Below are 71,259 nucleotides of genomic sequence, written 5' to 3' on the forward strand. Positions count from 1 at the left end.
CATAGGCTGTGACTGTTCCCCAAGTCCCTTCTTTGCCTATATATTTTCTATCATCCTACAAGTATTCTAAAAATAAATCCATCTGTCAAAAAGATATTAAATACTAGGGAAGTAGTAAGAAATTCTGATGACTTATTTTAGAGGACTAGAATGATGCTTTTGAAGTTATAAAAGGGGAGGGTCAGCTAGCCACTTTTTCATAGCCCAGGGAAAAAGAGCTTTCACAGTGACAGCAAATATCTTCTTTCTCAAAGAAAGCTAAGAACTATACACCATAGATAATGATAAAAACAAATTCCTTAATACAAAATCAGTCTGTATAGAATAACAGGGATGGAATAAAGTAACAGGGATGGAAAGCATAGAAACAAATATAAAGCAAGTAACAAGATTGCAGATAAAGCCCAATCTATCGATAATTTTTAACTGTGAACGGATTTGACAGTACAATTAACAAGTTACCAGAGCCTAGTACAGTGGCACACACCTATAATCCCAGCACTCTGGAAGGCAGGGGCAGGCAGATCTACAAAGTCCAGGACAGCCAAGGTTACATAGAGAAACCCTGTCTCAAAAAAACAACAAAAAACTAGTTATCAGGTTGAATAAAAATTTAATACACAATTACATGCTGCCTAAAAAGGGAACAAAATGAGTAGAATGTGAAAGATGAAAAAAAGTATACAGTATAAACAACACTGATATGTATTTGTGTTTCTTAGACAAAGGAAATGGGTGATTTTTAGCAACAAGGGGGGATACTAAGACTCAGAGAAGACGATCAACACAAAGCAAGCTAAGCATGAGTGCCACAGAAAAGACACTGTGCAAGCACTAAGAGAAGAAGTACAGACTGAAGAGATGTCTCAGTGGTTAAGATTACTGGCTCTTCTGGCTGTTCTTGCAGAGGACCCCTTAGGCTTGATTCCCAGAACCCATATGGCACACAACTGCCTGTAACTCCAGTTCCAGGGTCCTCTTCTGGTCTCCTGCATGCATGTAGTACATAGACATATATGCAAATAAAACATCCATAAGCACAAAATAAACTTCAAAAATTTAAAGAGAAGGAATAGGCAAATCTATCATAATGGAGACTTTAATACCCATTATCAGGCAGGAGTACATAGAACATAAAATATATTATTCATTGTGTAATTATTTGTTACATACAATATATAATCCATATTTTACCTTTATGCTATGAGATTGTCTATACACATACACACATACATATATAATATAATCATAGATGGTAGATAATAGACAGATAGATGAGGTATGATTTTAAAGGATCTGGCTCATGCATCTGTGAGGACTGTTAAGTCTGAAATCCATAGAGCAAACCCATTGGCTAGAGTTTTGCTCTTGAGAATTTTCAACTGACTGAAAAAGGCTTACCCACATTAAGAGGTGAATCTTCTTTATTTATTATCTGGCAATTGTTTACCATTTCCATAAAACACTGTCACAGCCACAGCTAGATTCATATTTATGTGAAGGGCTGGCTTAAGCCAGTTGATAGCTCCTCTCAGTAACTGATAGAACATACCCATAGAAATTTAGATTTCTGGAGATTAGATCTTTTAGTGAGATTGGTTACTTGCAGTGGAGGAACCTGCAATAGGAGACCCAACAGCAACCTTTTCAAACAAGAGGAAATCAGTACATCTGAAGAGGGCAGGGGTCCTGGAGTTTAGAGGGGTGGCGTGTCTAGCAGATTAATGAACTGCTACTAGATGGAATTTAAGGTATGTTAGGACACTAATCCCATTGTCCCACTTTACCTTGGGGCTCTTACCTTCTAGGAGGTTAGCAGCTTGGAGAAGGTATAGATAAAACGTAATGCCTTTACAGTGGCAGGCCCTGTGCTCTAACAGGCCTGTTGCAGTATGGTGCTTAGAGGCGGTCAATGAGGAGGGTGCCTCCAAGGCTCCCTTTACCAAGTCTTAGAGATTCCATCTCCTCTGGTTGCCATAGCTACTCAAGCCAGCTTCCCCTGCCCTCCCTAGCTTTTCATCTTTCTATCTGAGACAAGGTTTCACTTAGTAGCCCTGGCTGGCCTACCAGGGCTATGAAGATCAGGCTGCCCTCAAGCTCACAGACACCTACCTGCTGCCTAAAACTTGGCTCAGAAAGAAATAGAAAAGGAAATAAGAAGACCAAGGCCTGGGCTCTGTGACCTTGGGTAAATTATTTGCTCTCTTCTAGCCTCTCCCCACTCCTACCCATGATTCACCTGCTCTGGTTTGAATCTGTATAAAATGTTTTGTTTGGCTTTATTCTTGTTTGCTTTGTTTTATTCTAGTCAGGGTCTCACTGTGCAGCTCAGCCTGGTCTTGAGCTCAGGATCCTGCCTCAGCCCTCTGTGTGCTGAATTACAGGAACACCACTAGGTCTGGCTCAGCCATCGACAATGCTACACTAACAGGCCTATAATGAAGGTTGAATGAGGCCATGCAAATAGTGTTTAACAATTGCCTGACCACTGAACATGACAGGAAATTGTGGGTTCTTGTTACTGTTGCTATTTTTTGTTATCAAAGCATCATGAACTAAGAGGTAACAGACCAATGCTAAAATTGTAAGAAAGCAGAGAGGAGGACAGAAGCTGTGAAAAGCACAGAAGTCTGAGGTAGGTGCACAAGCATGCCATTACTCATCCTGTACCATCAGGTCAGCGTGGCGCTGTGACATCAGGACAGAGCAGCCAATGACCAGGAGCTGAGCTGGAGTGGGCAGGAGCCCAGTTTGCCATTCTTCTGCCTCATGGGCTCCTGATGACAGTTGAACCATCTTAGAGTACAAAAGAGGGTCTAAAACTTGTCAAGTAGGTCAGAGGCTTTCAGAGGCTTTTTCAGCAAGGTAGCCACACTGAGTGAAATAGTCTAATTTTTAAATGAACTAATGTTTGTTTGTTTTGTTTGTTTTCAAGACAGGGTATATCTGTGTAGCCCTGGCTGTCCTGGAACTCACTCTGTAGAGGAGGCTAACTTTAAACTCAGAGATCTGCCTCCCTCTGCCTCCTGAGCCCTGGGATTAAACGGGTACACCAGTACAGCCAGTTCAACTGTTCATTATTATTATTATTATTATTATTATTATTGCTGTTGTTTTTAGCTATTATATTTTTGAGAATTTTGGGATTCGTAAGCAGGCATCTATGCGGCTAGCCCCGAGGGACCTGACAAATCAGGCATCTGTGAGGCCACCTATGGGCCACCTGAAACCACTTGTGCATGCTCTGGGTCATCTTATAAGAGAACTCACACACACTCCTTCTCTTTCTCTACCCAGAGATGGTCTCTTTGACCCCATCCCCCTTCCTTTAATAAACCTCCCATATAGAACCAGTCGCATGGCATGATTTGTGAACCCACCGTGTAACTTTGCTGCACAATCCTAACAGAGAGGCCTAATGGTGGGGATAGGGTCTGAGAAATGTACCTTGTTAGGCAGTTTTGTCATCGTCCGAGCATCATGGCATGGACGTATGCTAAGGTACTTAAGGATATGCAGTGAAGTAACCTCATGATTACTAACAGAGTCAACCTGACAGGATCTAGAATCATGTAGGGCCTGTCTGTGAGGAAGTTTCCAGATTATTTTAACTTTAAATGTGAGCAGCATCACAACATTGGCTGAGGGCCTGCGTGAACAAAAAGGACAAAGGGAGCTGAGCACCAGCATTTATCTCTCTTCCCTTCTTGACTTAAAATGCCATGTGACCAGCTGCCGCATGCTTTTGTTGCCATGACATCCCCGCCATGATGGACTGTACCCTGAACTTATCGACAAGATAATCCATTCTTTCATTAAGTTGCTTTCATCAGGAATTTTTGCCATCGCCATGAGAAAAATAACTGGTGTAAATCTTTGGAACAAACCCCGAGTCTATGATCCCTCATTGATCAAATAGTCTTATGTGGTGCATAAAAGACATAGAGCTTGGAAGGAAGGAACTTCCCCATTGTGAGCTAAAAGCTCTGAGTCCCTCAGAAGGAGATGGGGGAACCCCAGCTGCTGTGGGTGGCAGTGGCTGTCTTTGCCAGTCAGGAAGAGGCAGTTTGTAGTTATGCAGCCGGACACAGCTGAACTCCTCAAGGAGATAGCCTTAGGTCAGAGAAGCATCTCTGTAGCTGGACACTATAGCAAAGATGATCCAGGGTCAGGAATTTCCTTCCTGAAACATTTTTTTTTATACAGGGTCTCACTGTGTAGCCCTGGATGGCTTAGATCTTGCAATGTGGATCAGGCTGGCCTCGAACTCATAGAGAGCTGCCTGCCTCTTCTTCCTGGGGGCTGGGATTAAAATGGACCATCATGCCTATTATGTGCCCCCTTGGTTCCAGACCCTCTTGTAAGTGCTATATTGGGTATTCAGGGTTGAACATGATGGACAAGTAGTCTTGCCCTCATGGAAGTTTAATCTGCACAGAGTGAATCTGGATCAGTGAGCCAGCAACACAGGCCAGGTGATGCCACTTTGAGGGTCGGAACAGTTAGAATTTCCTTTTAAAATCACTCAGGGAGTTAGACTGGAATATGTCTCTTTGCCTCACAGTGCTGAGCATTTATTCTGGAGTCCTTTCAAGTCCACATGAGGGACCCTTGAGTGCATGCAGCCTGGGATCTCAACAATCAAAGGAGTCTCATAGCGAGCAGGATGCTCTCGTGAGCAGTACTAATAAAGTGGCCTCGTTCTGTGACTGATACCCCAATACCTAGTAGAGTGACTACTTCCACAGGCATTTTGATAGTGAGATTATTTCAAACACAGAAAGCACACAAAATAAACAAGTGGCAGAAGCCAGAAATTGGCATCTCTGGCACTAATGTGCAACCGGGCTCTCAAGCCCTTCTTTATGTCTCCTTTGCCTGTCTTGGAAAAAGAATGGGCTACAGCAGGCAATTTCAACATTCTCTTTCTCTTGTAGCATAATCATTTTGTTAGGTCCTGTGTAGAAGTTATCTGGAGAGGCAGGGATAGAGATTGGAAGGTGGCTAAGTGCATGGTAGATGTAGGGACAAAGCTACCAAATCATTCAATTTCTCTCTCAGAGTCTGGATCCTCAGACTCTGGGGTCATTCGCTTGAGAGGTCATTTGTCCACTTCTCTTGATCTAGTGACATAGTGGCCTCTCAGCAAGCTATGCGTGAAGAGCCACACATGGGCAGGGCCTCTTAAAATCATGCTGCTTCCCATGATGGGATTTTCCGAAGACTCAAGTTTCCATCCGTGTTTCAGCTTTTAACCTGTTTTTCACCAGTGCCTGCAGGAAGAACACCTCTTCCCATTCTTTCTGAGATGAACCACATGGACTTGTATCTTGTTCTGAAATGCAGATATGACCCCAGATAACTCAATGCTCCCATTTGTGGTTTGCTTGCTTGCTTGTGTACTCTTTCCTCTGTGACCCACTATCTTATTGCCCCTTCTTCTTATTTTGATGCTTTTTCCTCTGTATAATTGGACAATTACTCCTGAGGAGAACCTTGGAAGACACCTCCATGACTTGGATATCACCAAAGCTTTCTTTGGGGGAGTTTGGTCCCCCATCCTTGGGGTGAAGTTTTTTAAAGGTTTTGGTTTTTGCTATTTTTAATTTATTTTTTAATTTATTATAATTTATTCACTTTGTATCCCAGTTGTAGCCTTGTCCCTCCCAATATCTCCCTTCCTCTTCTCCCCCCATGCCCCTCCCCCAGGCCACCGATAGGGGAGGTTCTCCTCCAGTAGTAGGGCTGTAAGGGTGAGCTTCATGTAGTTGTCAGATATGAAAATCTGGCTTAGAAATCAAGAACTAAAAAAAAGAGGACTGAATAGCTGAAATTAACCTTCCCTTTCCAACAGGGAGGACATGGATAAGGAAGGTCAAAATCAGATGTTGACAAACTAGGAGAGGCCCTTGCTCTGTGGAATGTGAAAGATTACTTTTTCCCCCTGAACTTCCTGCTTTCTTATCTGCAGAACGAGGCTGGAAACATACACCCAAGCATTATTGTGAAGATCTAGGTAGATAATGTGTAGAAAGCATTTTACAGAAATTCAGTCAGAGCCTCTTGTCCTCTCCACTCTAAGCCAGCTCAAGGCAGGGAGTTCTGTACCTACCTGTGAAACAATATTTTACAACCAGCAGGACATCCACACATCAGCCTGCACTCTGACCTGATCAAAGCAAACACCACAAAGAGCCAAAATGGCCCCAGTAGCTCCATTCCTGACCACAGTACTCTTCCAAAAGAACTGGTAGACAGGCTCCCACATACAGATACTCAGAGAGTGAGTTTAAAACATTGTTTGGTGAGCTAGGGAGATGCCTCACTGGGAAAAGCAGCAATGAGAAGACCAGAGTTTGAATCCCAAGAATCCATGTAAGGCTGGACAAGACGTCTATTGTACAAACTCTCCCACAGAGAAGCGGAAGGTAGAGACATGTGAATCCCTGGACATTCCTGAGCAGGTTAGCCTGGCATGTTCTGATCAGTGACAAATAACAGAGACACTGTGGCACTGTGTCAAGGTGAAAGGCAAGGACTGACACATGAGGGTTTTTTTGTTTTGTTTTGTTTTGTTTTTTTCTGGTTGCACACACACACAGAATCTGTTTTGTGAAGCTTTACTTCATACACATTTTCAGAAGCAAAACAAGTCATATCTCCCCCCCCCCCAAGCTTTCTTTGGGCCATGTGATCTAGCCCTGCCCTACTTGACTCTGTAGTCAAATATCTTTTTATTTTTCCAAGCTTAGTTCCAGGTGCTAGTCCCCGAATACTCACAGCCTCTTTTTTTTTTTTTTTAAACCTGAGTTACAGATTCATTAACCCAGACTTCCTCAAAAATGTTATTATTAGAACTTTAATCACCCATGTCCTCCTTTCAAGTTCTTTCTAAAATTAATTTCTGACAATAATAATTATGTCAGTCAGGGGCCAGCCAAATATACCTGTGGCCCCTGGGCCAAGTCCAGACGGGAGTCTCCAACAATAATCTGTTTTTTGGCTCCTAATGCTTTGTGCCACTTTCCCCACCTGCTCCCCTCTGTCTTCCCCACAGGAGGTAGGTTTGCTTATCTGCTGTGGTCACACTCTGTAAGTTATATCTTAGGTGAACTCAGAGGCAGTCTAAGTCAAGGGCGGAAGTCAAAATGGCAGATGGTTGTGACAGAGCCCCCTGTGAGGATGGTAAGAGCAAAGCTGGGAGAGAGAGAGAGAGAGACCAGAGAAACTTCACAGGGGATGGGAAGAACTCTTGTCCTGAATGATGCTCTCAGCTACCATTGTTTCTAATGTGCTCCAGGAGAGCATCAATTGGGTTAAAGAATGCTGAGTCCATTTCAATAATGGCCTGTCTGTTATCCAGGCTTCACAGTCTCCCGCCTTTACTGCTGGAGCCTCCATCTATGCACACAGCCCAGACCTTAGGATGCAAGACCACCTTGACTACAGTCAGGCAGTTTTTTACTAGCCCTGCTTTCATCAGCCCTGGTCAACAGACTGATCCTTTCTGTGCTGACTTCATTTAGTCATACAACAAACATGCAATGGGTATCTGCTCTTTTCAAACCATCTCGCTGGGTGTTGGGGATATAACTATTCTAATTTTTTAAAAGATGGATTTAATTTTATCTTTTGTAGATAAATGAGTGTCTGCACATATGCAGGTGTACATGCATGCCTGTTGCTCTCAGAGGCTAGAAGAGGGGGTCAGATCCCCCGGAACTGCAGTTACCATGTGGCTCTACACTATCATGCAGATGCTGGGAACTGAACCTGGGTCCTCTGTAAGGAAAGGAAGTTCTTTTAACTGCTATATAGAAAATAATAGCTATATAGAAAAGAATAGCTGGGGCAAGGGCAGCCTATCCCATCAGGGTAGGGGGCAGAGCATGCCAGCCATACCCTGTAACAGGTAGGGACTGAGGAGAACCTGGTGGCCATGCTTGCTTTGCTTTATTATTATTATTATTATTATTATTATTATTATTATGCACCTCAGCCTTTAACAGCTTTTCCCAGGTTTGAGATTTAACATTAAGAGCCACTGAGGGTGCATTTAGGGGAATAGAGTATAGAGAAATTTTAATTCAGAACAGGGCTGCTCTGGCAAGAGATCACATCCAGGACCTTCTAGGACTGTGTCTTCTGGCTAGAATACAAAATTGCTTTTAATCCAGGAGACATGGGCAAACAGATCTAAGTTCAAGTCTAGCCTGGTGTAGAACAAGTATCAAGTAAAGAAACCTTTAGGTCCAGTCATGGTGGTACATGCCTTTAATCCCAAACCTTGAAAGTAAACTTAGTTTATAGAAGGAAGCAGCCATGTTTGAAAGTGATGTCCAATTGAGTGGCAGAAAAAGTGACAAATCAGAGAAAGATTTGACAGAATAGGACATACCAAACTCTCAGGAGAAGAGAAAGGAAAGAAAAGCTACTTAAGGGACAATGCAGAGAGCGAGATAGGGCAGTTTTACCAGGACAATTTTAAAGACAGGTTGAATCAGAGAACAAGCTAGACACAGATGAAGACAGAATGAGCCAGAGAATGAGAAGGGTCCAGATGACTAGAAACGATTGCTAGAGTTAGTTTGAGGTCAAGCACAGCAATTCAGAGGCCAAGAGAAAAGCCAGATTGAAGAAGTCAGCTGAGAGTTGAACTAGCCAGCCCAGTAGGAACAAGAAAGGGTGAGTTATTAAGCAGTTAGTCTCAGAGCCTGAAAATATTCTAGGTTTAGGTTAGATTAGGTTAATCTAACCTTAGGTTAAGCTTAGGTTAGAGGCTAGAAGCTTCCATACTAGGCCTGTGTTAGCAGACAGAGGCAGCTATCCTCAGAGACAACAACTGAAGCAGGAGAACAAAAATTCCTTTTACAATATAGTGCTCATATTGGGGTAGACAGGGCGTGGTTGTGGCAGACAGTAATAGCTAAAGAAAATCCTAAACTGGCTAGAATTGGGGCCAAGAAGGATGTAAAGAAGCAGGCAGCCTCAGGAGCTAAGTACAGGAGGTCATAAACTTGGTTGAGGTCAAGGGGAAGAGGAGGACAAACTCCCTCCTTTGTATTTCTCCCTTGGTGCCCTGGTGGAAAAGGACAGCAAAGCCATCCACCTGAGAGCAAAGAAGGGAAGTAATTCCGAGGCTGGACTCCGGTTGATGGCATGTCTCCTGGGTGTTGCGGTGCGTGGGACAGACGATTGTATGCATAGGTGTGCCCCCCAAAGGATCTGTTTTGCACACTGTGGCAGGGTACAGAGCCCTGCATGAGGGAGAGATAATGCTCTATGAGAGAAAGGAGACTGCCTCAGCTGAATTAAAGGCCTACTTAGTAATTGTATTTGTTCCTTCTGTCACCAAGATGACTGCATACCTGACAAAAAGGTTGTTAGGGGAAGATGGGCTTTGATCAGCTCACTCATGGCCTGCTGTGCCTGGGATGCTCTTGGAGGTCATGGGCATTTGGGTCGTGATGTGTTACCTCTCTGGGGATCAGGAAGCAGAGAGAGTGCTGGAAGCATGTCCATAATCTACATCTCACTGCCTGGGCCCCTCACTGTCCCAATGCACCCCTACAGTGACCAGTCATTTCCTCTAGGTAGACCCCTCCTTTTCAAGTTTCTATAACCTCCCCAAAGAATGACATCACTTAGAGACCAAATATCCAAACCCACGAGTCTCTTGGGGCATGTTTCACGTGTGAACCATTACATGAAAGCCACGTGTTCAGATACAAGCTCTTCCTCAGGTCTCACGTGGAGGAAGCCTAGGTCCAGGATAGGAGATGAGAGCCATCAGCATATGGCGTCCTCCTCTTGCTCTCCAGATGATCTTGGCGTCTTTCTTTTCTCAACTGCCATTTTGTCCCCTTAACATTTGACTACATTTCCCCCACCTTTTCTTCTCATCAAACAGGGCCCCCCCCTTTCAAAGGCCAACAACCCCCCAGGCCTGCTGACCTACCCACCCATTCTCTTGCTCTAGTTCTTGGTGCTGAGGGTCGACTCCTCCAGTCTCCTTCACGCGCCCCCCATCAGCATCTCCTCATCCTATCCTGCAGTGTGCTCAGGTCCTCCATTCTGAAAGAAGACAGAACAAGTGGACTCCTCCACCCCCCCCATGCAGCTCTCTAGTGAGCTCCTCTCCCTCACTAGAGTTTCCTGAATAAGAGCCCTTGTTGTTCTTCATGTCCTTACTTCCCTGCCACTCTATAGCTGTTCTCCTGGAGATTGGCTCCCCTTGTACCCATGCTTCTTACCAGTCCTTAACCAAGTACGTCAGTGCCTCCTTCTTTCTATATGTGTTTGTGTGTGTGAGAGCGTGTACACGTGTATGGAGACCACAGGTTGATGACGGGTATCTCCTTAAATTACTCCTCCACTTTTTAAGGATTATTAGCATATATTAATTATAAACAATATTAGGTTCCATGTTTTCATACACATATATTGAAGACTCTAGCAGGCCAAGCATGGCAAACACGGCACCAGCAGCCTTTCCCTTCTCCTTCCCTCTCCCTTGTAAACCATAGATTACAACCCGAGAACTAGCCACCAATGTCTATTCCATTATTTGGACACACTTTTATGCCAGACTGATTCCTAAGACTGATCACCAAGGTTCAGCTTTCAAGGTATTGAAGTTCAGCAACCAAAGCTCCCCTTTGGCTACTCTAGTTAACATGCCCCATTGAAACACAGTATCGTATCCTAGCCCGTTCTAACACAGACCTCCCCTTTTCCCTCTTACAAATCACACCTGCAAGGTCTTTTGCTGCTGTTTTCTGCCTAAGTCAGAAATCAACCACTTGACTTTACTTTCCCACTTAATAAGGGGCCTCTCATGAAAAAAAGATATTTGGATGTGGTTTGTGCCTAATCTGGAGGTACCTAATCTGGTTTGTGGCTAATTCAGAGGTGCAGGAGGGAGCACCCTGCTGTATGCTTTTTTTGTGGAAAGGATTCTCAGTGAACCTGGAGCTCATTGTTATGGTAGGGTGATTGCTGCGGGTTTGAACCCATGTCCTCATGCTTGCATGAAGCACTTTACTTACTGAGCCATCTCCCCATCTTCTCTCAGGTCTCTGTCCTGATTCTCCATACATTTCTTCCTACTGTCTTCTGCTTCCACAAGTACCTGGAAGGCATGACCAGTGTGCTCTTTCCTAGAACTGTTATTAAAGGTGTGTTTCTGGGTAAGTAATTTCAGTCTTATCAAAGAAACCCTTTCTGCATGTTTTGTACATGCTTAGAATAGGAATTAAAAAGGCACTCAAGAGATGAGAACTTTATCAGGAGTCAACTAGACAGTATCCTAATCAGCTACTGCCAACACTCTGTATGGTGGGGCAGTATATAATTAAGCAATAAATATGATGAGGTGCTTTTCACTCAGACATCCAGCAGACATATTTTATATTTTATTAGCTCTTAGTTAAGAATGGCTATACTTTGAATGGTTAGCCACAAATGGCCACTGGCTTCCTATCCAACAGTATGGATTTAGTATGTGGATCAGCAACAATCAAGCCCACTATCAAAAGGCTTGGGGAACATCGCAATGGTGAGGTGCTTGCCTTTCATGTGCAAGGCTCCATTACTGCCAAAAAATTAAATCAGCATAACATAGGATGGAAAATGTAGTCTCTCCAGTGTCATGCCTGACATGTATTGGGTCCCCAGTGGTCTAGGTGTTAGAAAGACACTAGCCCATATGAGCCAGTAGCTTCTGGTGTACCAGAGCCCAGGAAGAATGCAGACAAATATTGTACTCATAGTTAAACATACCACACATCCCCAAGAGAGAGCTAGGGAGAGCAGGAACATCAAGAGGCTTTGGAAACAGAGGGAATTCTGCTTTGCTGTTTTCTTTTGTGAACCCTGGTCCCAGCTAGAGTACTCCAGTCCATGGGCCCCTTTGCTGAGATTTCACAGACTCCAGTTCACTTGGGGAAGCAGCAGTAACAAAAACTAACAACAATAAGATGTCAACAATGCTACTGGGATTTAAAATGGCGTTCTTTAATGCATGTTATAAAGTTGGGAAAGCAATCTCTACTTACCTGTGGGAACTCCTCTAACATATTCAAAATTCAGGATGCTTAGGTAAAGATTAGATATGCACTTGGCTAAAGAGAAGTATTTTTTCTCTTCCTTCCCTCAGGCAGAATGGGCCCAAACCAGAAGCTCAGAAACTTATCTGTACTTATGTGGTGTCTTATCTTCAGATTGCCTCAGAATCCCACAGCCAGAAAGCTCACCCGGATTTTCTACTTTAACCTAACAAATGGTAGAGAGAAGTGTTTGTCTTTTGTTTCAGTCCCAAGTTTAGTAACTATGTCTTCATCTTCCTTTCAAGGTAGTTTTAACTGCCTGGAAAAAAAAATCAAAAACAAAAAACAGCAATGAACCTAAGTATGTTTTAGTAGGGCATGGCAAGAATTGAGGACACAGTACAATGCTCATCTCCTAGGTTTTACTGTGCCATCAAAGGGAAGAAGTTGGGATGAAACAGAGTCAAAAGATCTCTCTGTCTGTCTGTCTGTCTTTTCCTTTCAGAGAAAGAAGAGAAAAATTCCCATAGATTTGTTCATGACATATAAAACATGGCAAAGCTCAAAAGACTTAGTAGAGTAGGGAGGTCAGCCAGCAGGATGGAAGCTTAGGGAAGTCAGTGTTGGGCCGAAATCAAATCCCTTCTGATAGAACACTCCAAGAGACATTTTGTCTGCCTTTTGCTTGAGAGGGACATTGAATTCATTAGATATGGCTTAGCCACACCCTTGAGAGTGATGGCCTTTTTACTCAAAGTCTGTCAGTTTAGACATTTATCTCATTCCCAAACTTCCTCACAGAAACAAGCTGAGTCATACCTGCTCACACTTCTGGGCTCTGCAAGCCTGTCAAGTTAACACATGAGCTTAAACATCTAGGGGAGTGTGGTGCTGGCTTGAACTCAGGAAGGTAAGAAGTCTACATCTTTACAAACTGGATGCTGGGTTTGTCTTTGAACTTCTAGGTTTGTCTAGAGCGACTCTGAGCATGTCATTCAATATCTCTCAGCATTAATTTCATCAACTTACCTAGAGGCCCATTTCTGCCCTCTTGTGTCTTGGAATCCTTCTGCTCTGGGTATATAAGTTGTGACTGTCATCTGAATCAGGGCACTCTCCCTAAAAACCTGCATTTCTCTCCTGGAACAGATGCTAGTGTCTGCTGAGAACCGTCACACTGAGCTTCAGAAACAAGAGTGCTTAGCTGCCAAGTACTCAGCAAATATTTCTGACACCAGACCTCATTCTAGTCAGTTTGGCTTAAGAAACCAAACAGTTCTGAATTTGACATTTCTTCTACTTGCATATTCCTTGCCTTCTCCATTATTAAGCACACTCTTTCTGAACCTGGTGATAAAAAAATTAAAAACTCAAATACAGGTCCCATGCTACTCAGCTTTCTGTTGCCTTGACAAAATGCCTGAGAGAATCAGATTACAAGAGAAAAAGTTTGTTTGGCTCATGGTTTCAGAGGTTGCATTCCATAGTCAGTTGACAGCACTATAGATTGTTTAAGAGCCTGTGGTAAGTTATATCACGGTTGGGAGTGAAGCTGCTCACCTCATGGTGGCCAGGAAGCCAAAGAAAAGAGGTCGAAAGGAATAGGGACAAAATATACCCTTTAATAGCCCACCCCTAGAAACCTACACACTACAACTGGACTCTACCCCATAAAGTTTCTACGACCTTTGAAACTTTCTAGTCTCTATCTCTATCATTAAACTACAAAGCAATAAGAGGTTTAATCTGGATAAAATGTCAGAGCTCTCAGGAGCCAGTCACCTCTATAAAGCTTTTGGGACTCCAAGAAGATGAGTAGAAAACAAGAGAAAATTTTATGGTTTTTATAGAGTCAGTTCAAGATACTCTGGCAGTCTGAAGGCTGAGGACATGCAGGAAGACATCCACGAAATCACAAAGAGGACGGGCTAAGTAGCATAGGATGCTTGCGAGCACCTGCTCTGTATCTCCGTGCTCAAAGGCCGATTCTGCTGCTTTCTGGCTGGATGAGCTTGGTTAGATCACTCAGCCTTTGCTCATCCCACATCTTCAACTTCAAATGAACGCTACTTTAGCACCGATGCGAACGTGGGAATGCGGAGCTTTAAATGAGTGCATGTTTGTAAATAATCACAACACCGCTCTGCACAGAGTAACTCACCCCGTAAATGTGGTCCCTTCGTATCTCTTTCTCCAAACCTCCAAACCCTGATTCTAAAGATTCAGGTCAGTTGATACTTGTAAAGACGACAAAGCACATTAGGGCACACTGGGACATCTAAAGAAACTGCTACATCTGCAGGCAAGCAAGAGTTGCTAAGATTAAATTAGCAAACTCCAAGCAGGCTAGATATCCTGAACTCAAAGTGCTTGAGAGCACAGATTGCAGGTTTTCTTTCCTCTTTTTGGGTTGTGGAATGCTTACATACAAATAATGAGGTAGTTTGAGGATAGAGCTTGAGGTGATTTGAATGAAAATGCCCCTCATACATCTGAATGCTTGGGTCCTACTTGGTGGCTCTGTTTGGAAAGGTTATGGGGAGGCGCTGCCTTACCAGAGGAAGCATATCACTAGGGTAGGCTTTGAGAGATTTTAAAGCTTTGTTCCACTTCCTGTTTGCTCTTCTGTGTACTTATGGTTAAACATTCGAGCTCCAACTTCCTGTTCCTGCCAAGCCTGCTGCTTTCTGCCATGCTTCTGCTCATTAGGATGGACTTTTGTCCCTTTGGAACCATAAGCTCAAATAAACTCTCCTGGAAGCTGCCTTAGTTATCATGGCGTTCGATCACAGCAAACTGAAGAGTAACTAACAGAATCAAATTTCTTTATTATGTGTGCACACATGTTCATACATGCTCAGCCTTAAGGGCATTCGTGGAGGTCCAAAGTAAATATTTGGGTATCTTCAAAAAAACTTTTATGTGTATGGGTGGGGTTTTTGTGTGTGTATATATGTATATATACATATATTTATATATAATATGCTATATATATATATATGTATATATGTATACACACACATATATTGTGCATGCCTGGAGCCCATGGATCCCCGGAGAGGGCAGTAGATATTCTGGGACTGAGCTGCCTTATGGGTGCTGGTAATTGAATCCAGGCTCTCTAGAAGAGCAGTACGTGCTCTCATTGCTGAGCCAGCTCTTCAGCCCCTGGGATATCTTCACTTCTCTACCGCACTTTTTTGGGGTAGAGCCTCTCACTGACCCTCGAGCCCACTGCTTCCGTTAGACGAGCTGGCCGGCAAACCCCCAGGATCTGCCTGTCTCCATCCTTCAGCACTGGAGTTCCAGGCACACATACCTTGCCTGTCGTTCTTAGTGGCTGCCGGGGATCTGAACTCTTTACCCACCGGGCCATTTCCTCAGCCCTCACTTATCATTCTTACAGATTTTTTAAAAAAATATGTTTGTGTGTCTTTGTGGGAGTATGTGCACATGACTGAAGGAATCCTTAGAGGCCAGACGAGGGTAACTACGCATCTGGAACTAGAGTTAAAATTGGTTATGAGCTGCCAGACATAGGTGCTGGGGACTGAATTCAGGTCTTCTGCAAGAGCACCACGCATTAACTACTGAGCCATTGCTTCGGGTCCCTCATTTATGCTTTATACAAACCTTAAACGCACACCCTAAAAGTGAGTCTATAAACATTTTAACACACCTGAAATTTCCATTTGTGAGATCTTATCAGTGCTCAATGTGTACTGAATTTGGGAGCATTTTGGATTTTCAGATTAAGATTGCTCAAACTATGTTAAACCTGAAGTCCCAGGGTGGTTAGCAATGCTCAGAGCATTCATTTTCCTTCCAGCACTCTACATCCGTCCTCAGTAAGATTGTCTTCAGTTCTGAGACTGGCCCTAGCAGTGGTTTCTAATGATGAAACATGATTGCTCAACTGGGTGACAGGGAGAATGTAGACAGTCTTTGATATGACAACACAGAGAAATAGCTAGAAACAATCAGTTGTAGCCATGGCTAGTACGTTAGGTATAATCAAGACCCTTGGGCCTGCCAGAATGTTCTTCAGGCAAAGAGCAACAGACATTTGTGACATCACAAGGCAGGGGCAGCCCATGAAGCAGGAGCAAAGACAGCTTCAGCGAAAAGGGCCGTGAGGCCCAAGTGAAGACAGGCAGACTGTGATGCCCCTGCCCAGCGTGCAGCCAGTGGAGACCAGGCTTGAGTTTTGAAAAGATATCTGGGACCAAGTCCCAATATCAAACACGTTTTTGGCTATGTTATCTCTATTCTCTGGGCCTCTAATTGCCTTACAGGTAAACCAATTTCAAAGATTCAAAAACAACACAGACATTGCTGTCAGTCTCTGTCCTCAAAAGAAAGACTGCTTTGTGGTCTCTTGAGTACCCCCCCCCCCACCATCTGTAGATCTATACACCTGTTTCAAGTGTGGAAATGGGGGTATGGTCACAGAGCAGCAGCAGGTCTCACTTCCACTCACAATGTCCCACCTCTAGATCATCCTAAGAGATAGCCTAGAGAGGCTTGAAGTCCCGGTTATCTTTGGAATCCAAGTGGCTTCAGATAAAAGCAGCCTTGGCAGGTTCCAGAATGGTGTCATCCAACAAAAGCAGGCAGAATGAATAGGTCATTTAAAGAGTCCTACTAAGTCATATTTGAACTAAAAGAGTGAGATTAATTTTAACATGCTACTTAATCTTGCATACCCAACACATAAGCAATCCATGCACAGTATAACAACATCCTTTATATATTTCACAAGTTTTCAAAATCCACTGTGTGTGTGTGTTCTTTTTAACTTTTTTTTTTTAACTATGTGTTTTAAACTCAGTGTGTCTCGATTCCAACTAACCACATATCAAGTGTTCAAAGTCACGTGTGAGTGGCCACCATAATGAAACACAGAGTCCCTTTCTGCATTACAAATATTTGCTACTCAAGGTTAGTAGCAAAGACAAACAGGTAGGCCTCCAGGGCTAGAACTGGCTCCTGCTGACTCAGCTCAGGGCCCAGCGACTGATTCTTCCCCTTTAGCTAATAAATACCCAACTTGACTTCTTACAGTTCTCTGGTGAGGGCCTGGCCTCTCTTCCAAGAAGGTGCCTTGTTTCTGTGTGAACTGGGTGGAAATAAAAGCCATGATGCACAGTGCAGTGAGAAAGAACAGAGAATCCCCTTCTCACTTCGGTCCACAAAAGCTGTGCCCTCAGGACATTATCACCTCAGAGAGGTGTCTACCCCTTAGCACTACCACACTAAGGACTGGAGCTCTGGGTGTGAGCAGACCTTCACAGCTGCTTCCTTCACGGGCGCCCCCTAGCCTTGCCCGAAGCTGGATAGTGTTGCAGAGTGTTTCCGGACTGACTCTGGAGACCTTCCTTCCAACCTCCTTACTTTCTATTCCTCAGCACATGCCCTGCTTCTTGCTGAGTGAATATCACCTTTATCTTGGGATTTGATTTTGCAGAACTTCCTCTCCCTAACTTAATTCTTGACTCTCCAAGAATCTACCATGACCTTGAGTGTTGTTTTGAAGTCCTCAGCCTTCTGCCACCAGGCACACGACTTAACCTTTTGAACTTGTCCATCTAACAGTGTCTGGTTTCCGTCTCAGATCCTGGCCACACTTAGCTTCGTTCTTTCGCTCTAACACACAGCACAAGGCCGTGGTAGGACCCATGTGCTCCTTACAGTGTGTAGGAGCTACAAAGCAGCAGGAGCATGTTACAAGTCCCAAGGGCAATGAAGATGCTTCGCTCTTTCTCTGGGATTAAAATTGAACAGCAAGGCTTTGCAGAGCATTCAATACTGATTGTGTTCATGGCCCTTAGCAGACTGATTTCACACATTTAAACCTAAAGGCTGTTTTAGAAAGTATTTTCACAATACTATGACTCCAAATTGGAGCTATGTCTCCAAATCAGGAATAAAAATCACCTCTCGGTGAAAAAATGTCATAGAATAGTGATTGCAAAAACAAAACAACAACAACAACAACAACAAAAAAAAACCCAAAAGAACAAAACAAAAAACTATCTGAAATCTGACTTCTACCTTGAGTATTGAAAAACTGTACTGCCTAATTAAAAAAAAAAAAAAACCTCTAAATATTTGCATATGTTAATGATCTGGTAATTCCATACTTCAGGTTTGATTGATGATGAGTACTTTTTGTCAGTTTTCCCAATTTTTCAGCCTGGATAACTAAGAGTTTTAGTTTACTGAATTGTGATAATTTATTAGTTTGAAACCATAATAATCATCTCATTAAATGAGAATTTACATTTTACAGATACACAGACGAGCACAGACAAGAATCAGACCCAATACTTTAGAACTTAAACCATGGACGGGAACCCCCAACTCTAGTGAATACTAGGGGATAGGTTATAACCTTTCAGCTACAAAACTGTAGCTGGGAACTTCTTTTCTGGCCTCTATGGAAAGTACATACAGCCTAACTCCAACAGCCTAACCTTGCTAATCCTTAAAGATCTAAGGACCGAATGGTGTGTCCTTGGATACTGGCATGCTGACATTCAGGGCCGAGCATTGTGTATCTGGGTGTGCGGATAGAAACGAGCTACAGAACAATCTTTTTGCATCATCAATGTGCACTTTTGTGGAAGAACTCAACTCGAGGTGGCGGGGGTGGGGGGTGGGGGGTGGAGGTTGTCAGGCTTAGTTGACAGAGCTAGCCACCTTCTGGCTCTCCATCAACACATCAGTGGCGAAAGAATGTCAGGGGTCTAAAGCATGCCTTCAAAAACACCTCCCATCAGTAATGACACCTGAGCCTTCCACAGAGCTGATAATGTTTTATTCCACTTCAATTACTTCACATTTTGGCCTTCCTCTCTGAGCTAGGACGGGGTAGGGAGGTATAAAAAGCTCTACTGCTTTAGGATTCATCTTTGTCATACTTCATCTGGGCTTTTCCACTACTTTGAAATCCAGGGTCACTCTTCTGCAGCTTCCCTGATATTTTTCTGGAGAGGCCCAGGCAGGTCTGCTCAGCTTCCCATTTCTCTTCCCAGGACACATGCTGCGACCAGAGATCCCACCAATAGGCCAAGTTCTAGGAACCAGAGCCGCTAGCGTCGGCTCTTCCAGGCTCCTCAAGCGCCACTCGGTCTGGCTGCTCACCCTCAACTCCTGTTCCTTCCCGCCTGCACTTGCTGTTCCAGGCTGGCGCTCCTTGGCTCGCCTAGGGCCCTGCGCCACTGAGGGCCGGCGGCCCAGCACCGCGGGGCGGATGGAGTGTGAGCGCCAAGGCACCGCGATCTGGGGGCTGGCCGGGGGAGGATCCGGGGCCGCGATGTGCGGGGGCGGGGGAGGCGGGGGAGGCGGGGGCGGCCGGTGCCAGGGCTGCGGGGTTGGAGGGCAGCTCGGAGGGCCGCTCATCACGCGCCCCCAGCGGCTGCCCTCATAATGCCTGGCCTCCTCCTCCGGGTAGCTCTCGGGCGTGCAGCCTTCAAGTTCGGGGTCGGGTTCTTGCGAGTAGGCTGGGGAAGGCGGGGGAGTGACAGGGGCACGGAAGTAGGGGTACAGGAGCGCGGCGCGCAGCCGCCGCGCGGGAGAGCAATAGGGAAGCCGCAGGGGCAGCGACATCTGCGGGCCGGGGCGAGCGGGACGGCGGGGAGGCCGGCCCAGTGCGCTCTCAAGTCCAGCCCAGCGCAGCTACAGCCATGGCGGGACCGGCTTCGAGTAGCCTCCGGCCTCGGGAAAGTTGGACGGACACTTCTGAGTCTCCACCGGGAGTCACGGGGTGGAATGGAGACGCTGTCAGCCCTGCGTCCGCACCGGGAGGCGAAGGAGGGTCCGAAGAACCAGTTTCAGCCGGAGCGGCCAGCGCAATCCCTTGACACTTCAGTCCCGGGAAGGGTTAACCGCGTCCTGCCGCCTAGGTTTACATGTCAATAGAGAGCGGCTGCTCCGCGCGGGCCCGGGCTGGCACTTTTAAGTTTTTGATTGGTTGCCAATGACATCACCACCCGTGTTTTAACACACCAAACCCACAAGCGGGTCTGAGCGGGCCTTCTTCCCGCGGGGAGGCCGCGCCCCTTTCTCCGCCCTCCTCGGCCGACTATTGGCCAGAGGCCACTGTGAGGTAGCGGGCGGCGGTCTCTGGGTCCTCATTGGCGCAATGCGACGTCGCTCGGCGGTAGCCCCGCCCCCTCCGAAGCTTACATTTACGCTGTAGCTAAAGAGAAAGTAACTCTGTGTTGCTGCTGGGGATCAATGAAGCTGAGTGAATGGGGGCGCACAGCGCGAGCGCATAGCTGGAGCCGGCGCCAGATGGTGGAGGGCTACGCTTATTGATGAAGTAAGTGGAAGTCATTGAGCATTGAGGCCACTCAGAGCAGGAGGGTGGAGGGTCCCGTGCGTGCGTGTGTATGTGTGTGTGTGTGTGTTTGAGTAAGAGAGACAGAGACAGAGAGAAACAGACCACAGACCCAGGGAGAGAGAGGAAAGAGAGGGAGAGACAGAGAGGCAGAGACAGAGAAACAGACCCAGACACAGAGACACTGAGACAGAGACCGACATCAGGTAAGGAAGGTCCCAAGGTTTAGGGTCTGGCGTCTTGTTGCTCTGGAATGAAGAGAGAAAATGAGTTTTGGTTTCGTTAAGATGCTTTGTGGCAGTTTTCAAAGCCCGAGGCTTTGCTGTTGCTCAGTGGTGGTGTGGAAGAGGGATGCTACGTGCCCCAGGAGCGGGGAGGAAGCATTCTCCAACCACTTGGGTTTTTTCCTCCAGCTCCTGTTTAGCGGTGGAAGGGAGGTTAGTGAGGAAGGAAGTAGGGGGATAGCGTTATTTTTATGGGAGGTTTCCCCGGGCTAGCCTGGATGGCTTTGGAGCTATGTGCTGCAAAGATGCAGATCTCAGAGCACTCCGTGCTGTGTGCGAGGCGCCCGTGTGCGAGGCGCACACGCAGTGTGGAGGTACTGGTCCCAGCCTGTCTCTGAGAACACATTTGAGGGTCCCGCTCCTATACTGATCCTGGACGTCCCCTACCAGGTAACATAAAAGCAAAGACTGACTGCATTTGTGGTCCTGCTGGAGCACAGTTACAGCTTCTGGAATAGTACTCGCTCTGAAAAAAAAAAATACTACGCAAGGGAAGCAGGGAGGGAGGGAGGGAGGCAGAGAGGGAGGGAAGGAGGCAGGCAGGAGGTTGGATCCTTTGCTCCCATCCAAAGGTGGGTGAGAGAAACCCGAGTCAGTCAGTGGGGATATAACGGACACGGGTGGGAACGTGCTCTTGTGTGTGCGTGTGTGGATCTCACCGGTGACACTTTGGCTCGGTGTCAGAGAACAGTGACGGTGGGTCATGAGTAGACCGAGGATCCATGATGTTTGCCCAGACAGCTCTTAAAGTTCCTTTAGGTGAGTGGCTTTTGCTTGGGGTTTGATTTCTTTGCTGTGTACAGGTTTGGTAGAGGAGTCAGGATGGCTGTGTTGTAGAGTGGCCCCGTGCCTGGGGGGGAGGAGGTAAGTGACCCGTTGCCGGCACCCTTGGAGGAGGCAGAGGTAACCCCGTGGGCACTACTTTCCAATTAGCCTGTCTGTGGCAACTGGGCGAGTGAAGTTGCCTTCAGGGAATCCGCACTGTTTCCAAGAGGAGTATCAGTGCAGGACTGAAAAATCGTTTCCAGAGTTGCCGCTCCAATAAAGATGCAAAGTCTGTATTACAGGATGAAATCCTAGCCCTTCTTTGCCTAGAGGCACAGTACAGGGAGGGGAAAGGCTGAGTGGAGGTCAGCTTGGGTTGGGGTTCCCAGACCTGACTCCTTTTGGAAATGTGGTTTTAGGACAGTTCCTCATAGTGAAAGGGGCACATAGGGCTTGACTTGGAAGAGGCTAACAGAAGACATGTGAGCTTTGAATTAGGACTAGGCTGAGCTTTTCAAAAGACCCAACAGAATGGAAAGCAAGAGTAGCTTTTAGCCAGGAGACTGAGTTGGGAAGACACCTCCTTCTGATGTGCAGAGGGTTGATATCCGCCCCTCATGTAAATTTAGCTGCCATGAATTTCTGTGCATCTCTGTGAGCTCTGACAATGCTCTTGCTTATCTCTTTGCCTTGGCTCTGGGTAAAGAAATGAAAGCGAATGCCTGGGCGGACAAATGGCATCCATCAGAGATGAAATATACTTCTGCTCAAGAGAGGAGGCTCAGCATAAATGTAAGAGCCTCCCTGTGGCTCTTCATGGTTTTCAGTTCTCTGTGCCTTTACCTTCACTGAGGCTGAACTTTGATGCAGCTCCATGAAGGAATAGCCATTACCCTTTCTAACATCATGTCCAGTTTTAACCTTCAACTTAGCATCAGAATGGATGGGATCCCTTGGGGATGCATTCTCTCTGAATACATCAAAGTGAATTTTCAGCCTTTGATGGTATCGAGACCGAGGGCACCTGGGAGAACTTTGACTTTACTCAGAGATATGCAGAGGTCTTTCCCAGGGACTGGATGAAGAAGGCCGTTTGTGTCATGTGACTTTATTCTTTCTTTCCTTCTTCCCCTTCTTTACAGACTCTTGAGTTCTTCTTGAATTCCCAGTTTTCAGCCTCCTCATGCCTCCATCTCCTTTAGACGACAGGGTAGTAGTGGCACTGTCTAGGCCTGTCCGACCTCAGGATCTCAACCTTTGTTTAGACTCTAGCTACCTTGGCTCTGCCACCCCAGGCAGCAGTAGCCACCCTCCTGTCATTGCCACCGCCGTTGTGACCCTCAAGGCTGCGAATCTGACGTATATGCCCTCATCCAGCGGCTCTGCCCGCTCCCTGAATTGTGGATGCAGCAGTACTAGCTGCTGCACTGTGGCAACGTACGACAAGGATCATCAGGCCCAGACTCAAGCCATTGCCACAGGCACCGCCACCACCGCCATAGGAACCTCGACCACCTGCCCTGCTAACCAGATGGTCAACAATAATGAGAACACAGGCTCTTTAAGTCCGTCGGGTGGGGTGGGCAGCCCCGTGTCAGGGACTCCCAAGCAGCTAGCCAGCATCAAAATCATCTACCCCAATGACTTGGCGAAGAAGATGACCAAATGCAGCAAGAGTCACCTGTCCAGCCAGGGTCCTGTCATCATTGACTGCAGGCCTTTCATGGAGTACAACAGGAGTCACATCCAAGGAGCTGTACACATTAACTGTGCCGATAAGATCAGCCGGCGGAGGCTGCAGCAGGGCAAGATCACTGTTTTAGACTTGATTTCCTGTAGGGAAGGCAAAGACTCTTTCAAGAGGATCTTTTCCAAAGAAATTATAGTTTATGATGAGAATACCAATGAGCCGAGCCGAGTGATGCCTACCCAGCCACTCCACATAGTCCTCGAGTCCCTGAAGAGAGAAGGCAAAGATCCCCTGGTGTTGAAAGGTAATGACTCCACCCCTCCCCCTTTCTTAAATACCATCCTGGCCATGTAGGTTCCCCCCAGAGGTTCTCGTAGATGGGGCAGCCTTCTCTTTCCTCCAGACACACAAACCAAAATAGCCTTTCCTCTTGTCTTTTCTTCCACCCTTATTATTTTGGTATAGAAAGAAAATCCAAGTAGCAGTGAGTTGATACCCAGATCTGAGTCTCAGCATTGATCTGGCTTCTAATATGTGTAGCCTAAGACATTTCACTAGAGATGGTTTTCGAAGGGCTGCTTGTACAACCAAGATGGCATCTCAAGTCACGCCTTCTCTGGTAGCTCTATTTCAGTCTGTGAGTGGTTGGAAAGTTTTTGTCTCTCAAGACCTAACTAATGTTGATGGAGCGGAGGAGGCAGTATCTGTGGTGCATAGCAGATACATCTGAAGGTGCCAGTTCTTTGTGTGTGAGAAACTCTTCCTGTTTCTCACCTGCCTGATTGTCTTGATTTTCGCATCGCTTATATAGTCATCCTCAACAAAGGCACAACTCTTGATTTTAAAACCCTAAAGTGTGAATTCTCTTCTGAAGCTCCAAGGGGATAGAGTTATAAACTGCCCTACAACCTATTGTTCTTTCTGGCATCATCTGACAACAGTTGGCTTCTGGTTCTTCCCAGGAAGGAGTCATGCATCACTTTCCTCTAGTGTAAAATAACTATGATGATTGGAACCCCCAAAAGGAATGGGTGGGCCACTCTTCTGGGATTCTTCCACGCAGTGTTGCCCTGACCTTGTGTGCAGTCCACTTGCTCCTCTTTGTCCTCCTCCAGCACTGTCCTTTTGGGCTCTTTGCATCATTACTCCTCTGATAATGTTTCCCTGGTCATGACAGAGAGTGATCAATAACTTTGTTTTGTTTTTTGAGCATTGTGTTGGGGTGTGGGTGTGTGGGTGTCACAATTCTAGCCAATGTCCTAAAGTGGTGCTGATCAACAGTATTGCTGGGTCCCTTTGAACACTTTTTGTATTTGTTAGGACAGGCTGCTTGGGGGAGCAAACTAGGATTTGTCTGCGTGGGGCAGCTCTACCCATCCTCCTTATCTCCCAAGTGATGTCTGCAATGCTCTTAGAAACACAGTTTAGTCACCCTTTGCTGTGTAACACCCCTTCCCACTGTAGGCCTTTGCTGTCTCTGTGGACAGCTGTCACAAAGACACAGCTCTCCTTGGGGCATGTGGGCTCACAGCTATACACAGCTCTAGATGCTCTGGGCACTGTTGTGATGGTGGCAGTAAGTTTTCTTAGAGTCACAAATATGTCAGGCTTCTGCTGCCTAGCTGGTTCCTCACTTCTGAATTCTTGTTTGGTTGACTTTTAGAATCCCCATGTGGCGTTACCCTGCTGCCCTTCCCTCGGCATGATCCATCTTGTGCTTTTTTTGCAGATGAGAAAACACCATCTACAAATTCCCTACCTATAACAGATAGCTTTGCTGGCTTCTGTTTTTTTCTCCTGTAAAAAAAGAAGATAGGCTTGGTAAAAAAAAAAAAAAAAAAAAAAAAAAAAAAAAAATCAGCCCTTTTTGTCTAGGCAATCTAAGAAGAGGTAGCCAGCAGCTCACTTTATGACCTCTGAACTCACTCTGAACTCGAACACAGGGCTGCTTAGGGTACGTGGTGGATCTTTCCTGCCATGCAGGTTGGTGGATAAAGGGATGGCCCATCTGTTACTGAGCAATGTCTCTCCTTAGGACTGCTGAGGAAAAAGGGGTTCCGCTATCCCTTTCCCATAGATACATTTGAGGATCCCAGCAGCCTGGGCTTGCTCCTCGGTGTCAGAGTAAAGACTGCCTCAGTGGGGCGGGGCTGGACACGCTGCTGACCTCACCACCAGGCGCCCTTGGGCAGCTGCGCTGAGGGCTCTTCATTTCGGATTGGTGCGACACCGTGGCGGCCAGCTTGGAAGACGCTCTGGTGGTAGAGGTTGGGTTCTTTGTAGTTTTTGGGGGGAATTTTCCTTCAAATATCTTGGAATTTGGTTGAAAATCTATAGTTCAGGAGTAAAAGGTTTTGCCATCTACTTTATTATCATTGTTAATTTGGTACCTTTGGGAGGAATGGCCTAAAATCAGGACCAAGTTAGGGAGGAGGAAAAAGAAATGGGACATTGAGTTCCCTGTTATTCCCTTATCTGGTCAAACCAGAGGTTAATTTCAGAGTGTCCTTGAGGTGAAGGATGAGGAGTGCGTCTCTCAACGAGCATGGTGTGCAGCTTCTTCTGGGTTCTTGATTGGATCAAGCAGGCCATTCTGCTCTGGCTTCTCTTCTGAAGTTTATTTTAGGACTTCCCTTGTTGGTGATCTAAGATTGTATTTCAGCTAGTGCGGGAATGGTACCATTTTGGAATGAGTGAATTTTGTAGGGCGCATGTGGCTGATGGGGTGGGGGTAGATGGTTCAGACTATATGGTTGGGAGTCCCCAAGCCTTGTTTTATTTTCAGAGAATTTTTTTTTTAAAGATGCCTGATCCATTTAAGACTCTGGTTCGTGTTTGTAAACACTGGTTGCTACCCTCCCGGTCCAACTTTTATGTCCCACAGTTTCAATGCCATGTTCTCCATTTTTGGAGCTGCCTGTCGGGCCCAGTGGCGGCTGGGTTGCCATTTTAGTCAAGCAGTGTCAGGTTGGGGCGAAACTTATCAGAGGCACAGAAGCCCCTAGGATTGAGTTACTGTTCTAATTTACAGTCCCCGCCCTGCAGTGACCTAGGCCCGAGTCTGTGCAGTCTGTCTCATCCTTACCCACTGAAGGATATATGGCATCGGACCCTTGCCTCTGGTCAACCACATCAGAGCCATCCAACCGAATAAATTTTTAGAAATTTAATCTTTGAAAGAACTGCAACCATTTCCACCTAATGGTGATTGTTTTAATCAACTGAAACTTGGTGTCTAGTCTAAGACAGAAGGCTTGATAATCCTTGACCTTTGAAAATGAGAGACACTGTTTTTGCTGCCGTGTTCGTAAGGCTACCTTCCTTTTTAACAATGTTGCCTTCAGGGAAATTATTTGTCCTTCATGTATGTGGGAAGGGCATGGCTCCTCGCACCCTCTCCCTCAGAGTATCCGTGGCCTTAAAAACTTTATGATCAAAAAATTTTCAAACACTTAGAAAAGTATTAGAGTATATAGCGAACACCTTTATATACCTACCAACCACATTAAACATTTATTTTCCCTACTTTTCTTCCCTTCCTTGTGTTTGAGATATTCTATGTCATAGACTCTAGTCTAATGTTTAGAGTCAGTGTGATATATTTAACCGAGCTAGGAGTATTCTACAGTAATCTTTTTTCCAGCTAAATACTTAGTGTCATATGCCTTCCCATGACTGTTCTTTGAGTACCACTGTTGGTGACTGGCTTTTGGGTCTAAGGAGAAACCTCCCTCCTCCCTCTAGAAGACCCCCTCAGGGCCTCTGTCTCTGCTTGTGCAGTGGTATGTCAGAGTCCAGGCCTGTACATGCTGTGAGCTCTTAAAAGCAACGGTAGACTGTGTGCTATGGATCTTTACAGCTCTGCTCTATACCAGAGGCTTTTTGAAGGGGTTGTGGGGCAGGGTGGGGGTAGGGGATGGGGGAAGCAAGGACTAAAGAAGACTGACAGAGAAATAGCTTAAAAGCTTGATGCAGAGGGGAGGAGTCAAACACAGGGATTTAAATTTACACTACAAACTTCCTTCTACTCTCCACTATGCATTTTCATATTAGAAATAGTTTCTATTAAAATATACAAACACAGTTGAAATATCTTCAATGTAAAGTTGCCATATATGTAAAAATACGTAAGTTCCTGTTTTACATACCCCCTCCCCCAAAAGCTCCCAAACCTTCCTCTTAACTCCTGAACAAAGAGCAAAGTTGACTAACAGTTTTTCTTAGTCAAAACATACCCTGAACTACTCATCAGTAAGCAGTGGTGCAGAGTTGCATGACACTGTGGGTGGCTTTGCTAAGAAATTAGAGACTCTGTGAAAATATTCTTACTCTGCTTTCTTTTGGGGGAGTAATGTAGGCACCTTTCTTTGTATGCTCTTTTAAGATTTAACTGCATCACAGACCTATTTTATTCTTGTTATCCTGAATTCCTTCTCACTACTCAAGGCTAAAGGCCAAGTACTAGTTCTGAAAGAAAAAGTAGAGACGTGTAGGAAGAACAGCAAATCAGCAGGCCTTTGAGGCCTCTGGGTTCCTCCATGAAGTGTCCTTGGTCAAGTTGCTTAAGCCTTTTGTTCTCTGGTTTCCTCCTTTGTAAGTGGAGGTCGTGTTCACTTCGGAATTCAGTAAAGGGTGGCTTGCAAAGTGTTTAGCAGGGCTCAGGGTATGTGCTGAGCACTTTCTACAGGTAGCTCAGCATTTTTTCTCTGGATTGAAATGTACCAGTCAAAAGGTAGCTTGTATTCTTCCCTCCAGGAAGTACAACTTAGGTAGAGCTGTGTGCCCCTCTGTGTGTGTGTGTGTGTGTGTGTGTGTGTGGTGTTGCTAAGGCCTAAAAATAACTTGGTGACTGTTACCTAGTTTAAGTAGCATACAGTTGTGCCAAGTAATTGCAAAAACATGTTGGGTCAAGAGGCTGAGTAATTTGGGCATATCCTAGAATTATTTATTTGTAGGGAAGTTTAAGAAAACGGGACAATAAATCTGTCCAGCTAATGTCCTGGATAGAATAACGAAAGTATAAAACTTTTCAACTTGTTTTCTCTGGCTTCTCCTCGATTTATTTTTGGAAGAAGGATTGTAGTCTGACTATAAAAGGGTAGATGGAAGGAGGAGGGGGTATGGGCTGCTGTAACCCTGAGTGGCACAGAGGAGCTGGAGTCTGAGGGAAGAAGGGGAGCTGATGCTTTCTTTTTGCCTTGTTGCAATGCAAGTAAAAGACAAATGGACTTGAGCAGGCCTCCTTCCCATACCTATTCGTATCCCTCTGCTTCTTATAGTTAGGTTTCCCATGAGGCTACAGTGCATATACTTAAGGAGCTCAGGTGGCCCCTCAAGGGTCACCTCCCTGGGGCTTAGGTTCTCCTTATTGTGAGGTTGGGTAGTTCCTCGTGGTATGGGATAATGGAGAGGAGAGGTCTACAGTGAGTGGTCCATGCAGTTTTAGCTAAGCAAGGCACCATGGCCTTTGAAACACTCTTGGTACTTAAACAGAGGGACAGGGCAGGTTGGTCTGAATCCAGGACTGTGGGTCCTTACTGGATCAGATCTGTGAACTGAACTGGCTTCAGCCACCTGGGCTGTCAAAAGAAGAGTTCAGGAAAGGCTTGGCAGTGGTAGGTTGTAGTAACTGGTTAAAAACATCAGTTACGTTTGTTTCTAAAGCTTGTTTCTCTAGGAGGCACAAGTGGGGACAAGGGTGAGAAGGTGGGTTTCCTTGCTCCTTGCGTGGTGTGTTTGTCCCAACCCTTCAGGAGGTATGACGAAGTCCCAAGGGCAGAAGAGGTCCCTGGGCTGATGACACCCTCAGAGGCCAGGGAGGCCTTGTAGCAGGCCGTGTTTCCTTAGATTCTCTCTGCTGTGCTCCGCAGTCATCTCCATTCTCCAAGATCCCTGCAGAGCAGTTTAGGCATAAGTTATGCCATAAGACAGTACTCAGGCAACTTTATCCACTTTGGTACCAAAGGCTAACTACACACTAGAGATAGAATTTGTTTTTATTTTGAGACTGGGTCACCGTGGAGTTCAGGCTAGTCTTGAACTTGCAGCAGACATCTTGCCTCTAATCCCAAATGCTGGGATTATGGACAAGTGCCAGCACATCCAGTTTAAGGATACAAACTACGTTCTTCGGAATGGTCATCTGATCAACTCTGGAAGGTCACGGATTCTGTCTGTGCTGTCAGCTGCGGGTGATTAACAGGCTCTGGTGTGCAGGTGTCGTCCTCCCCCACCCCCGAAGCTTTTGATTCTTTTGGTCTAGGGTACAGCCTGCCACACATGCCAAGATTTTGAAGAGCTCCCCCAGAATGCTGCTGCACAGTGAAATTGGAAAACCATTGATCTAGTTCAAGCTCGTTATGCATTTATGGAAATGAGGCCTGGAGAGGTTTATGACTAATCCAAGGTCACATGCATGATTAATTCCAAAGCCTTGGTCGTTGGTGCTAAAATAGGTCTTGCCAGGTCCATAGACTGATATGTGTGTATGTTTTCACCACATAGTGGCAACGCCATATAGTATAGGACATGAAATAAAATAACTCACTTAGTCATTTTGAATACTAGTACCTTTTTTGTTTTCACGTTTTCAGTTTTCATCCAGAACAAAGATAAAAGACTTAAGCCAAAGGATTCTGAAACCTCATGGATGGGACTTTTCCAGGCCCTGGAATATGGGCCAACTACTAGCATTGATTTAATCCCATTTTCTAACGCACTTAATGTTTTAAGGGAGCACTAAAACATATGCCAAGATACATCCAAGTAAAGGGGTGGGGAGGGGCATGTAAGTGTAGAGCAGTTGATCAGCAGGGGGAAGGCCCTGGGTCTGATGCCCAGAGCTGCAAGAAAAAAAACAAAAAACAAACAAACTACAGATCAACATCTCAAATGCTAACAGCTCTTCAGCAGGTGGCACCATGGTGGTATGACCTCGTGGATAGAGAGATCCCATCATAGGTCTTACAAGAGACTAGAAGTTCTTTCTGTGTGTGAGGCGCTGTGTGAAGTTGGCGAATCTGTCCTGTGCATGTTTGGAAATGATAGGAAGAGAGCATTGAAGAGACTTAGACTGAGCATCTGTGTGTGTGTGTGTGCGCATTCACATGTTTTCTCCATTCCTCAGATTATTTAGAGAGTAGTTCATCTTCAGGAAATTTTGTTCTGCTAAGTATCTTTATGCTGTTTTCTCTGCCTTCTTTCCCAAGAATGATTCTAGCTTCCTCCAAGTACACCAAGAGCCTACAGAATTAATTTCCAAGGCTGAGGCCTGAAGAGAAATGACTTACTGATTTTAATGGAAAGGGAAATCTTACACGCTCCTTCTGCCTGCAAGGTTCAGGGCAGACAGGGTTCCTCTGTGTAGCCGAGTGGGACTTTGTCATTTGAGCCTCACTGTTTGGACGTGTTTCTGATAGAAGCAAGGCTTGTGTTTAATTTCACGGTATGCCCTTTGTGAGAAAAAGGATGCACAAAGTAAACAGACCAGCCAAACAGTGCTTCAGAGACAAGGTTTGACTTTTTTTTTTTTTAATCTCTTAATTTTATATTTATGTTTTCAAATGCTGTTCTGAGGCTAGGCTGAAAAGGTAGTTCTTGGTGGCTCCAAAGCCTTTGCTCTTTGTCATGTGGCGAAGTTCCCCGTATTAGCTTCTTATTTCCTGTTGTGAGAAGTTGTTCCAGCAAGAAGCCGGGAAGAGTTTACTTTGACTCATGATCTGAAGGGACATACAGTTTATCATGGCGGCTGCAGCTTGAAGCAGCTGGTTCCATCCCTCCGACAGCCAGGAAACAGAGATGGATGCCTGTGCTCTACTTCCTTTCTCCTTTTTCTCCAGTCCGAGACCCCGCCCCACAGGAATGTTGACATCCACAGTTAGGATGGACAGGCCCAACTTTTTAACCTAATCAAGTAGCCCTTTATAGGGCTTTTTTTTTCTTTCCTGATTCTAGATCCTGTCACAATCCATCCTTGGTAAATTTTCATTGGCTACATTTCCATTGGCTACATTTCCATATACCAAATGTGCTACTGATTTAGATTCTGATCTTGCTAATTTGGAAAAGCAGTTAAAGAGAAAAAAACAAACAACGATGTGTTCGTTTTCACATTTCATTGGAGATACTTGGAGGCCCTGTCTTAAAACGAACTTTCATTGTAAAATAAATAAAAGGCGCGTTTCACATTCAGCTTGCTAGTGATTTCTCAACATGATGTCTTTTCTATAGATGTTTTCATCCAGAACCTAGGAACAAAATCTTATCATGTTTGTTTTCAGAATATTGCTCTAGGAGATACCATTCCTTAAAAGTTAGCAAATCTATGTCCTCTCCCACTGGCAAGCCCATGTTTCCTGGAGCGTAAAGAAAAGGAAGGTTTTTACTTTGCGTAGGAAATAAGCTGTGCCCTCTTGGAACTTTTGCAGGTGAGAAAGGCAATTAACTCATAAATATTTGTTACCCTTCTTACTGCTGTGATGAACTACCCAACAGAAAGTGAGGGAGGAAGGTTTGATTTTGGCTGACAGTTTGATGGGGGAAAGTCCACCATGCTGAGGAAGTCCCTGGGGCAGGAACACCAGGATGCCTGTTCCCGTCTGGGCTCTTTTAATTGGTGTAGACCCCGGCCTCTGAGGTGGGACTGTCCTTCCATAGTCACATCTTTTTGGAACAGACATATCAGCTGTGTGACTCCTAGGTGCTTCTCAGTCCAGTCAGGCTAACAGGGAAGACGAGCCAGCACGAGCCTGTCTCTCATCAGCTTGGCACCCCAGCCTATCACTCGCAAAATGTCAGTCCATGTCTGGCCGGCAAAGCAGAGGCCCCTTTACAAAGAGAAAGTGGGCATAGAGTCAGCACATTGTCTGACTTTTTTAATGTTTTATTTATGTCAGAAGCCTCCTCACAGCCCCACGCGAGACTTGAGTTTCATGGAAAAGAAAACAAAGTCCAGGTGTTCTCTGTGTCTCCAGAAAGGGTTTGCTTCTCGTCTTACTCAGTGAGTAGGACCCCGTTGGGCATCTGTTGCCAACTTCTAGTATCAAGTATGGTCCAGGGGTGATGTCAGGCCCATCTTGCTTTTTCCCATATTGCAGCAGGCACTCGCCGACCCTATCTTGTGTCTGAAGAAAGAAGTACCTTCTATTTATTCCATAGAAGGAATAATCTCACACCCTTTGAATCATGGCCCTGAGGTCTACTACCACTTCGCTAAATAGTACCAGATGTTGCCCCTAGAAAGACAAAAGAAAAATAAATCAGATGGATAGGGGGCGTGGCAAGCAGAGCTGAGGGGGATCATAGCCTGGAGATCAGAGGTGGCACCCACAGAGCTCTGCCCTCAGGGTTGATCTGGGCTCCTGGGTTCGAGACTGAGTTTTCATTGGTTCCCTTCTGAAATGATAAAGCTAGAGCAGACTTCTTAGGGGACCACCACTGAAGAAAAATGGACTGTTTTCTTGGGTTTTGTATTTCCATTCCTATAGAGACGTTACATTTTTTTAAATGGTAAGATTTTGAAAAGAGTGAGTCATATGATTCTCTCAACGTGAGAGAATGCACCATCCCAGTCATTGAGTGGCTTGTACTAGTTCCTGATGTCAATTGCCCTGAAGAAACAAAGAAGAGAGCAAGAGAGACCAGGGGTGGGGTGTGCACTGGGTGGTAGAGTACCTGACAGGTGTGAGGAGGCCCTCGGTGCACCCCCAGCACCGGAAGACACCAAACCATTCTTTTGACTTCAAGTCTACATACCTTTCAGGCCTGTCACATTCCTGTTTGAAAATGGGCTGCGGGTCTCTTTGATGAGTGTATTATGTCAGAGGTGCCTCCGGCTAAATGCAACTCCCCTTCCCCCTTTCCCTTGGCTGTCCTCGAGTGAAAGTTCCAGTGGTTTTTAAAATAGTGGTTTGCTGCATCCTTAGAGCTGACATTGCAAGTGATCTTAACCCAGGTTATATCCTAGACTCTGGCAACTTTACTGTATGTGTCAGAAGTGGGTTTTTTGTTTTTGTTTTTGTTTTTTTGTTTGTTTGGTTTTTGGGTTTTGTTGTTGTTGTTGTTGTTGTTTTGGTTGTTTCGTTATTTAGTAGTAATTCCATTCGAGAGACTTTTGAAATGGTGTTATTTCTAGTTTTTGTGAAGCATTTCTGTGCTCTCAGTGTCCTGTGTCAGTCATCTGAACACCAGTGGTTAAGACTCAGAGGCTGGTGTATGGTACAGCTTGGGCATCGTATGATGGGGCTTCTGATGAGTATATTTTTTAAATGTTTGGAACCCTGATAATAGAGATATAAGGATGCTTAGTATTAATATATTCCACTCTCCTAGTGAGCACTAGATAAAGGAAAAGAAAGGCAGGTGTAAAGCTAGGTAGCATGAGTCAGCAGAACATGTGGTTGGTTCCTATGACTCCATGCCTGAGTGCCCAGATCTGTGGATTTTGCTGACTAGTTAGGGGGATTGGGATGTTAATTATGAATTTTCCATCCTGTGTGTACAGCCTGATGTCCAGTAGGCTGTCATTTGGCCTTTGGGAAAGTGAGTTCTCTGAGATAAGCACACAGAGATATCCCATCAAACTGTTGCCTGGTTGCTGGCTTTTGAAGTCTCCTTTCCGGTCCTTTCTCACCTGTTCTAGGCTGAGATACAGCTAGGGGTTGGAGGGGGTGGGTAGATAAGTGGGCCCAGGAGCCTTTGTGGACAGTAGCATGCTCTTGGGCAGGCTCCTGGCTTCTGGATCAGACACTCAGCTTCACGTATTGGAAACATGGAAACTCAGCCCCAGACAGATCAGGTCCTGCGGAGGTAGGGCTGTTAGTACAAGGCAGTGCTTTTCAACCTTCCTAATGCTGAGACTCAATTTTATAGTTCCTCGTGTTGTGGTGACCCACAGTTATAAAGTTATTTTTGTTGCTACTTCATAACTGTGAATTTGCTGCTGTTATGAATCACGGGATATCTGATATGTGAGCCCCCAAAGGGTTCATAGCCCACAGTTTGAGAGCCTCTGGTACTGGTACAAGGGATAGAGGAGCAAAGAGGAAAATCTCAAACTAAAAACTCAAATCTTCTGAGTCTGAAAAGGAAAAGTCATACCTTCACAAAACTTTTTAAGAGATTCCAGGCTGTTAAGTTTTTACATCTACATGATAAGGTTTTTCTGGACTGGGGTAGCCCCAGTACAACTTCTGAAGTGTTTAAGGAGCACATGGCATACAGTCCTGCCTCAGCAAGAATTTGGTCACCGTGTGCTAGGTTAAAAAAAAGAAATAAGGATACTTTCATGAAACATGTTAGGGTACAATTAGAAAGTCCTTATTGAGATCTTGGTTCAACTCAGTCACTTTATTACATCTGAAAGCTGACTATTTCCCCAAGAAAAATATGGATAATTTAGAAGTTTGTTTTTTTTTTAAAGCCCCTCTACAATGTTCTTGTATGTTTCTAAGTCATATTAAATAGGGAAATCCTATTAGCCAGGTCACTCTGTGATTTCTTTACCCTTTTCTCCCTCTCCATTCCTCCCCCGACACACAGTTCCTTCTGCATTTCTCTCTCTTTTTTACAAGGTCTCACGTAGCCCAGGCTGGCCTTAAATTCACTATTACCGAGGAAGGCCTTGAACCCCTAATCCTCTTGTTTCTCCCTCCCAACTGCCAAGGCTACAGGCATGCATCAACCATGTCTGGCCCTCACTGGCTAACTGCTGACCCTATGGTTCTGCCTCGCCTCACATACATTATAGATGTGCTTATTTTCTTCAGAGTAAGTGGAAGTTGGTGTGTAGGAGCCAAGACTCTGGGGCAGATTAATGATGTAGAATTCTTATCCTGTCATTTCACACTTGGACAAGGGAACTCTTTTTTGCCTCAGTTACCATGTCTGTGAAAATGGAGATGATAATGATGATGTTTACATGGGGTAGGGGTGGATGAGGATAAATTAGGTAGTTTATTTGAGTATTGTAAACAATGTCTGGCCTGTAAAAGCTGATATTGATTAAAAATTCGCTATAATTATAATATAAAGTAGCTATAGTAATGATCCACCTACTTTTTAAAAACGAGAACTATTAAATAGCGTCGGTCCATTAAATTATCTACGTAAGTACTAAGGCAATAAAAAAAGACTTTGCTGTTTGCTGCATCTTCTTATTTTAATGTTCAGGAAAGAGTCAGTATTTTAGCGAGATGGAGGGATGACTACACAGGTCCTTTTGTTTTTCTGAATCAGTGTTGTGCTGGAAAAATACATGTAGTTTGTCTTCAAGAAAACTGCAGAAAATTAAGTGCTAGTAAAAGCTCTTAATACACATTTACTGTTAGAACATTTTAGAAAGGAAAAAAAAATACTAATCCTGCCCTGACCACCCTGGTTTCATTTTTACATATTCTCTTCATTCTTTACCCATATATGTGCATGTTTTGCAGATTCTCATATGGAAACTCAAATTGATTCTCATTTTATGCTGCAGGCTCCCTTACTTCCTGTATGGTCATCATAGATTCTCTTCTCCAATGCTGTCATCAATTTAGTGGCTGCATTCTGCTTAACCAATTTGCCTCTTAATGGAAGTTACAGTTGTACCCAGGTTTTTAAGCAGAGCGAGGCCTGGAGGGAATCCACTGCCTCAGAAGCTTCTCCATCTTACTCCAACCCCGTTTAGAGGAGCAGTGCTAGCTGTCAGCCTACTGGGATTTATCTCTTCTGTTGTCCTAGTTCACTTTCACTCTTTAGTTCCTGCTTTCCCCCTCATAGTACAAGATCTAGCCACCAATTATAGTCGTCAGCTTTAAGGGAACCCCCTGTCCTTGACCCACTGACCTTTGGGTCAGTCCTGTGTGTATATGCTACGTATCCTTTGTCCTTTGGACAGGGCACGATGAGGCAGATTGGAAGCCCCAGCAGCCAGAGTTGATGGAAATAAAAGATCATCAAGGGCCACAAACAATCCACTATCTGAATCACTCACAGTTTTACATTGTTGGTAAAACACATTATTGCATTTGGGGTGTGTGTGTGTGTGTGTGTGTGTGTGTGTGTGTGTCACAGCACAGGCGTGGAGGTCAGAATTGCACCTGTGAGGGTCTGTTTTCATTTTCCACCATGTGGGCTCCAGGCTCCAGGACCTCAGGTTATCAAGCTTGACAGCCAATACCTGTGTCCTCTGAGATATGTCATGGGCCTTGATAAAATGCGTTTAAGTGCCAGTGAGAACAGAAAAAACTAGACTCTGAGATGCTAAGTGTATATGTGGGTTTTCTCCATGTCCCATTTTTAAGTCTACCACTAAAGTCCCCAAAGTCCTTCAGCAAACACGGAAACACAGCACCGTGAATTTAATCAGAATGGGAAGAATTTACCATCACTCCTTTTTTGCAAAGATAAAATACTCTTAAATAGGAGTTAATCCTCTACCAGATAATTAGCTTGTCTTCCTTGATAAAGTACAAGTTGGGTTGAACTTATTATAATTAATTTTGCATGTCATGTAAAAGTCTGCTTGCCTGCACTTATTAGGTGCCTCTCGATATTCTTAGCTAAAGGATAACTAGCCCAGTCCTCTGTGGTGAGAGTTAATGGAACTAGATGGATCCAGGAAAGACGGTGCATGGCAATCTCCCCACAAGTAGAGGATGTGCATGTGAGGTAACACCCTCAACAGGCGCTGAGCTTTCAGATTAATGGAAGGGCACGCATGCGCATGTGCTCCAGTGTACGCATGTGTGTGTCCATTCATCTGTCCATGTGTGTATATGTGTGTCTGTGTGTGTGTGTCCATCTGTCCGTGTGTGTGTATGAAGGCCAGAAGTCAGAATTGCATGTCTTCTATCTTCTATCTGCACTTTCCACATTACATTTTTTTTCACATTTAATTTGTGCGTTTGTGCGTGCGTGCGTGCGTGCGTGCGTGCGTGCGTGCGTGTGTGTGTGCACGTGCTATACATGTGAAGGTCAGAGGAAAACTTCCAGGAGTGTTCACTCCTTTCACTGAGGGGTCCAGGCATGCAGGGGTGTGCGGCATGCTCCCTTACTGGCTGGGCCATCTCACCTGACTTCTAACTTATGTTTGAGACTCGCTCTCTCACTGCTTGTACTTGGGCTAACTTGGTGGGATCGTGACCCCCCCCCTTCTAAGATCTTTGTCTCCCCACCCAACCCTTGAGGTGGGCACCAGTGCACCTGGCTTTTCCATGCCTGCCAGGGACTGGTGCCCTCATGCTTATGCAGTTTAGCTACTAGGCCATCTTGCCAGCCCAACGTCCATATCGTCTGTGGAAAGTTTTAAAAATGCTCTGAGACTGGAGAACCAGGTGCTCCAAGGCTGTCCAAATAATGACCTTGACACTCATCTCCTTGGAGCGGCCATCTTCCTGCTTCTGTGTACAGCTTCTTCCACACGTGGAAAGGGGTTCCTGGCTGGTGGAGGGCTGGTGGCTCAGAAAGCAGCCCAAGAGGACCCTGGGTATCATTTTATGACTCAGTAGCCCCCAGCTTCTTCCTACAGCCTTTCTTCCTTACCTTTCTACAGCCATTCAGAGCTCCTGAACCTTTCTCCTCTGGCCACATAGTGTCTTCCAGCGGCCTTCGCCCTTCAGAAGCCATTATTCATGGCTACTTGATTTTGCAAGGATTAAAATATGTACTGAGGAGACATGAGGGCTTGGGGTCAGAACACGCTACAGATAATGGATTGGAGTATTATTTTCTGGAGAAAAGAATGGCTATTTCACATCTTTGGGGGAGACAGCTGACTTTCTGGTACTTTGTAGCTTATAGAACTTTTAATTTTTGATATTATTATTAACCCTCTACATGTGAGCATGTGTGCACACATACAAACACATGTTCCTTTCTGTTAACATGGGCAGATAGTAACAACTTTGGCATTCAGCAGGAACTCATTTAATTTCCCATTACCTCTGCATGAGCTGTGGTCTCCTGGTAGTTATGCCTTAACTGTCTCTGGTCGACAGAGCTAGTCAGAGCTGATCTGGGTCATACATATTGGATGTCAAAACCCTTCGTGGGTTGCAGCGTAAAAGAAGTCAGCTGAGTGTTGAAGTTATAATTTGGTAAAATATGTTATTAGTGTTAATCTTGGCCTGTTTCCTTTTACACTGTTCTGTGTAGCGACTAGAAAAATTGTCTTGCCACGTAGTAGCCTGCTTACATTTCTATCCAATGAGGGCCATCTTTTTATAATGATAACTGCTATCACTACTTTTTGATGAGAAAAGAGAGGCTGAAAGCACTTAAAGGAGTCACTCAAAGTCACATGGGAAAGTCACATGCAGTCTCAGGCCCACAGAGTTTATGGCTACGGGAGTGTTGTAAACTTAGTTTTCTGCCCTCTGTCTCTGATTTCCAAGAGATGACCTCTCACCCTCTGGAATCTACAGCCAGATAAGAGATAAGAGTTGCTCCCGCAGAGCCCCTTGGCTCACACCTGAGCTCATGTTAATGAGATGACTTGAGATGAGCAGGTCATCTCTCAGAAGGGCCAGCCCCGTGACTGGAGAGCTGAGCCTTGGAATGTCTCCAACCTCTGCAGAGGAGGCAAGCGGGACCCAGGCTTAAATTCAGTCACGGGCTGATGAATCAATTCCAGTTGCACCTAATGAAACACTAACAAAAGAGCATGGCCTCTCAAGATCAGCCGTGTGCCCTCCTTGCACACAGGGACATGCCAGCAGGATGGAGTGTCTTGATTTCAAGAGGCTGAACACATGAGCGCCCTGTTTGGTGTACGCTCAGGCCCCTCACTGTGAGCCGCTTCATTCTGTTGCCCTTGGTTTAGACCCTTCATAATAAAACCGTTAGCACAAGTGTACGTGCCTTCCTGAGTTCAGTGAATTATCCTGGTGAATTATTGAACCCAAGGTGTTATGGGAAGCAGAGAACTTGTAACAATTTAGTCAGAGGTGTTGGTGGCCTGGGAAGCGTTGCACTAACCACTGGCATTTTAGAAGTGAGGGCAGCTGTGTTGGGGACTGTGGCGTTCAGCCGGACTCAACCATGGAGTCTCTGTGGTCAGAGTGTGTTGGAGCTGCATTGCAGTGTTCTGAGAATAAAGCACCTTGGTGTCTTACAGACTCCGTGTATACCCGCACGCACACACACTCACTCACACATACATGTTAAGAGAACACCGCAGCACTTGGTAAGATACCGAGACTTGTTTCCCTAACCCCATTTCCTTGGTGACAACAGCCAGCTTTACTCTGGTCTTACATGCAGTCTTGGCCCATCTGCTTTAGACCACAAGGCTTTCCTGTCAACAGACAGACCTGTGATACTTCCAGGCTGTCACCTCTGGGGTGCCCTCTGTTTCAGCCCCCCAGTATCACCGCAGGGCTGTGGGGACCCACACGTGGTGGCCTTTCTTTGTTAGCAGAGATTCTTGAACATTGGCTTTGTTAGGATTCATACTATGTTTCATAAGTACAGTGTCAAATCCATCAGTGCCTTTTTTTTTTGGACACCCCTGTTTGGATATTTTAGCCGTGATCCTTTATGTTTATTTCTGTCTATTTTGTTTTGCTTTCTCCTTCCTGGCTTAAAATAGACAAGGTCTCTCCTCATGGGCCTGCTAGCCATTACATTTTAGCCATGCTCAGACTAGGCCTGTCCAGCAAAGCCTTCTTAGGTCACCAGCTCCTAGAAAGTTGGCTTCTCTAAGCATGCCATGGCACCTCCCTGGAAGGTGGGTTTCTAAGAAAAGAAAATAAAACTGTCATTATTTAGAGGGAGCAGTCCTACAAGGAACAGGGATGGACCGAACGGGCTGTGGGCTTGTGAGATCTCCTAGAATATTCACGGTGACTTAGAATCTGTTTAACTTGCTCTGGTCCTGGGCACCTTGTGTTCTGTCGCCAGCCATCAGTGCAGGCTTGCTCATTAGAGGATTAATGGTGGAGAGAGTCCAGCCAAGTAACAGACACCAGCTCTCCCCCACCCTTGGTGAATGGGAGGATGTCAATGCTCTCCCCCACCCTTGGTGAAGGTGAAGGTGACAGGAACTTCCCTGACTCTTGGAGAAGGTGAGGGTAGGGTGTGAGCCTTGGTTTCTAAAAGAGGTAGAACAGATGATCAGAACTAACTAAAAGCCCTAGAGTTGGGTGCCCTCTTCCCCATGGTACCTCCAAATGATTGCCCTTCTATGGATCACAGGTTTCAAGGTGCACCATTCAAGGCACAAGTATGTGTTACAGCTCCATGAGAGAACTCTTTTTAAGGGAGAGAAAACCCTCATCATTGAAGTGAAAGCTCTTAGGATACAATCCCAATATCTTACTTATTTTCATATTTAGAGTGTGTGTGTGTGTGTGTGTGTGTGTGTGTGTGTGTGTGTTGGGGAGGGGTGTGCTTGCATTTACCCACCATGTCCAGTGAGCCCCTGGTATTCCCTGTCTGCCTGCCAGGGAGACAGGATTCTTCTGTTGGTGCTGGGATTTGAACTCACATCCTCGTACGTTCCCAGTAAGCATGGTACCTATAGTGCTTTCTCTCCATCTCCTTGATAATGTGATTTGAAGTAACCTCAAATGTACGTAACCAGCCTGCCAGTTCAGAGTTAATAGGAGGGACCTGGGAATGCCTGGTGGCAGAGCTGGGGTTGTGGTCTGTCAGTAGGAAGACAGAGAATCAGAGCCATGGGGTCAGTAAAGCCTTGTCTAAAGTATCTTTGACTGTTGACCCTATTTAGATGAAATAGCTGCTAGGTCTGAGGGCCAAACCAGGCCTTACTTAGATACATGCCTGGGACAGAGCTCCGTGTCCCCAAGTCCACAGTGAGCACTTCATGAATGGGTGCTGAACTGAGCCCAGGGCCTCCCGGCTTGTTCCCTGCCTTCTCTCAGCCTGTGTGTCCCTCAGAAGCATTCTTCCTCACAACCCATTGCCCATGAAGAATTTCCAAAGATGAGAGGCATGGGAGGGGAGGGAAGGGGTTAGAGGTCGCCAAGTGTGACGGATCTAGGTGTCGACCCCTCCAGAGGACCCATTTGTCACATGTAAGGCCTGACGCTGGCTCTTGACCTCAGCCGGGGACCAGCAGAATTCACCTGCCCCACATCTGTTTGCATGAGTGGCAGCCTCTGGCGCCATCCAGGCCAGTCTCCCTAGTGTCCTCAGAACATTCCGGCATCCATACATTGCTAGGGTTTCGTCTAATGTTTCCACATCCTCATCCCTTCTTTTCTCTTCCGTTAGATTTATCTTTGGGGACTATTTTTAATCTCCCAAATCCCTAGCCTAATGCAGAACAACACATCGTTAATGGCTCTTTCTGGCTCGTTCTGATGTTCATTTCATCCAAAAATATTTAACGAGCACTTGCTATTCAGAGAAGATGGTAGAGAGTGAACACTTAGAATAACTCACTTGGTAGTAGTTCATTTAATTACTGCATCAACGCTGTTGCCCATTGATGCTCTACTTTTACCCAGAAGGAAACTAGGATATGAAAACAACAAATAGCCTTTCTGAGCCTATACTTAAGAGGTATGGGGCAGCCTGCCACAGCACACTGAGCATTCATGCCCTGCTTCCTCCGACACTACTAACAGCCTGGTTTTCCTGGGCTCTGCTCTTTAGTAATACAAAAAACAAAGGATGACATCAATAATTTCAGATGTTCTGAAGATAAGAAAATGCCATGATATATGTGGTTAAGGAGTTAGTTGAGAGGAGAGTCAGAAATGTCAGGAAAGAGCCCTGCTGGATCACATTTGCTGAGCCCTGTGTCACCTGCATGGGTCACAGGGGAAACCAGCATCCTTTGTGCTGGCTGCTCTGCTATGGTTAGGGTATGGCAGAGTATGGCTCTCAAGGCTCTATGTGTTGGAAATGTCTTCCCCAACATGTGATGTTGCAAAGTGGCACCTCATAAGAGGTCAGCTTGGGTCCCTCCTTATGCTCTTCAAAGTGCATAAGGCTGGTTTTGTGGAATCCTGAGGGAGTTATAGAAAATAAAAGAAAAAGTGGCAAGTTGAGCCCCTCTCCTACCCTAGTTTTCTGGCCTCTTCTTCATCATTCACCTGTGATGCCACCTGTCATAGTGTGACATAGCCAAGGTGACGTTCACTAGAGGTAGTACCATACTGTTTAGAATTGTAGTCCTGAAGCTGGGAACTAAACAAATGTCTTTTATTTATACTGAGCCTCATTTATTTTGTTATGGGAACAGAAAGCAGACTTGTCCACTATACAAAAATAGTTCTATGGAGGCTTCTTCTACCCGTCAGATATTCCTTGGCTGACAGGAGCAGGATGTCCTAACACTTAACACAATTTGGACACCATATCCTTGGAAATAGGGTCAGATGCCACAGTTCAAAGGCTCAAGTGCATGCACAAGAACTCCCCAACTCCTGGTACCAGTTGCAATTCCCAGGGTGTAGCTTGTACTTCTGACCAACTAGCTGTGAATGAAAGTTCTCACAACTCATTCCCCAGATTTGATTAAGTCACCATGGCAGCTCACAGAAACCAGGGAAACATTTAATGACCGTGCTTATTATAAAGAATATTATAAAGAATATACAAAAGCAGGCAGACAGCAGATATGTTTAAGGCAAAGTGTGGGAAGGGGCATGCTGCTCTTGTGTCTATCCAGGCATGACACCTATCCAGTCACTTTCACTTTGCCCAACCATCAGCAAGCTCTAAAAACCTTGTTCGTTTGAGTTTTTATAGAGGTCTCATTAAGTAGGAATGATTGATTACGTTTTTGGCTATAGGAGTGCAATTCAATTTCATCTTCATCTTACAGCAAGATTGAGGGCCAGAGCTAAAATTCCCTGGCCTCTAGTCCTGCTCTTCCATCTGGAAGGTGATAGGGGCTCCCAGACCACCAAGCACTTCATTAGCATACAAGCAGTCACTCTTCTCTCTTTGGAGATTGCCAGGGTTGTAGGAGCCTGGATACTAGGAGTTAGACAGAGTTGGGGTGTGTATTGCTTAGTGTCATAGTATCACACTGAGGGAATCCTGAAAGAGTGGCCAGAAAATAACGCTGAGAGCCCTGGAAAAGTTAGATCATGCCGGCCTCACAATTCACCTAATGACTTTGTTTTTGCTGTGGCTCACCTACGCCTGGTATGTGTTGCAGTGAGGCTTCATTAAGTTTAAGGAATGAATGGATCAGGGGTAAGAAACTTAAGGATTACCCATGGGCTCGGTTCCATAGAGATTGGTAATAAATGCCATAAGCCATAACCCATCGTCGCTTCAGCGTGGAAAGGAGGGCTGCTCTGTGGGTCCCTGCCCTCAGGAGGCCGCCACACTGTGCTGTGTTGGGCACGGCACAGTCGTATGCCTGTGGCCATGCGTGCAGGGTCAGTTCTCAGTTCTTCACATCCCAGGCCAGGGCGACTGTTACATGGACGGTTCTCCAGTGACCTTGAGCTCACGTTGATAATATCTGATGCCAGCTCAGCCCCTCCGACACAGGAAGACTGTTTTGGTTGGGCTATAATGTGCTAGAGCAGATGAGGACATCCCAGCTTCTGACCCAGTAGCATAGCCTGGTACTACAGTGCCCTCCAGCAGAGGTTTCTCACAGTGTGAATGGAGACCCAGGCCTGGTTTCAGTTTGACTTGGCCAAGCTCAGCCATGGTGGGTGATCTGACGATGGCGTGTAGCTGCAGAGAATATAGCCCCAGCCTTCCCTTTCTGGCAGTTAATGGTTAACTATTGCCAAATAGAGAGTTTAGCTCTGGCTTAAGGAGACTGTTGCTATACTTTTTGTGGACTGAAAACATTGGCTCAAGAAAGCATTCCAAATTGTGATAGGAGCAACCGAGTCTTTCCCCTGTCACTTCCTGAATTCCCCTGGCTAAAACCCTTTGACCTTCAGATTGCTCTAAAATCCACGGTTGTAAAAGCCACTGCTTGAATGTGGGATTTTCTTCAAAACAAGTTTGAGTGGCTTATGCATTTGAGAGGTCAGTTTCACACTTCACCGTAGCCATGAGTCCCAACCCACTCCTCATGAATTCACCTGGTCTTGTGTCCTGCTTTTCCTCCCCTCTTCTTATCCTAGATTATTTTTGATGACTTTCTCTGAATGTAATTTCCAGTGGGAATGTTTCACGGTAGAAGAATGCAGTCTCTTGAGGCTTGCTCTTGACATTTCTAGGGATTTATTTAATTGGACTTTACTTAAATCCCACTGGGAAACATATTTTCACTGTGAAGTTGTGATGTGTTTAATTTGGGGTCTGAGATAAATGTGGTCCTGGGGGGGAGGGGCGGCACATGGATGGTAAAGCCAGTTTTTCTTTTGTGCCAGCCTGGTTTAATGAGTAGCTATATTTTATTATTTAAGCTTCTTCTGCCATGAAAAGTAAAGAGTATTTGTTCCCTCTTCAGAAGTAAGTGAGCAGAGTGGAGTAGAGTGTGTGGCACGGCTCTTGGGGGAAACAGGGCTTTGTTTGGTAGCACCATCCCATTGGCACTCCTCTTCAGCCTTGCAGGGCCACCTCCTTCTGCTCCCCTCCCCCTCCTGATTAACCAGAGAAGGTGGAGCTTTGACACAGTACAGAATGCTCTCCCAAACACGTAAAAAGTCTTTAGTGAGGACAATTCTTGGACGGGCTTAAGCCATGGCTGGTCCGTGATGAGGCTGAGGGGTGCCTTTGAGAAAGGATAACTTTTGTGAATGCTGCCAGCCCGTAGAAGTAAAGTTCTAGAAGCTTCTATGACCTTGCTTCTCTTCCCGGCCCAGTACCTGTTGAGCTTATTACCTGCCACCATGCCCCACGTGTTAAAGGCTCTACCACTTCTCAACAGTACAGACAAAGGTCCTAGCATTTTGAACTTTGAGTACTCGCTCAAAGCACATCCAAACCACAGTACGTGGTAATAACAAAACACCCTGGGCTGGGTAACTTAAGCAACAGAAATTAGTTCTCTCCACAACTCAAGAGGCCAAAAGTGTAAGACATGCACGGTTGGAGAAGCCAGAACCTGACTGCCCTTCTCACACCTGCTCCTTCACCCAACCTGTTTTGTTGTTGTTGTGTGTGTGGATGGCAGGTGTGTACATGTCACAGTGTACTGTCAAGGTTCTGAGTGAGGGACAGGGGTGGAACAGGAGGCAGAGGCCAGCGGCAGGTGGGTGGGAAGGAGCCTGGGGCTGCTCCCTCTTAGAATCACACTGATTTGTGCAAAGCCTAAGCCAGTTAGTTCCTGGCACAGGGACTCGGAGATCTTACAGTTTGAATCCGGTTCACATAAAAGTCATAAGCGTGTGAAAGCAGGCCCAAAGCGCTTTAATTGCTGTCGTTGTGGAAAGTTACATGACTGTCATCAGCTGTCGCTTCTGGCACTGCTTTCTGCACTAATGTAAATAGATGAGGTAACAGGTTTAAAGAGGCAGGCTGTATTTACATACTTGTGAAGTAGCCGCAAACGATCTGCTCGTGTTATTCAAACACACACAAATGAACTGTGTGGCTTCCTGAATGCAGGTTACTCATTAAAGCCCAAAAGTCGTAGGGAATGAAGAGGAGCAGAAGAGGGCCTCCCTTTCTTTCCCTTCATGGGGTTTTGACCTGAGACTGCCTTTTTGGTGAGGATTGGTTCTCCCTATCAGGCTGGAGTTTAATCCCAGGCCATTTTCTCTAGCAGCTCTGTAAGGCATGTGCTTGGAAGCGCCCTGGACTGCTTCAGAGCTGGAAGAGTGAGGTGGTAGAGCAGAAAGGAATCCTGAAAATTCTGATAAAACATTCCTGGGTCAGCATGTCTTGGAAGGCTTCCAAAGAAAGCTAGGTTTTCAATTTCTATAAATCATAGGGTTCTTCTGATTCAGTTCCATTTTTTACAGGTAAATATTTAGACAGATTTTTTTTGGGGGGGCGGGGTGTTTTGTGTACATGCAGCAATTGTGTGTATGTGTTTGTGTATGTGTGTGTGTGTGTGCACATGTGGAGCTCAAATGCTGACATTTTGTACATTTTGTGGTTTCCTCAATTACTCTCGACCTTATTATTTGAGACAGGGTGCCTTGCTGAACCCAAGGCTCACCAATTCAGCTAGGTTTGCTGGCCAAGGAACTCTGGGGACCCTCACATCTGCCTTCCCAGTCCTGGGATTCATGCCATCCAGCCATGCTTCTTACGTAGGTTCTGGGGATCCAAACTTAGCTCCTTGTGCTTATGAAGCAAGGACTTTTCACTAACTGAACCATCGCTCAGCATCCTAGGCCTGACTTTTAAAAGCATATTCCTGTTGAGGTTACTGTAAAGATGTTATCAAAAGGAACACATGAAACACCCTGAACAAAATGTAAGCAGTGAGCCCCCCACCTACTGACAGACAGGTATACAGAACCACAGATTTTAAAAGAAGCTTCTTGCTAAGGACGCAGGATATCAGGAAGGAGCAGTTACGGCATTCATAGTCCAGTATAGTTTCTTTCCAGAAGGCTAGGGTTGTTTTGCTTTGTTTTGCTTAAACACAGCCCAACAACTAAGACAGAGGAGCGGCAGGCACTCAGAGGGAAGCAGAAATAACCAGGGTGAGAAGACTGTGCTGAGGTGCCTAGTTCCTGTACGCATCTATGGTCTGCCATATTCTTTTGTCCCAACATAAAACCCAAAGGAAAGATTCCGTGCATTCCAAAGTCAAGCAAATTCTGGTATAGATTTACCAAAATTTCTTTTTCCATTCTTCTTTCAAAATGTTATGAAATCCAACTGAGTGAGATTAACTGACATGAAGATCAAAAGTGACCTTTAGAATGAGGTAAGAAGACAATCTGTGAGGAGCTTTGCTTTTCTTTCTGAAACAGGATTTTATGTGCCCAGTCTGGCCTTGAACTTCCTATATGGCTGAGGCTGGCTTTGAACTCTTGATCCTCCTACATTTAGGCTCCCCAGAGTGCTAGGACCACAGGTGTGTGTCACCATACCTAGACATACATGGCATTTTTGAAGTGACCTCTACTTAAGATTTCTCATTAAAATAGACAGCAGGGAAAGACACCTACTTTATACTTTAGTGTTCATGAATAATTTTCATAAGATCAAACCATCGCTCCCTACTTTTCCTACAGTTCCTGTTGTAGCTATGTCCCCTAGAGGAGATAGGTAGAGCCTACGTACAAGGGGACTTTAGACTTCTTCTCCCTAAGAACCTAGCTTCCACCAAAGCTATTAATCTGGAAACGAAAACATACAGAGGAAAATTCAAAAGCAGAATATTCCTCATTTTAATTCAAAGTTATACACGGGCATGCATCTAGTTCCTGGAACTTTCAGAGAGTAGCTCTGAGAAAAGTTGTGAGGCCCAACTATTGAGGATCCAGGGATAAGTACTATATAAATATTTGTTATATGAAAATAGTATATTTTTATTTACCTTTTTTGTAGAGCACCATTTCCTTAATGAACTGAGTTGTTCACAGAAGTTTCATTGTTGGTGTATGTCTGCACATGCGTGTGCTCCCGTGCGTGTGTGTGTGTGTGTGTGTGCATGTGTGTACATGTGTGCACGCGCATGTAGGTGTATGTATTAAGTTTTGTTTCATAATTCCATGTGTTTGTTTGTAACAGTCTTATGTGGTCCAGGTTGAACTTGAACTCACTTTGTAGCAGAGAATAACTTTGAACTTCTGATCCTCTGCCTCCACCTTTTCAAGTGCTAGGATTACAAGTGTATGCCACTCTACCCAGTGTATATGGTATTGGGTATTGAACCCAGGGCTCTGTGTATACTAGGTAAGTCCTCTACCAACTGAGCCACATTACCAGCCCATATTATAATTTTATTTCTATAATTTCTAAGACCACATATTATATTCTTACGTATCATTTCTATAAATACACACATACTTTTTCCATATATTCTAAACAAGTTTCTCAGGAATGTGTTTTTTTGCTGCTAGACAATCCCACTGTTTTTTTTTTCTCTTCTCAGTTCCTCTGAATCGCTCTGACACAAAGGGCAGAGAGACTTCCAGGGAAGGTGCAGCCCCCTCTTTTTGCTTTTAAATTGGCTTTAAAGTTTGATGCCTTCTTGATGGTGTCTTTTCATGCTCTGTGCATTTTACAGTGAAGGCAGTCCACACTGGTTTGAAGAAGTCATCAAATGGCACATGTGTAAGAGTATTCTTTGCCCAGTCCTCACCCACAAAATCGCTGGACTCAGCACCTTTTGCCCTCCTTTCCTGTTTCTCTTTGCGCTTGTTTCATTCCCTGTGCCCTAGGAGACAGCACCTTAGCTTTCCACAGGCTAGTATCCTAAGATAATTTAACTGTTAACTTGCAGTATTGAACTTGAAATCACTGGTGTGTCAAATAGCCACTCTCATCTATGGGGTGTGTGGATAACTTCATAGAGAATGAAAAGTAGAGATCTTTTGATGGCTGTATCTGATGATCCTTATATTTCTCATATTAAGGTGGGTAGGAAATGCTCTGTCCCCCATCTCCGGTTCTTTCTGCCTTAGACACTTGGTATCAACTATGCTTTAATCTTTTATCTTAGCTTGGTGCCTACAGAACCTTAGGAGGTTGTGCTGGTGTGTTATTATTTCCACTGGAGGCCTACAAAACAGTACTTATTATATGCCAATAATTCTGTCATCTGTAAGGTAGATTATCTAGAACTGTGTCTGTGCTGGGCTCTGTGGGATGGATATGCCCAGATTACTGTTGTGGGAACTGAGATGGAGGTGTGCTAAATAGCTCCCTGGAGGTAATGCAGATGGTGAGGGCTAGGATCAGGTTTTAATATAGACTTGCTCCACCCAGTCCCTGATCTTTCACCACCACCAATGTCCTGCCTTGGAAACCCAGTAAGAAAAGCAAGGCACTCACCAGGAGTCACCAGGATTCTTGCAGCAAACGGTAGGAGAGGCACTTCAGGGTAGCACCCCCACCCTTCTGTAGATAGTAATTCTATTTGCTGACAATTCTATTTGTTCTCCTTAAATTTCTGGCTAAGGTTCACTTCTGAGCTTAGCATGAAGCCTGTGTGTGGAAGGGCTGTCCTCTGTAGAACACAGACAGCTCCTGCTTATGGCTTCAGCATGTGGGCGTTGGTTCTTTAGCCTTGCGGCCAGAGAATCCCATCACAGAAGGCACCTTGGCAGCTAACAGGGACAGGAGCGGAAGTGTGGCCACAGAAAAGGGTTTTCCCTCCAAAGTGAGAGTCTGTCTCCTTGCGGGGCTGCCACTGAACTCACCTGCTCATGGCAGGGCATCCAGACATTTTTTTGTTTTGAGGTGATGAGTATTTTGTAATTGGCATTCAAACTCAGGTGTCAAAGCCAAGAAAACCTAGTTTTGAGAAAAGTTTGAAATTTTTGTTCTCCCCACCATTGTGCATGTCTCAAAAATATTTATATTGAAGACCTCAAGTTGTTTGTGAGCAGGAAGCCAACCCAGTTTACAGTGAGGGGAAGGGTAAGAGCTATGCTACCTGTAAAACCCAGTTCCTGGCAGAAACAGGAATCCCGAGTCTTCAGTGGGAAAGCTAATCCAGTAAAAGAAAATCAGATCTGTTGTTTAGGAAAGACAGGACCTGCTGTTTACTTTAAGAAAGAATTATGCTGTTCAGACCTCACAGCTCTTCAGATCAATTGGCTCCTAGTTACCTCCTAAGAAAATTTAAGCTGGGTGTGATGGTGCAATACTCAGGGTGGAGCCTGAGGCAGAAGACTTGCCATGAGTTTGAGGCCACCTTGGTCTACACAGTACCAAGCCAGCCAGATCTGCAAAGAAAAATCCTTTTTCAAGAAAAGACTGGCAAACAAACAAATAAATGCATGTTAAGATGTGAAAATTCTAGCTCACCTGTCGGTTTTTGCATGACGTAGGCTTTTATTTCCAGTTATGAGTAAAGTACTCATCATGTACCCAATATAAACTTTATATTTAACTTACGCTGTTCTTAGAATAGTATTGAGGTAGGCACTACTCTTAACTGTCTTTGGTAGGGGGGAAACTGAGGAAGAGACAGGTGAGAAACCTAGTCCAGCAGCTTCACTGTCACAAGATGAAGTGGGGACCGTGGTGATGATGAGGACATATGGAACACCATGTGGTGTATCTCTAAAGCTTCACATTGGTGTCCTCTACCTCAGCCCTCTGCATAGGCTGTTATGCTTGATTTACAGCAAAGTGAGCCTCCCTAAGGGAAAGGGATTCACACAAGTTCCTAGGAGGCCGAGGCCTCACTGTAGGATGGGTCCATGTGTCTCCAACCTCCACACTGTACTCCCTCCACTCTGATGATTTGTTAGTGATGCTGTTATTCTTGTGGGGTGTGTGTGTGTGTGTGTGTGTGTGTGTGTGTTTTGGCCAATCTGGTTAGCCACCGAGGTACAAGGGAATCTCCCTGTCTCTTCCTCCACAATGCAGGGATTATAGACAAGTACTGTTGCCTCTTGCTTTCACAGGGATGTGGACCCTTTCCTGACTGAGCCATCTTCCCAGCCCCTTGGAGTATTCTTATACAGTCATGCCAAACATAGGCAAAAGCCCCTCATTAAGCAATCTTTTGATGGGGTCAGGGGGGTCAAAAATGACCTCATTAGCTCTGCTCTTCCCTTGTTTTGCTGCTACCCATCCCGTCCTCACCCCTAAGAGGTACAAACAACCTCCATGAAGAGTTCTCTGAAACACCCTTGTGAGACCCTCCTATTTCATGCTGCTTTAGAGGCCATCCAGGACTCTCCACTTCAGCATGTCAGTGAGCATCACCCTTGTGTGAGGGCAGGCGCCTGACATGAGCAGATCTAGCTGGAGGTTCTGCCCTCTGTTCAGACCCTCAGTGAGAGCTTCCTTTTCAGACCCTCAGCTGAGGAATTTGAATCACTCGAGGCCTTCTCTCTCTTCTTCCCCTACACAAGCGTCTTTCCCACATGGCTCAGACATAACAGCACACATCGTTTTGCACAGGCACACAGCACCCTATGGTAGAAGCCTTCTGTGTGTCAGTGTCAGACTCCCTCTGATCGACCCCTCCCCCGTGTTTTCCCCCCATTAGGCAAATGGAAGGCCCCTTGCCACCTGTTAGCATTACGTCATTGGCTCCGCAGTTGTACCCAAGGCCTTAAACAAAGTAGTTCTTCTTGTATTGTTTGCATTCAAAGAGCTGATATCATGCCAGCTGATGTCATTGTGTGTCTTTGTGTGACTGCTATGGCAACTGGGCAGGTGGGGAGCCTCCGGCTGATGTCACTGGGAAAGTGTGTGTGGGGGGGACTGAAATTTGAAAAGCTCTATGCTGGTTTTTTGGGGGTTGGGTGGGAGGGGTTTCGGCATGCTTTTATTTTTATTTTTTTTCTAACTAGCTGCTTCTAAGACAAATTACAGCTTGAGTGTACTAAATAAGAACCAATGATCCTCTGACCTCCACCTCCCAGCCTCTCCTTTTGAGTTCAGTTTCCCAGTCCTTCCTTGAAACTTATATGAGGAAAAAAAGGTTTCAAGTGCCTTTTTCTGAAGAAAAAAGTGAATTAGGTTCCCCTGGCCAGATCAGCATGAAGCTGTTTTTGGGGGTGAGGTGGGGGGCTTTGTGGAGCCCAGTAGATTTCAACACAGCTCCCTCCAGTGTCCTCTGTGGAGTTTGGAACATGGCAGCGGGTAGTTTTATACTCTACTTTTTAAGCATTCGCTGGTGAGGCTTTTCTGGTATCCTGCGTCTTTCTTTGTGGCTGGAAGACTCCTTTGGGCTAGCCACCAGGTGGAATGATCTCACAGCAGAAGGCAGCAGCAAGGGCAGAGCTGATCACGGCTATGAATGAGTGTCCTTGTGTCTTATGTGCTCTCCTAAACACATTTTTATTTTCTTTACTCTTCTCCTTTTTGACCTGAAGTCTGAGCACAGGATGGCTTTCCTGAGTTTACTGTGACTTGTTACCATGTCCTACTGAAAGTATGATGTTGTCTGTCACACAGCTGGCTGTGAGCATTGGTTGGAGATGCGCTCTGTTCAGGTTACCTGCTAGAGGTTAAAGATAGACTTGAGGTGTGGAAGAATGTGATGTCAGTTCAGAAGCTGGTGGACAGACGGACTTTCTGTCCTTCTGTTAGTAGAGCCATATTGGATTCAGGCCTTGTGCTTTCAGCCTGGAGACTATGAAGACCCATGTGACCAGGAAGACGCTACTTCCAGGAACTTCCCAGCGTCTCACCTTTTCCCAGAAGCCCCCACACGTCCCACGCTGCTCTCCAGGGGTTCACACTCATTTGGTGACCCCCCTCCCCAGGTTTCTTAATGTTTCACTCATCTATGTTGCAGAATTTGAGCGCCATAATCCTTCACGTCTGCGCATGCGTGCCATGTGTAACGTAAGGAAGGCAGAGTTAAGAGTCAAACTCTGATCCATAAATTTCTCTAATTTTTCTTTTTGTGTGTTAGACTTAAGGCTTTTTAAACAATGTTTTGAATGAGCTGTTTATTTTTTTTTTAACATCAAACAGAAACATTTTCTTTGGTTGCATATGTCGTTATTCTTTTAATGGCTACATAATATTCCATGGTGAATTTAATAACTTTATTAAGTTTTGATTTTTGACATTTAGTTAGCCTTTTCTTTTTTCACTTCTTGTTGTTGTATGTACGCTCACACTGTGTGAGTGTGGAAGGAGGACAACTTTGGAGAGTCAGTTCTCTGCTTTCACCATTAAGCAGCCGCTGTTGCATGAATACTCCATGTGTATCTAACTGCACACACCTGTGCCTGAGTGCTTTCCAGAAGTGACTCTGTGCTTACACAAGGCCCCGTTTGCCCGCTAACAGTGGGAAGGCAGGTGCAGCTTCAGCCTTTGAAGCGTGTCAGGCTCAAGTGTTGGAGTTAGAGCGGAGCCCCAGCTCCGAGTGCACCATTAGAGGATCCATCAGCGGTCACCGTTAACAGGTTATGAGCTCACAGTCCGCTAAAAGCTAAGTACAGGAAAATGAGCCTGCTGCTGCTCTCCAGAAAGCCAAGATCTGCAAATGTCAAGGGCCTCGTGGAAAAGTCATTTTATAGACCTGAGTTGCTCTTCCAGCCATGACTTCCCTTACATAGCTTCCCTCTTCTGTTTCTACCTTTGGGCAAACATAGAAATAACATGAATAACATGTCCATGGGAGATGGCCATGCAAGCCTGGGGATGGGGTGGGGTGCCAAATGCTTTATAACTGTGTTTACTCCCTTCTCGGCCACACACTCAGAGACAAACTACAGAGACCCACAGAGACAAATGAGCCTGTGCAACTCGGTGAGCTGCTCGGCAGTGCTAGCAGGCTGATAGCTGGCATGGCCTGGCTTCTCCACAGCTCCTGCTTCTCACTGCTCTGCTGCAGGGGAGTGGGCTTGGCCCTCTAAAGCAAGTTATGATGGGCACAGGGCATGTGAGCACAATCTTAGGGTACAAAAGAAGTCCTCTGTAGGACAGTGCCATCCCTGCATTTCTCAGCTTCCAAAGTACAAGGTTATATATAGGCCAGGGGCCATATGTCTGTTAAAGGCAAATCAAATTTTCAGTTAATGAAATTACTGGGTGCCGTGTGGGCTGTGTTCCCAAGCACCTTGGCCCAGTTTGTGCACTAAGGAGCTCAGTGCCCTCTGAAGCTGGCTCTGGGTGTCCAAAATAGACTTCTGGTTTTTGTTTTTATTTTAGAAATGAACATAACCACAGTAGCCTTCATTGCTATGGGGAAGCTAGCATTTTCTGAGGGCCTTGTCCCCTTACTCACACCTCTGTGTTTTCCTTCCAGGAGGACTCAGTAGTTTTAAACAGAACCATGAAAACCTCTGTGACAACTCCCTCCAGCTCCAAGAGTGCCGGGAGGTGGGGGGCGGAGCATCTGCGGCCTCAAGCATGCTACCTCAGTCTGTCCCCACCACCCCTGACATCGAGAACGCCGAGCTGACCCCCATCCTGCCCTTCCTGTTCCTTGGCAATGAGCAGGATGCTCAGGACCTAGACACCATGCAGAGGCTTAACATCGGCTATGTCATCAACGTCACCACACACCTTCCCCTGTACCACTATGAGAAAGGCCTCTTCAACTACAAGAGGCTGCCAGCCACTGATAGCAACAAGCAGAACCTGCGGCAGTATTTCGAAGAGGCGTTCGAATTCATTGGTAACTATCTGCTGGGGTGTCGGGGGGGGGGGGGGCGCCTTCTCTGTTCTGAGGGAAATCCCATCTCAAAGAAGGTAGTAGGCAAGGAGACACACTGACCACCGCATGTGTGCTATGGCATGCCTACACCTGTACACACACACAAAGACTCGGGAGAGACAGAAAGTCAAAGACAGAGAGAAAGAGAGAGAGAGAATGAGAATAAAAGAGAAAAACGAAGGGCCTATTCTTGATTCCTAGCCAGGACTTTTTATCCAACACCCTGGCCCTATGTTTACCATACCCCATTAATTAGTTCCTAACACTGGGTAAAGAGATGCCCTGGGTTCTTTATTCGTAAAATCTGAGCCACGCCTTGAATCCTGAGCAAGGAATGCTTGCCACCAGCTCGATGAGGAAGTGCCTAGTTGGTAGAGGTTGTTACAAAGAAAAGGCCACCTGACTTAATTCCAGGTGGAGGAAGTGGAAAGTTGTTTTCCACTTACCAAGTAGCATGGGATAGGCTTGTAAGAGATCGCAGCCACGGAGCTCCACGGCGCTTACATTCCTTCTGGGTTATTCAGGCTTGCCTCCCCTTTTAGAAGAAAGACAACACATAACAAGCAACACTTGGCCCAAAGAACAATCCAGGATCACATGTGTGGGCACAACTTTGTTCTCCTTGTCCTGTGATTGGATACACTGAAATTTTATAGCGTGGCTTTAGGGGGGAACGCAGCAGGGTCCACAGCATAATAACAGTCACCCGAGTTTAGTATAAATGAAGCAATGTTCCAGAGCCTGGTGAGCTAGTGTCACTTCAAGCGGGAAGAAGGAAGTCCTCAGGGTCAGAAGACTCACGAGGTCACTCAGCTAGTGTGTTAGTGGGACAGTGGTCAAACCCATGGCAGCCCTCACTCATTCTCTTTCCACCACACTGGGTGGTCTTGGTTTGGAGGTCACTTAGTGTGTGCTGAAGAGAAGCTGACAAAGGGAGACTTTCCTAAAGCCTTGTTCTTGACTCTTAAAGCAAGCTTGTCTAGAGGTTGGTGAGAGAGACGTTTCCATCTTGTTTGTCTCTTAGGCTACTCCTAAGCAGCCAGTGCAGTGACTTAAGTGAAGGGACAAGCCTCCTTACCCCCTTCTCCTCTACCTGATCATTGGCCTGGATTCCTGGGGATGCGTTTTAATCTAGAAGTGTCCAGTGTTCACAGGCCTCTGAAGCTTTTAATGTGAAACATGCGGCTTTCAGTTGCTCTCCATTCTGAGCTGCTTGGGACTCCTGTCTTCCAAGTGACTGCCCCGTAGGAACAGCACTGTGTGAGGGTGAGGAGACAGACACGAGGGAGAGGGCCGCGCAGTAGGTCGGTGCTCTACAAGTCTAAGTTTGACAGTAGTCTGGAGAGAAGCGGTGTGTAGGGACTTTCTGGCTGAGCTTTACTCCTTCCCTCCCATGGAGTTTCAGTGTAACTTATCCAGTAAATGCTAGCTCTTATAGAGAACAATATGGGACAGAGAACTATAAGGGGTGTGTATGTGAGTATGTGTGCCCTCTTGTGTCCTGTGTGTGTGTGAGAGCATGTATGGGTCCAGCATGTGGAATAGCACTGGTTTTTATGAGACATGTAATCATATACCCTAGAAAGTGGGATTAACATTGTTAGTGAGAAAAAGAATTTTATCATAGATGCCCATATGTGTATGTTGATATACTTTCCATTCCCTCTGTCCTCCTTTTCTTGCTTTTTCTTTCCTTTTTGTCAGTGGTATGGTTTTAGAGAGGATAGAACAGGAACCAGACAGTCAAGAAAGAGAGGTCTGGTGACATGTATGGTGAGCTTAGTAGGGCTAGTTTTCATGAGTGTGTCCTGTTGTAGGGATAGCTTCTGTCTTTTCCATCTCCTGTGATACCTGCTTTCCTACACACAGCTTTCCTGGTCCAATTCCTGTTTAAATGTACAGCGTTAGGGAGCTGGGAAGATGGTTCAGGAGGAAACGTGCTCATCACGCAAGCGTGAGGGTGGGGCTCGGATCCCCGGAACCCATGTAAAAGCCATGTAGCTGGAGCAGCGTGCCTGGACTCCCATGGCACAAGGGGCTGAGACAGGACACCCCAGGGCAAGCTGCCTATTCAGACCAGCAGAAACAGTGAGCTCTGGGTTCAGCAGGAGATGTGTGTCATATAACATGGAGAGCAATCAGGAAGACACATGACATGACATCAACCATAGTGTCCATGTATCAATACCCACACGTACCACATAAACACACACACATACACACACCCCTTCCCTTCAAGACAATGAAGGGTCAATGAGATGGTTCCGAGGGTTAGAGGTGCTTGCTGCCAAGACTGACAACCTGAGTCCTTTTCCCACCAACTCATACTGCGGAAAGAGAGTACTGAGTTGTCCTTGACCTCCCCCACGCACACTGGGGCATGGGTATCCTCCGCCCAGGCTTCTAAAAGAACATAAGAAAATGCAGACCAGCAGCTCCTCATTCCTGATGTGGCCTGTCCTGTAGCCGGTGACCTGAACATGTGTGCCATCCTCTGGTGCGCTGTGCTCTGAAAGCAGTGGAATCCACTGTTCCTGTACAGAAGGAAGCACTACCGTATCTGGCCCACATTCACGTCCCTGGCCCCCCCCTCCTGTCTCCTTAATCCTGTCTGTCTGTCCCACAGAGGAAGCTCATCAGTGTGGGAAGGGCCTTCTCATCCACTGCCAGGCCGGCGTGTCCCGCTCTGCCACCATTGTCATCGCCTACTTGATGAAGCACACACGGATGACCATGACTGACGCTTACAAATTCGTCAAAGGCAAACGACCAATTATTTCCCCAAACCTCAACTTCATGGGGCAGTTGCTGGAATTCGAGGAAGACTTAAACAATGGCGTGACACCACGGATCCTCACACCAAAGCTGACGGGCATGGAGACGGTCGTGTGACCGCAGGCAGGATGGAAAGGCCATGGCTCAATTAGGAGAGGAACAGGAAGGAAGGAAGGGGGATTCTGGCTTTGTTTTTGTTTTCTGTTTTTCTTTTCTCTACTTATTTTTTTTTTAAGTTGGAGTAACGTTTGTGAAAGGAAGCAAACTTGTCTAAACTATTTTTAATAAGTGTGAGAAGACTATATATAACTTTTGATGCCTTTGAGCGTCACTTCTCTTAAGCTGGTATTGCAGGGAGGTTAAAGAGGTCATTTTTTTAAGCCAACCAATAAAGATATGAAACTTGTTTCTCCCCAGTTTTCCTTGTAAGCTGTTGTAGAGTTTTGACTAAATAGTCTGTGCGGGCTCATAGACCGAAGATACCACACTTGAGTTACAAAGAACCAAAAGTGAATGGAAAGACATTGACTCTAGACCTGGGACTTGCCTGGGCAGCCAAGTAGAAAGCAAATCCCACCAACCCATGCCCTGCTGCGCTCACTGGTGTGACGGGAAGAGTGGGCAGCCGCGGTGGCGTCAGCTCGCCTCCTGCCTTCTCCGCAGAGACAGGCTGTTGTGGATTTTGTGTGTTTCATGCTCTGGATACTTTTTCCCCTTCTCTGGGTTTGAGAGAACTTTTTTTTTAAAATTTCTTTAATAGAAAGAAAGTGTCCAATATACTGTGTGCCTTTGTTGGCACTTGTGCAATCAAATGGTGTTTGGAGTGTGCGGGTGACTTAGAGTTGGCAGCTGAGTGATGGAGTGACCCAGCTTGGAGATAGGAATTCAACAATACCAGTGGCCTCCCCTTCCACCTTTGTCCTCCCTCCCCTCTCTTTCCTCCTCCTTCCCCTTTTCTTTCTTTTTTGATTTGATTCTGGTTACAGTGCCATAAACCTTGTTACATATGTATATCAGAATGTAAAAAAAAAAAAAAAAAGACAAAAATTTATTTAAAAAATATTTTTCGCAAAAAAAAACCCTTGATGTGTTTTTGTTGATGGTGTAAAATTTATTTTGATTATATAAATGAAATTGATTTGAGGATATGTCATTCTTTGCACTCGCCCCTCTTGTCTGCTTAGGACCTTGCCTCTCTTGCCTCTGGAACTGGAGGCATCATATAATTACAAATAAAACACTGGTTTTTATACAGAGATAGGAGTGTAAAGCAGGAAAAATGCTAAGGATGGATGCTAATATTCCCAGCCCTGATAGTACACTTTCTCTCCCTCCCATCCTCTTTCTGCAAGACAGTGGACTAACGGATTAGAGGGGCTTCCTTCAGACTTGATAATCAAATCACTGTCAAATTAAAAACTTAGAGTAGTTATCTCCCTGATAACTGTACATAAATATCAGTGACAATCTGTCATGTATAGTTTTCACAGTCCTGCCTCAATGGCTTCTAGCTCACTTATACTTTTTAGGGACATTCGCCCTGTAATATAAGTTGCAAGACAGGCTCTTCCAGTTTTTCCCCAGTCAGTAGAACTCATCTCTTTCTGTACACCCTGACTGTGACAGTGCTGGATAGTCAACACACAGACGGTTGGAAGTAGGGGGGGAAGGAATATAATCTTAGTGTTTTCTACATTTTATTACACTGCGTATCTAGTGGGACTTAGCCACCAGGAAGCTCTGCAGCTCCCCAAAGATTGCCTGGTGTGAGCAAGCATTAAAGAATTCTGGTGTGTCTGGCTCTATGTGGCTACATTTGACATAAATATTTGTGTGAACATTTGCTTACAAACGTTACACAAGAAATATTTTGACATTGATTTCTTTTTTATTTTTTTTCAAACAGCTTGTCTGCCAAGAGTCATTTAAATTTTTCTTTCATTAGAAAAATGGAAATTGAACATAACAGGAATTAACTGAGAGCTAGCTGGAATTATTTTAGTCTAATATAAAGTAGGCAAAAAGTAAATCTCTATTTGGCATTTCTGTACTGTCAACAGTTTTTGGTTTTGTTTTACTGTCAACTAGAGCACACTGAAAGAGTACACTTCTGACACACAGTGACTGCCCAGCAGTCTCATTTTCTAAATCTAAATGTTTAAATTCTGATGGGGTTAAAATTCTCTCTCTCCATCTCCCTCTCCTTCTTCTGCTTTCTCTTTGCCTTTTTATCATTTCTTCTGCAAAGGAAGGGAAAGAATCAATAACTACATAGACATGATTTATGTGTTTGAAAGTTTATGAGCTTAGAAGAATCTGCCTTGGGGCAGACAGAAATCCTGCCAACCAGCATACCAGGAATTCTGAGGACGACTCAGGTCTTTTCTCCTAATCTGCTCTGAGTCACTTTGCCTTCGTTTCTTCATGAGGAATGTTAATCACTTCATGAACACACTGGAACAGCAGTGCCACTGCCCTGGAAAGCAGACTCCCCAGCATTCTGGGCCATTCACCAGCTGCCTGGAATCTTCAGGATGGAGTTGGGAAATGATCACGTTCCCTGAGAAAGCACAGTCTCCATCCACCTCATGCATCATTCCCAGGAGCGATGGTCCAGGCCAAAACGTATCCGTGATGTAGCTAATGGCAAAGAAAGGCAGAGTGGCCTTCATTCCCTTGATCTGAACAGAAAAACAACTGCAGATCCTCCACATTTACTTCAGTAGCTGACAGATGCTTCTCTGGTCAGTGTGTGCTAATCAGGATAGACAGCTCAGCTCACAGAAGAGTTCCTAGTTACGTTTGGATTGGACAAAGGTAGGTGGGGTGGAGAGTGAAGAGGAAAGCTGACATGAGAGTGTGCAAAATGGCACAGAGGAAAAAAATTCTTAGGACTCATTGATCACATGTTTGGCAGCAAGTGAGAGATGACTCCTGAAAAGTTGGAGATAAGAAACGAGAGAAAATGGGAAAGTACAGTAACAAGAGAAAGAACACTAGAATAAGATCCAAAGCATGCTCTGAGTGTTGAGGGAGGAGAGCGAGCTGATTTCTCTGGATCTTCTGAGGGTAAGCCCAGCGAGGCAAACAAAAGATCAGTCTTAACCTTCACCTTATTTGTAAGCTGGCTCTTGGACATGAACTATATAGACATTTGGGGAAATATTTTTAACCTCATATCTCAGATGTTATATCCTCTGGCATATGTTATCAGTAGATACTGGAACAGGGCACAGTAGGAAATGTAAGACACTGGTACTCAAAAGGATGAGTAATAAAGTTTTAAGAATCATAGTGCCCCAAATTTACCCATCGGCCCTGTGGAGGTGGTAGGGAATGACAGCACACTGTCAACAGCTCCTGATTTCAGTCTCTGTGGTAAACTTTAGAAATGGTGTGAAAGAATTAGGATTGGATCAGAGGCAGAGACATGGGAGGATTCACTGGCAGAGCATTGCTTCCATGTGACGTGGCCTGAAGTCTCTGTGTCAGTAAGGCCACGAGAGAAAAACTGGACATGAAATGGGGGAGGGGGTGCAAAGATGAAATTACAAAGGCAAGCTAGAATCCACATCACTCATTCATTTACCTTGGTGTGGGATGCTTAAAGGACCTAGCACCTTTTTGCTGAATGTACACTTAGCATATGACTTGAAGATGGTGAAGGAGGAGGCTGAGAGAGCATAGGAGCTGAAATCATGGCTTCCGCTAAGTCAAGGTGAGTCACAGGATCAAGGCAAATGCATGCACGCTATAATTCTTCCAGTTACCCCTTCTGAAGTGTGGTGGCTACTTCTTCACTTTGATTTTTCCCAACTTGATGCAAATTTCCTCTAAGACTTCTTAACCCAGTATGAGACAAGCAATGGAATTCTGGAAAGGTAGTTTCGGAACCTCCCTCTTTCACTGCTCATTCCATCCCTTTGTCCTCAGCAAATGCTTCCTTCATCATGGTTGCTTGCCTTCTGAAGGACAAGACTTTCACAACTGAGCTTTCATTTATTTTATTACAGTAACAAAGACAAAAGGCACAACAGTCTAAGAGACACTCTAACATTCCAGATGTACTTTTACCTCATCCTGTAGTCCAGTACCAGCCTAGTTTACTTGTGGCAATCACAACCATGTCAGCCAGTATAGCAAGATCTACTTTAGTTTCTTTTTTTATTATTATTATTTTCTTTTTACGTGCATGTGTGTGTGTGTGTGTGTGTGTGTGTGTGTGTACGCGCATGCACAGGTGAGTATAGGTACCTTCATCAGAGGCCAGAAGAATGTGTTTGTATTATGTGGAGCTGGAATTACAGCCAGTTATGAGAAGGCCAGCATGGATGCTGGGAACTGAACTACAAGAGCAGGGTATGCTTTTAACAGATAAGCCATGTGTCTAGCCTACATTTGCGTCTCAGTGTGAGGTACCCAAGGAGGTGTCAGTGTCCATTTCTAGCATAATGGATCCATATTGCATTTTCCAGTAAAAGGCTCTCTACCTTAGGAATTAAAACTTCTGAATTTGAGGGCAGGAAAGAACAGGTTTTGTTAAGTGGATCATTAAGGACAGTAGCAAGAGAAGCCTGTCGGATTTCTAGCAAAGAAGCAGACTTGTCAGGAGGACTGCTCCACCTTTTCACTGTTTCAGAAGGATAGCACATGGTAGTACTAAGAAGCATTAACCTGTTTCCGTAAACAATTCACCACAGAGTAAATTTCCTAGAGGTGGATAAGAATTCTGTGGGTATCCAATTGCTGAATTTGGCAAGGTATTGTAAGTAGGAAAGGAAACCTATATGAAGAGTCAGTTTCTGTGGAGTGAGAAGAAACTTGATATCCAGCATAAATGTGGTTTTGTCATGAGATAGCTGAGTAATTCCCCCAGAGCGTGGTTTACTAGTTCAGGAAATTCATGTTGGCTCATTTGGTATTGGTTGGACACGTATTAGTTGCTATAGCCAGTCTAGACTTGGGTGAGTAGAAATGATCATGTCCTTAATTGCATACATACACCTATGTTGACCACCACGGCTACTTTGATCAGGAGCTCATTGATCAACAGAGAAGGGAGAATGACAGAGGTCCTCTTAAGATACTTTTAAGGTTGGGTCTTGGTGGGCAGGGGACAATCTGTCCCCACTAGGGGAAGCTGATCCCTTTGTCCCAAGACTTCCCAATTTGGTTTCCCCTGCTATGTTTCTTCAAAGACTCTAATAAGCTACTAAAACTGTCAATTACTGCCAATGTAGGCTTAGTCTTTGCTACTCTCTCCTTTTAGAAAAAAAAAAAATCAACAGTGAGTTCAATGATGGAAATTCTGCCTATGGGAACATTTTTCTTTACTTGTCTCTCTGGATCACCATAGAGTAGAGATACAGTAATGAAGCCTTTTCACTCTGGATGACAAGCTATCACACAAAGCTTTCTTTAAACAAGGTCAGTTTGTTTTTCAATGACTAGTCAACAAGAACTTTCCATGACTCTACAGATTTAGGTTTCAAGGTGTTTTGGGATAGAATATGTGTCTGTGGGTCAGTGCTTATTTATTCACTTATGCTTGAATACTGTATGTTCCATCCCCATTGATAATGAAATGATTATTCATGCTCTATGTATGGTAGCATTGAGCCACAATAGAGACTCTGTAGTTATGGATTTTGCTCAAAATTGATGGCCTTTCATCCCAGTAACAGGATTCTCTCTCCCTAATCTAAAAAGACCCCTTGTGTTTCCTTCCCTGTAGTAGAAAGAAATCTGTTACCTTGTCTATAAAGGAGATATACTAGCATTCTTAAGTTCACTGTAAGCTCACTGTTGTAGGTTCACTGGCTGTAGGTCCTTGAATGTGTTAGGGTATATTTCTCAACCTTTTCATTGTCAAATAGAAGATAGATACAGCTCATTGGGTAAGAGATGACTCAGGTACCCATGGTCTGTGACAGTCCCTGCTGTATCTCAGCAGCAGTATATCAGTTATCTTATCCTGCTCATCAGACAGTTCATGCTATCACCCCTGCATGATATCTGAGGGGATGGACAGACAAGTAAGATCCCTGTGTACTGGATTGTGACATAGGGCTATCAAGTTGAAATAGCCCTAAGGTAGGATAGTAATGTTAATTACATTATTCATTATGGAGGTGAATTGCTTATGATGACCTTAACTGGTGTTCCACAAACATTTTGTATAAGGCAATAATTAATTTAGGATTTGAAGGATATAAGGTAGCTATCAAAAGTACTCTAGAGTTGTAGCACAATGGCAATCACAGAAAACATGTAGAAGAATGGGCATAACTGTTCTAAACGCAACTTTATTTTTAAAATACAGCCATCTGGAGTTAGTCTATTGCTACAATTTTCTAATTGCTATTTTTTTTTAAATAAGTATACAACAACTATAGAGAAATAAGCATTTTCCACACCAATGGGTACTTATGGATTATGAGAGCCATGTTGAGTGGCTCCCTTAATTAAACCATATCTGGAGCAGCATCAGTAATAGAAGACAACAATAGAAAAACATCTTTAAAGTCCTTCTTTCCTTTAAAATTCACCTTTTTCCCCCAAAGGACAAATGATTGACATAAAAGGGGGAAATGGGAGGAGTCTCACCTTTGCATTTTGTTTCAGTCCCTGTTGCTGTCAGTAATTTCTACGGTCCTTTAGGAGTTCAGTATTGTTCTCATGTTTGCTACCTTAGTAACTTGTGGCTACATAACAAACGATGCCAAAACGTAGTGACTTAAAATAATTCAAGTTGTTGGGTTTGTTCATTAATTTGTTTCAAGGGGGTTGAACAGACAGATCATAACAGGCCATGAACTCACCAGAGGAAGAACTTCTCGGGGCTGGAGAACTCGCTCTCCAGGCTTTGCAAGTGCTACTTAACTGAGAATTTGGGCGGCATTGTCCACTAAATACCTTGGATGCTCTAATCAGAGAAGCTTGGGCTTTCTCAAGACATGGTTGCTACTTTCCAAGTGCTGGAGATGAACGTTGCAAGGCTTCTAAAATCATATAAACATGGATATCCCAGATCACTTCTGCAAACTTCTGTTATTAAATAATTCACAAACTCAGGTTTAAATTCAAGGAGAGGGAAATTGGATTCTACCTCTCAACAGCAAGAGGAGCCAGGAATTTACAAACATTTTTAATCCACTGTAGCCCACTTTGCACAACCAAATCAGTGTGTGGAAAATAGTTTACAGGAGGCAGGGCTGTTGGAATGACAGTAAGTCAGCAATGACATCAGCTTCCTCCAAATATTGCTTCAAGTAGTGTTGTAATTCAAGGCTAAAGTTGAACTGCTTTTTCTCCCCCAAACCAAGCCCTGAGGATAAGGGTAAAGGTCACAAGGGGAAAGTCACATCTCTGATGATTGCTGCCCTCCTGCTTCTGATGGTGTGCCGGCTCTCAGGACTGTTCCACTCACTGTCTTGTCTCACCCAAATCATACTTCAACAGTGTACTAGATTTTTAAAGTTACTGATCTGAGCAGCATTTGATATTCCATAATTCATGGCCAAATCCCTGGGTATCTTTTTACCCTTTGGCTTTCTATATTTCAAAGGGAAACCTTGATGCACCTGAAGACAAAAACAATACAAACAAACAACAAAAACCACAACAAATATTCTATGGATCTATTCCATCTCTATTATGTGATTATATTATTATGATATTATGTGATGGCTAAGGAATCGGGGATCAAAATGCAGGTCTGCCATTGGCTCCTGGACTAGTTCCTCACCATCATTGGGGGATGGCTGTCCCCTGTGCCTGCACAACATGAACTTTTAGATATGTCTTCTAAAGGGTGTCTCATTTCTTATTAACCCATTGTATGACAGTGGAAATAATCTCAATTTTCTCTCTCTTTCTTTCTTCTTTCTTTCTTTCTTTCTTTCTTTCTTTCTTTCTTTCTTTGTCTTTTTCTTTCTTCCTTTCTCTTTCTTTCTTTCTTTCTTTCTTTCTTTCTTTCTTTCTTTCTTTCTTCTTTCTTTCTTCTTTTTTTCTTTCTTCCAAATCATATATCAAGGCAGGGATTTTTAAAAGAAGTAGTGGACCAAATGATTCAATAAATTGGCAAGGAAGACTAGTACTGTGGCAGAGATTTAAGGAAAGGGGTATATAAACAAAACAGAATGTAGAACATGAAAGAATCATCCTAGTGAGGATGGGAGCTATTGCATTTGTCTATCAACTCTCATTAGTCATTAGATCAAGGTTCCCTGAGTAGACAAGAAGACATCGGTCCTCTGTACTTTCAATCGTCTTAGAGGGAAGGCACAATGGCCAGAGAAAGTCCTCAGGGAATCAGAATCTACCACTTACCAAACAAGCTTCAAGTGTTCTAGAAATTGTAAGTGGGCTGACCGGGATCCTATGAGCTATAGGCCTTATGGCTGGGAGAGTTTCTTGGAGACCTTCACCCATCTGACCTGCTTCCCAGTCCCAATGAAAATGGATTTGGCAAAGGGTAAGGGGAAGCCTTCCTATATTGTAGAGGAAACCCACCTTGTCTGTTTGTTTCCTCTCCAACTCACAGACACTGCTTATTACTAATGGGACTCTGAACTCTTTCTTCTATTATTTCCTCTGTCCTTTTTCTCTCACTTTTCTTTCGTTATTGAAAAACTTAAACTTGCTGAAACCCTATCAGCTCCCTCAGAGGCTCTAGTCTCCAGTGTTGGCTCCCTACATTCACACCCCAGGCCTCAGACTCTTCAGTTTCTTGCTCATCCCACACCTGTACCCTTCATCTGGCCAGTATGCTCTCAGCAACTTAGATGTGTGTAAGTAAACAGGGAGATGTGCTTAAAGAGAATCCCTCAGAAAATCTGCTTCTTCAGTTTGCTACTAAAGTAAGACTGAAGTTTTGATCATGAGGCTGCTGAATAAGCCACAGGCATACATATCAGACTACCGATTACTTTAAGAAATTATTAAATTATAACTATTTCCTCTTGACTCAAGAGTGGATAAATCTGAAGTTCCAAAGTGAGGCATGAAAATGTGAGTCAATGATCTTTTCTTCATTATCACATCTATCCTGTGATAGGCAGGGCTTTGCCTTTGGGCAAGTACCCTCTGAAGTATGCTGGAAGATTAAATACCACACTTTTTTTCTTATGAGTTCCTCTTGAATAATAGAAACTCAAGTCATGAATGCTATGTATCATTTGCTAAGTCACTCCACTCCTCTCTGAGTCTTATTTGCCTACATCACATTTTTGGAGGATGAAGTGAGCTAATGAGCTCATATGAGCAAAGTATGTAGCAAGTGACTAATGCAGAACTAGGAGTCGGACAAATGTCACTTCTCCAAGAGTAAACTCAGCGAGACAATCATCAAACCTCACACATACTTCTGACTCATGGGTGGGCTATTGGGCAGAAACTCCAGTGGCTGGTCATGTAGACAGAGACCAAGACAAAGGCTCAAAGAAAAGAACACGAGGTTCCATCCATAAGTGAACAAAAGTTCAACATATCTGAAGAGCTTCTGAAATGTATTGTTTTTCTTAGTTTGGATGGGCAAGATTTTTCCCAATGCCTAAGCATTTATCCATTCAACAAACACTTCAGTTTTATGGAGCTGTGTCCCAGTGTACAGCCAGACTGATGACAGACACCCTTGACGAGAACCCACAGAGTCCCAAACTGTGTTAGACTGCACAATTCCACAGGACAATTCCACAGGACATACTCTGCCTCCTCACCCCCCCCCGCACTGTTTTTTGATGGTCATATTGCTCATTATTTTATTACTGGTTGATGAGAGCATCTTTTTCCCATTAGTGTCTCTCATCTAAAACAGTTGACAGCTTACAAGATTCCAGAATGTTTAACTATTAGCTCTCGGGAGCTCTGTGGGCTTTCATGGGCCAATATTTTTGTGTGTGATTGAATGGAATAGCTGTTGTAAGGCACATGGGGCTGTCGGAGCAGACAGAACGTTGCCTTTAAGTTGACTCTGTCCTTTCTTGTTCTAGAAGGAAGTGTTGGAAGTGAGATGGGGCAATAGTACTAGAACTGAAGCAAAATGATTACAGTCAGGATTGTGAGTTCTGTATTTTAACGGCTCTTTATTTTCAAAAGGTTCACAACACGTTTATAAATACCTCTTTTAAATCCGGACGTATTTGTGAAGAAAGAAGAGCAAGTACATCAGAATTTTACTCATAAAAATTTGTACATTAAAAATGTACTAATGAGTATAATTTAGTGGATGGGAAGTAGATTTATTGGAAATTGAACTGCTGAAAGACCCAGAGATAGTTTAATGATGCATTTTTGACAAAGGATGTCCAAGGGCATGGGTCTTCAAGGGGAGTACTAAAAATAGGTGTTAATGGAGTTTCGCATAATGGCTAGGGACACAGAGGACAAAGTTACCAGGGATCAAGCTAATGGAAATCACCAGCTCCTCATTCTGGTCCAACCCCCTTGTAAGATGTATTTTAAGTGACATGGCCCCGGGACACCAACAAAAGACAAAATCTCTTGTTATAAAAATAACAAGAAGCTAAAAGACATCTAGTAAGATGGCAGACAGGAAGTGAGGATCATCCCCTCACATCCAGAAACAGGATGAGAGCCACGGAGCAGGAAAAAGGCAAGCAGCAGGAAAAGCTGCCACCACAGAGGCTCTTCCCTTGAAGTTTTTGAGTCACAGAGATTACAATCCAGCTTCAGGGTTTCCTTGTATCCCCAGAACCCATGTGCAAATCTGCCTGCCCAGAAAGATGCTTTGAGAGACGAATTTGGTGTGAAACCTACAAGTACAGCCCAACTCTCACTCATTACTGGCATGTTTGGTCCTTGCCTTCTCTTCCAGTTTCAACAGAACAGCAGAAAGCATACACAGCCAGCTTTGGGGGAAGTCCCGGGTCCAGATCTATTGCTTCTCCTTTGCAGTATTGTGTTCTTGTGCAGGTTACTGGTTTGCCCCATCTGTCTGCTGCTCATTGCAGTGAGGGGCACATAGCAGTGAGGAGACACATAGAGAGTCCCACCAAACTGATCTCCTTTCACATCGTGCATCAAGCTTCTTCTTCCCCTCAAAGTCTTTGCCCAGGCTAGTCCCTTGCCTGGAAAGAATCCTGCATTTGGTCCTCTCCTTGACTACTACAGATCTTTATCTGGAAAGCTCAGTTCAGAGTTTTCTACACCAGGAATTTACTGGAATTCATAAGTCTGTTTGGCCCCTCTCTGACTGTTACATCTGACCCAGTGAAATGATGGAGTTGGCCCAGATTGACTGAAGAGATCTCACTGCTAACTCTTCTAGAATTTTTTGGGCAAGTAACAGCTAATAGCTTCCTATCTGTCATGCTGGAAATATTTCCACTGGAAATCAGAAGAGGCTGCTAATTGGTACATTGGTTTTTCATGTAGCATCCTATACATTTTCTTTGTTGTATGTATCACAATGTTAACCGTACAATCCTTAAATTGCTTCTGTTAGGTCTGCCTCTGCCTTCCTCACCAGCATGGAGGCATAAGAAAGCTGTAAGTACTGCTCCATTTGAAGTTAACAGCCAGTAAAGTGTCCCATGGGATGGTGTCACCAGGATAATACAGTGTCAGCCACCTCTGGGCACTGAGTAGCTGAGAGTTTGTCACCTGGGTGACGGTGGTTGCCTACTCTCGTGATCTGGTAAGGTATAAAAAACTTGAATAACACAGCCCATATGGTTTCTTGAGAACGAACCATCTGAGCCCAACTCAACAGCTGGGCTTCAGAGGCCTGAGCTCTGACGCTATTCCTAGTTCTTCAAGCCCTGATGGTAACCTTCATGGCCAGCAGGTCCTCGGAATACCCAGAAAGTGAGTGATCTCCTTTTCTGTCTCAACAGGAGACAGTTTCTACCAAAGATCCACTCCTGACAGGAACGGCCCCTGTCACTGCACAGAGGTCTGACAGAACCAAGGGATGTAGCATGTCTAGAAGCTCGAGGCAGATGGCTCTGGAGGTACACCAAGCTGTGTCCCCATCTTGAGGATCAGTCACTGACCTGCAGTAAGTGGAGGACTACCCCCTAGGACAACATTAATCATGAAGACAGCTGAGTCTCCTAAGTCAGTCAGGGGAGAAGATCCAAGGTCCAGATGCTTCGTTTTTTAAGTGCAATTCAAAAGACAGAAAGCACTTGGCCACAAACCTTGCCTAAGGACCCGAAGTGCACTTATGGAAGATAGTACCCAGAGGTGAAGTTGCAGACGGTTGAGGCCCTTCCATGATGGACACCTAGACCTCAGTTTCTCCCGTAATCCTGGGAGCCCAGGAAGTGATAAGCTTCTCTGGTCACCAGGAAGGAAATATCAGAAATATCCAAGCAGCAGAGCCAAGGCATAGCTGTACCCCATCCTTTCTCCTCAGCTCCACACTAGCTAATCTTAACCAATAATGCTGATCTCTCCTCCAAGGCACCCAACAACCAGCCTCCTATCAGGGCACTCCTCAAAGCCTGGATGTTCCTACAGGTCACATGAGGACCTTATTAAAGGGAAACTCAGCAGGCTCCAACTCAGTAGACCAGGCCTGAGACCCCACATTTCTGCCACATTCTCAGGCAATGTTTGAAGCATTCACACTTTGGGTAGTTGGTCTTAGAGAACACATGCACGAAGAGTGTCATAGACAAGGTCAGAGGAACTCCTGAAGTCTCCTTGGAACCTGCTCTGGGCTTTGCCTGTGTATCTAATTTTACTTATCAACTCCCACTTTCTAGAAAAGAGAGACAGTAAGGAGATCTAGAATGAATAGCTAACACTACTCATTCCTTTCCAGCCCCCTGACAACATGAAGAGACAACTTAAGGACTACATAATTGTCAACTCCGGAGATCTGTGATCTGTTTACTTGAGAGAACCTAGTCACTGGGTGGGAAATGCCTCCTAACCATCCGAGGTCCCCATAATGGCTGAGAATCAAAGGCTGATGTGATCATCACATGTCCCGGCACTCCTCCTAACCCACTCCATCCTCTCCCTGTTTTTCTTTAAGTTGTTCTTGTTCAAATCCAAGAGGTGCAGACACTCCCGCCATGGCCTCAGTGAGAACTGAATCATCCTTTAAATCGCTGCTGTCAGATCTGTGGCGGGGCTGATCTGGGCCCGTGAATGCCAGGATGCTTTCCTAAGGACTAATTGACTCTCACTCCTAAACTGAATGTGACATTCCAGCCCAAGCTGGACTGAAAGGCCAGCATGCTTTTAGCTCTGGTTCTGCAGGTTGAAGCGAAGTTCCCTTCTTCTCTCTCTTGGGGTGCCAGCTGAGGGCATCTGCACAGATGGGGCCGCTCGCCCGTCGTGTCTCCTATATTTAACAGGGCCCTAATTACCTACAGGTCTCTGAGTGAGGACGGCTGATGAGCAGTTCAAGCTCCCTGCATAGAAATAGCCTCAAAATAGTTGCGGTGTTGTTTCTAATTGCAATGGATGAGCAGACTGGCTCATTAATCCTCCTCTAGCGGACATGCAGGCCAGCTGCCCCAGAATAGCCCTGGGCTCATCCAGCCCTCAGCCAGCTTTGGGGCTGCTGCTTTTGTACATATTTGGGGAAGGAAAGATGTCCCCAGGGATGAGAAACGTGTTGGTGGTGGTGGTGGGGAGAGGGTGAGCGAGGAGCACTCTCGATGCTGGAATCTTAGGTAAACACAAGAACACAGTGTGAAAAGTGTGGGGAGGCACATTAGATCCAGGCAGGCACTAGTGGTCTCCAAAACTTATGGCAGGACTGAAACATGTCCCTCAAATATCCTCAACCGGCTCTGATTTCTCTTACTTTGGTGTGTGAATATTTCACTTTTTTTTTTTTTTTTTTTTTTTTTTTTTTTTTACTGCTTGGATTGAGGCTCTAATATCAGTCCTTCACGCAATAGTGAGAGCACACCCATCATGGGTTTTCACAGGAGTCCAGCTTTGCAAATGACAAGGACAATTTGCTGTTCGGCTCCTCAGTGACTTCATGAGTTGAGCCAGGGTAGCTACGATCCTCATTCTATGAGGGAAGTGACAGCAGATGACAGCTGTGGGCTTGGCTAACCATAGAAGATCTTAGGTAAGAAGCTAAGTCTTCTCGTGGGTGAACAGAAATACAACACTTAGTTAAGGTCTCAGTGGTGCAGCTGAAGGAAAAGACACTGGGATGCCAATCTGTCTTCAGTCAAGTTGCTTAGTTATCCCAGAGGCCCAAGGATGTCATGAAGTAACTC

General features: G+C 45.0%; 2 protein-coding genes across 4 annotated transcripts; one reads left to right on the forward strand and one right to left on the reverse strand.

Annotated features, from left to right (window-relative positions):
* Positions 1 to 18,850: 18,850 nt before the first annotated feature.
* LOC110554737 (uncharacterized) lies at positions 18,851 to 20,173 on the reverse strand. The gene has a single exon (XM_021647568.2). It carries the CDS (start codon positions 19,656 to 19,658, stop codon positions 18,972 to 18,974), a length of 687 nt encoding a protein of 228 aa, XP_021503243.1. The 5' UTR covers positions 19,659 to 20,173; the 3' UTR covers positions 18,851 to 18,971.
* A 64-nt stretch (positions 20,174 to 20,237) lies between these two features.
* On the forward strand, positions 20,238 to 58,178 carry Dusp10 (dual specificity phosphatase 10). 3 transcript variants are annotated; one of them, XM_021647569.2, is made up of 4 exons: positions 20,238 to 20,373; positions 22,583 to 23,434; positions 53,855 to 54,226; positions 56,892 to 58,178. In XM_021647569.2, the coding sequence occupies exons 2-4, from the start codon at positions 22,624 to 22,626 to the stop codon at positions 57,155 to 57,157; spliced, it is 1,449 nt and encodes a 482-aa protein (XP_021503244.1). In that variant the 5' UTR covers positions 20,238 to 20,373; positions 22,583 to 22,623; the 3' UTR covers positions 57,158 to 58,178. The 3 variants fall into 3 exon arrangements, with proteins under 3 accessions (XP_021503244.1, XP_060220861.1, XP_060220860.1); XM_060364878.1 differs by lacking the exon at positions 20,238 to 20,373 and adding an exon at positions 20,451 to 20,597; XM_060364877.1 differs by lacking the exon at positions 20,238 to 20,373 and adding an exon at positions 21,268 to 21,434.
* Positions 58,179 to 71,259: the final 13,081 nt, after the last annotated feature.

The sequence above is a fragment of the Meriones unguiculatus genome, chromosome 11 (assembly GCF_030254825.1).
Source record: "Meriones unguiculatus strain TT.TT164.6M chromosome 11, Bangor_MerUng_6.1, whole genome shotgun sequence".
NCBI lineage: Eukaryota > Metazoa > Chordata > Mammalia > Rodentia > Muridae > Meriones > Meriones unguiculatus.

What these genes read in the sequence shown, in the direction of transcription:
- LOC110554737 (XM_021647568.2), bottom strand. Translation starts at nt 19,658, where the DNA reads ATGTCGCTGCCCCTGCGGCTTCCCTATTGCTCTCCCGCGCGGCGGCTG.
- Dusp10 (XM_021647569.2), top strand. Translation starts at nt 22,624, where the DNA reads ATGCCTCCATCTCCTTTAGACGACAGGGTAGTAGTGGCACTGTCTAGG. An exon ending in AGATCCCCTGGTGTTGAAAG is followed by an intron (nt 23,435 to 53,854) that starts GTAATGACTCCA and finishes TTTTCCTTCCAG; the next exon opens with GAGGACTCAGTAGTTTTAAA. An exon ending in AGAGGCGTTCGAATTCATTG is followed by an intron (nt 54,227 to 56,891) that starts GTAACTATCTGC and finishes TCTGTCCCACAG; the next exon opens with AGGAAGCTCATCAGTGTGGG.